The 60,948-nt window shown below is 41.8% G+C and overlaps 1 protein-coding gene across 1 annotated transcript; it reads right to left on the bottom strand.

Moving 5' to 3' along the window:
* Window positions 1-309: 309 nt before the first annotated feature.
* RIGI (RNA sensor RIG-I) lies at window positions 310-46,566 on the bottom strand. The gene is made up of 18 exons (XM_052645056.1): window positions 46,461-46,566; window positions 39,904-40,038; window positions 36,731-36,912; window positions 35,625-35,772; window positions 34,467-34,589; window positions 32,884-32,985; window positions 32,327-32,480; window positions 31,350-31,608; window positions 28,959-29,121; window positions 26,539-26,658; window positions 22,762-22,919; window positions 21,664-21,799; window positions 20,440-20,588; window positions 17,547-17,637; window positions 14,837-15,007; window positions 13,237-13,388; window positions 2,704-2,847; window positions 310-648 (listed from the first exon to the last, which is right to left on the bottom strand). The coding sequence occupies exons 1-18, from the start codon at window positions 46,564-46,566 to the stop codon at window positions 310-312; spliced, it is 2,832 nt and encodes a 943-aa protein (XP_052501016.1).
* Between the last annotated feature and the right edge of the window lie 14,382 nt (window positions 46,567-60,948).

The following is a 60,948-nucleotide window of genomic DNA, read 5'->3' as shown; positions in this document are numbered from 1 at the left end:
CCTTTCACCAGTCCATTCACTCATTCACTGATCCCTGTGTGTCTGATTGGCTGTGGGTGCAGTGGGTTCTGAAAGGAAGGATGGCAACAAGTTAAGGCTTATTCATTTTTCCCAAGCTCTCCCGGCCAACAAAGAATCGAGTGCTCTAATCCACTCCCTTGTGCTTGACAGACACGATATAGTATCAGTACAAACTGCTGAAAACGAATAGAAGTTGAGTGATAAATACTCAGTATGATACAAGCCATAGGAAAAATAACTTGACCGTAGTACAAAGAGATCCATGATTTACCCACAGGTCTAATTTCTTCATTCAAGGCCATTCATTCCCTGCAGATTGAGGTCCTGAGCGCCAGCGGACATTTCTGCAGCATCAAATGGGATCTTCTCAAAATTAAAGTCCTTCCACTTTGCATACAGTGTCTGAGCTCCAGTCGCAACATCTTCCACCACAAAACTTTCGATCTTTATAACTGGAATCTCAAATGTCTTGTACGTCATGTGAATTCCCCAGTCATGGAGGCAGTCCTTCCTGGCACAGAAGATCTTAGATTTCTTCTCAAAATTCCCAAATTTCTTCGGTCTGGGATGTAACTTAGTCACGAAGCACTCCCTGAAAGCATCTCTAACCACAGTGAAATGGCATTCCTACAGATAAAGGGATTGAATAGCACCCAAAACAGAATGTTAGAACCAGAATGTAACTGTGATTTAAAAAATAAAATTCCACAATAATCTGAGATGAGAAAGAGGCAGGATCCCACTTCTTTTACAGATGGAGTAGGGAGGAAATGTGAATTTGCCTCAAGACCAGAGTAGAATCCATGCAGTCTGACTCCCAACCACACAGATGGAGGTGAGGGTGGGCGTGGAGGTACCAGTGAGTTGATGGGGAACACTTCATGCAGAGAAGGACTAAGAAGTTTCCAGGCAACCTGGCTCCTGAAAATAGACTGTCACTGTTGTAGTCGCTAAGTCACATCTGGCTCTGCAACCCCATGGACTGTAGCCGGCTAGGCTCCTCTCTCTCTCTGTAGGATTCTCCAGGCAAAAATACTGGAGTGGGTTGCCATTCCCTTCTCCAGGGGATCTTCCCGACCCAGGGATTGAACCTGAGTCTCCCGCATTGGCAGGTGGACTCTCTACCACCGAGCCATCAGGGAAACCCCTGAAAATATTAACAGATACTCAGTATTAATTCAGAGACAAAGGGGTATTTATTTGCTGAAGATCTGGGAAGCCCAAGTTCACCAGTGGCCCTGACAGAAGAATCCCAAGGATACAGAGAACAACAAAGGGTCAATGTGTATCTGAAGAGTCTCAGGGACTAAGCTGTCCACTGGCCCCACCCACAACATTAGAATAAACCAGAACAAAGTTCACAGTGCACGGAACAAATACAGACCCCACAAACCAGGCCCTCAGGAAAACAGTCTAAAAGGGCTATTTCAACAGAAAATCACCCAAACTGGAGCTGAAAGGACTTTTTACAGCTAAAGGAAAAGACAGAAAGGTATGGGAACTTGCCAGTATTAGCCCTAAATGTGTTTCTTGCTCCAGTGTTGGACTGACCAGAGACTTCTGCTTTCTGAAGACTAAACATCCCTAATGTAACAACTCATCATGTGAACCAGCCCAGGCCCTCTACTGTCCCCAGTCAGCAGCAACAGAGTTACGTCCAATTTTTGTCTTTGGAGATTTTTCTAATCCTTTATCTAAAGGTTTTAAGGGAAAAAAATAGAAAGCTAAGCTGCAGATGTGTTTAAAATCAGGAGATTTTGCTTCCATTGTAAAAGTGATCCATATCCCCAAAAGAAAGTTTAGAAAACTTCTCTTAAAATAGGTGTGGGAGGAAGGCTCAAGAGGGAGGGGACACGTGTACTTGTGGCTGATTCACGTTATACAGCAGAAACTCAAACAACACTGTATAACAATTGCACTCCAATTAAAAAAAATTTTTTTAAGAAAACATAAAATAGTAGAAAGAGAAAAGAATCATGCCGTCTCACTGCAAAATGTTAGTATGTTTTGGTATACTTCTGCTAGCCTTTTTTGGTACAAACTTAAGTGTTTTCACTGGTGGTGGTGATGGTGGTATTGTTGCTATTATTTCACACTGCTCTGATCATAGCATATTTACTACTTTGTATCCTGGGTTTTTTTCCACTTTGCCATTAATTTGTAAAAAGTTTTTCCTTATACTACATAAGCTTCCTAATTTTGTTTAAAAAATTTTATTCTGGAGTAACTGCAGATTTACAGAAAAGTTGGAAAGACTGTCCTGTGTACGCTTCACCTAGCTTCCTTAATAAGCACTTCCATCTTACATATCATAGCATATTTGTCAGAACTAAGAAATTAATATCGGTACATTACTATTTGCTAAGCTATAAATTTTACCACTTTTTCTAATAATACCTTTATCTGTTTTAGGATCTAATCCAGAATACCACATTGCATTTAGCATAACAATTATTTGTAATGGCTATACAATATTTAGTTAAGCAGCAACTTTTAAGGTATTCCTTTACTGTTGAACATTCAGGGTTTCTTTTAAATGTTTTAGCCTTCTAAAAATACGTGGACCTTGGCCAGGATAACAAAAGAAATAAGAGTATTCTTACTATAATTCTCTCACCGATAGATAAGCTTTAATGAGTGCTAAAAAATGACCCAGTGCTCTTTGTGAAAAACGTTGCTTACCTCCACCACTCTTATATCAGCTGTGTAACACGCAAAGGTTTTGCACTTTCCGCAGAGCAGTTTTTTATTTTTCTTATCAACAACAGGTTTTACTTTTCCTTGATTATCCCTGATTAATTTTTCTTGAACCTGTATCTGGTGAATCTAAGTGCAAAAAAGCAGACCAAAAAACCTTTAAATATGTACTCTGGGTATAATTAATACATACATACACACACACACCCGTACATTATAATTTATTCCTATACAACTTCTATGAACATACAGTACCTGGTTTTGTTTATAAAAATCCCACAGATAATTTTGATTCTCCTAATTCTTTGTTATCAGTGTTTACCTGTGGCCTCTCCAATTAGTCTTTCCATATCTTCATCAAAGATCCATGAAAGCATGAAAGATGTCCATAAAATAGTCATGTGAACCATGCTTTCTACATTAGTAGTTGGTAAAACTTTTAAAATCCTTCACAAATAGACATATGATATGCATTGACTGTTTTAGGAATAAAATACCCACTCCCAAGGTATAAACCTATTGAATAGAACAGCAGGCAGAAGAGTCCCCCACCACCTAAAATCTTTTTTCCTTCCAAACCACAAAGAATATTGTTGAATTACATTAAAGTTAAATGTCTAGGATGACTACATTCTACCTCAAAATTTAGGCCTTGGCTAAGTACAACTAAAAACACTGAAACATTATATATAAAATAAACATAAGATTCTGAAGGATGAAGAGAAGAAGGCAGACCAGCTAGGAACCATGGGGCCCTAGAAACCACATGTGAGTGAGATCCCTGGGGTTTGTCTTTTTTCGCTTTGTGTATATATCCCAGACATGGGGCCGAAGAAGCTGGCAACCAGAAATACCTCTCGGCACACACAGAAAGTCTGAACAAAAGCCTGTCTCTCTAGCCAAAGGATGAAGACAGGGGCAACTAGCAAGACAGAAAACTTTTAGACAATAGCTGTTCCACAGAGAGAAATCAACAACAATGACAAAAAAAAAAAAAGAACCAAGAAACCCTGAATCTAGTGGGGAGGAACCTAGAATTCCACTTTGCAGGGCTGATACGAAGCATCTCAACACTCCCCCCCTGGTGGTGTCAGAGAATGCCACACAGGGAGCCAGGATTTTCAGTCCTGCCACATGGTAGCCCCCCTTGCCTGCAGAATCCATAGAGATCACGCTGGGGCCCAGAACGTCCATCCCCAAGCGGAAGTAACAAGGAGCCTCCCCTTGCTGACATCAACAGAAGCTGAGTAGGAAACCTCGACTTCTACCCTCAGCTGGCAGTTATGAAACAGGGTCACCTACCTCCCCTGCCAGAACAGTATCAGAAGCAGCCAGCTAACACGGAAGGTTAAGATCCCAAATTTCATCATCTGGTATGAAAACCTCTGGGTTTTGATTTAAAAATCACTCTTTATACCAAAGACCAGAAAGATCTCAAATTGAATGGAAAATAAAAGACAACCAGTTGATGTTAACACTGAGATGACAGAGATTTGAGAATCATCTGACAAAACCTTTAAACTAGCTATAATAAAAATGCTTCAATGGGTCATCATAAACACTCCTGAAGCAAACAAACTTAGAGGCTCAACAAAGAAATGGAAGGTATAAAGAAGAACAGAATGGAAATTTTAGAACTAAAAGATACAATAACCAAAACAAAAAGTTTGGTGGATGGGCTCAATAGCAGAACGGAGAGGACAAAGGAAAGAGCCGTGAACCGGAAGACAGAACAACAGGAATGACCCAATCTAAACAACAGAGAGTAAACAGAAAAAGATTAACAAATGAGCAGAGCCTCAGGTAACTTTAGGACTACTTTAAAAAGATCTAACAGTTATGACAGGAGAGGGGAAAGAGCAGCGCTTAAAAAGTACTCAAAGAAGCAATGACTAAACATTTCCCAAATTTTGCATAACAGAACCCTACAGACAAAAGATGCTGGACAAATCCAAACAGGATAAATGCAAAGAAACCACACCAAGACACATTATAATTAAACTTCCGGAAACTAAAGACACAGGAAAAAACTTCGGTGTGTATGTATGGTTTGCCCCTTACCTTCATTTATTTATCTATTTCTGGATTTACATGGTTTTTACATGGTAATTTCACCTTTAAGAGATTTATCCTATGGGAAGTCCAGATCATTTGATTTATATTGTCTTTTAAAATTTTTTTTCAGTTGAAGTGTAGTTGATTTACAATGTTATGCCAATCTCTGCTGTACAGCAAAGTGACTCAGCTACACACATATAGACACATTTTTTTCTAGTATGGTTTATCACAGGATATTGAATATGTTCCCTGGACCTTGTTGTTTATCCTATTGTTGTGTAAACTATTACATATAACAGTTTACATTTAATTCGCTGATCCCAAGCTTCCCTCCCCGATCCACTCCTCCCTGGCAAACACAAGTCTGTTCTCTAAACACACAGGAAAAAAATCTTGAGAGCAAACAGAAAGAAAAAAAAAAAAATGGCACCTTACCTACAAGGGAAAAACCATCTGAATGACACCAGATTTCTCACCAGAGAATGTGGACAGCAGACAAAAGTGGCACAATATTTTTCAAATGCTAAAAGAAAACCCTGTCAATCCAAATGCCTATATTCGCAGCAATATATACTTAGAAATAAAGAGGAAATCAAGACATTCTCAGGTGAAGCAAAACAAATTATTTTAAGAATTTCTGCACCAGCAGACGTTCCCTTTCCTAAAAGAAGAGCAAAAAGAAGTTCTCTAAAGAGAAGAACATGACAGAAGAAACCCTGAAACCTCAAACATCAAGGAAGAAAGAGCATGGTGATTACAGAGCAGAGCTGGCTGTGGAAGGGTCTGCTCTGCCCCACTGGTGTGTGGGGCGGCCTCTGTTTTATCCAATGTTCCAAGTGGAACCAGACAGCTTAGGTGTAAGCCCTGTTCCTACCACTTACAGCCGTGTCATTCTGGGCAAGCGCCTCAAATATAAAATGGGAACAGTCATAGCATTTACTTCATAGGTTGTTGGGAGGTAACATGAGTTAATAATTGATCAGGACTGCCTGGCATAGCTTTAATGCTCCTTGTATTCGTCTCGGTCTGTTAGGCTAGTATTTTGCCAAGAACCATGAAAATGTTAATGATGGTAATTTGTACTTCCATCCTGGGTAGGGCAATATCTATTCGTGAGTTATTTTTTCAGAAATGCCATCGCTATTTTCATTTATGCATGTGTCTATATAAACTCTGGAGCTATTTTACAAAGCTAAAGCCTCATTTCTATTTTGATTGTGGGCTATGATAAATGCACAAATGGATTTACAGTGAAGGCAGAGCTTTAAAATAATCAGCCATTCAAGAAAATGGTGTTCTTTTTCTTTCTTTTTCCAAAGTTTTTTACTTGGCTGTGCCGGTACTTCAGAGAAGGCAATGGCACCCCACTCCAGTGCTCTTGCCTGGAGAATCCCATGGACGGAGGAGCCTGGTGGGCTGCAGTCCATGGGGTCGCTAAGAGTCGGGCACAACTGAGCGACTTCACTTTCACTTTTCACTTTCATGCATTGGAGAAGGAAATGGCAACCCACTCCAGTGTTCTTGCCTGGAGAATCCCAGGGACGGGGGAGCCTGGTGAGCTGCCGTCTCTGGGGTCGCACAGAGTCGGACACGACTGAAGCGACTTAGCAGCAGCAGCCGGTATTAGCTGCAGCATGTGGGATCTAGTTCCCTGACCAAGGATTGAACGTGGCCTCCCTGTATTGGGAGCTCGGAGCCTTAGCCACTGGACCACCAGGGTAGTCCCAGGGTTTCTTTTGTCTTAATTTACCTTCTATTACTTGGTAAAATTTTTTTAGTTGTCCTTGTGGTGTTGGAGAAGACTCTTGAGAGTCCCTTGGACTGCAAGGAGATCCAACCAGTCCATCCTAAAGGAGATGAGTCCTGGGTGTTCACTGGAAGGACTGATGTTGAAGCTGAAGCTCCAGTACTTCGGCCACGTCATGCAAAGAGCTGAATCATTTGAAAAGACCCTGATGCTGGGAGGGATTGGGGGCAGGAGGAGAAGGGGACGACAGAGGATGAGATGGCTGGATGGCATCACTGACTCGATGGACATGAGTTTGGGTGAACTCCAGGAGTTGGTGATGGACAGGGAGGCCTGGCGTGCTGCCGTTCATGGGGTTGCAAAGAGTTGGACACGACTAAGCGACTGAACTGAACTGAACTGATTTATGCTTCAAACAGTTCTGGTCAGGCCAACAGATGCAGAGTTTAGCCAGATGGACTCTGCCAGCTCTACCCCGACCTAGCTGTGTGATCTCCTGACACTGAAAATTTTCATGCCTCAGTTTCCCTCCCAGAGCGTGACTTCATGAGAGGCTCAACCACATGGATCACTGCAAGACCCGTTGATATAAATAAGCATTTGCAGGGCTTGGTGGAGAGCCCATGTTCTGCATGGATGAGTCAGTTATTGTCACTGTGAGCGGAAATGTCCCAGCCCCGTATACCTTGTACTGGTTACTGATCACCCATTGAGAAGCCATGGATCTCTAAAGCACTTCAAACTCAAATAAAACTTGATTTATATTAAAATATTTAGGCCTGGAATATAGGCCAGGAAAGCAATCAAAATATGATTTCCTCTCCCCTGATTCCCCACTCTACTCCATCCCACCTGTAATTATCTTCATTGTCTTTGTAAGAATAAAGGAAGCGTAATGTGCCCTATTTCCAATTCACATCTTCACTGTTATAAAACTGCTGCAGGATGTGTGCATTTGTCTCGTTATTTCCTCTGGGTAAATTTCTAGAAACGAAATTCCTGGGTTACATGATATACATTTCCCTATGAGGAATTTTAATTTCTCAGACATGATTCTGATCATTACTTAAGGCAGGCTCAGGGTGGGGGGAATGTGACGGGAAAAAGGTACAAATATAAACTTGCCCTTTGGGCATCCAATTAAAAAAAATCACCTACATCTAGTGATGTTCAATCATATACTAAAATGCAATTAAATAGTTCAGTTCAGTTCAGTTCAGTCACTCAGTCGTGTCCGCCTCTTTGCAACCCCATGGACTGCAGCATGCCAGGCTTCCCTCTCCATCACCAACTGCTGGAGCCTGCTTAAACTCATGTCCATCGCCATCGGTGATGCCATCCAACCATCTCATCCTCTGTTGTCCCCTTCTCCTCCTGCCTTCAATCTTTCCCAGCAGCAGGGTCTTTTCAAATGAGTCGGTTCTACGCATCAGGTGGCCAAAGTACTGGCATTTCAGCTTCAGCATCAGTCCTTCCAATGAATATTCAGGACTGATCTCCTTTAGAATAGACTGGTCTGATCTCCTTGCAGTCCAAGGGACTCTCAAGTGTCTTCTCCAATACCACAGTTCAAAAGCATCCGTTCTTCAACACTCAGCTTTCTTCACAGTCCAGCTCTCACACCCATACATGACTACTGGAAAAACCATAGCCTTGACTAGATGAACCTTTGTTAGTAAAGTAATGTCTCTGTTTTTTAATATGCTGTCTAGGTTGGTCATATCTTTTCTTTCAAGGAGCAAGCATCTTTTAATTTCATGGCTGCAGTCACCATCTGCAATGATTTTGGATCCCCCAAAAATAAAGTCTTTCACTGTTTCCATTGTAATAATCTCAAATATTTTCAATGTCACTAAAGGCAATAAATATAAATCCTAAAAATTAAAACTCTTACTTCTATACTGAAAACTAAGTAAAACTGAGCAACTGGATAAAGAGGTTTAACCAAAGTCACAAGTTAAGTCTAGAGCACACGGTCTCCCCTTCGCCCACCTGTGGTCGGGAAGCAGCCTAATTCCCTACACTGAGGTGAGAAAAGCGGAACTATGAATACCTGATTGTATGCAGTCGTGGGCAGAGATCAGGTTGGAAATTCTGTAGCCAAAATGAACTTTCTTTTACCCTGAATCTTATCCTCTACTCCTAAGAAAGGAAAGTAGGCTTCTTCATTTCGATTTCAAATGACCCTCCACAACTAGAACTATGAAAAATATCCTTTATACTTTATTGCTCTAGAATGAAGTCCAATCAGATCCTGAGGCTTCCATCATGGAAATAAGTTTCTGGAGGGTTCTGGGCCGTCTACAGGTTCAGCTAGATGGCTGCAGAATAACCAGAGGTCCCCGAGGGCCACAGTGCTCTGGGGAAGTCAGCCACACGGAGGTAATGGACAAGGCAGCTGTGGGTGTGGAGAAGAGAGTGCACAAGCTCCCTTTCTCCCTACTCAAGGACTGCCTTAATGCACTCTGAACTTCTTCCCTCACTTGTGCAAAGTTTTTTGATATAAAGGGCCCAGGTGCTCAGATCCAATGTCCAATTCAGTTCAGTCGCTCAGTCGTGTCCGACTCTGCGACCCCATGAGCTGCAGCACGCCAGGCCTCCCTGTCCAACACCAACTCTCGGAGCCTACCAAAACTCATGTCCATTGAGTCAGTGATGCCATCCAACCATCTCATCCTCTGTCATCCCCTTCTCCTCCTGCTCTCAATCTGTCCCAGCATCAGGGTCTTTTCAAATGAGTCAGCTCTTCGCATGAGGTGGCCAAGTATTGGAGTTTCAGCCTCAACATCAGATCTTCCAGTGAACACCCAGGACTCATCTCCTTTAGGATGGACTGGTTGGATCTCCTTGCAGTCCAAGAGACTCTCAAGAGTCTTCTCCAACACCACAGTTCAAAAGCATCAATTCTTCGGAGCTCAGCTTTCTTCACAGTCCAACTTTCACATCTATACATGACTACTGGAAAAACCATAGCCTTGACTAGATGGACCTTTGTTGGCAAAGTAATGTCTCTGCTTTTTAATATGCTATCTAGGTTGGTCATAACTTTTCTTCCAAGGAGTAAGCATCTTTTAATTTCATGGCTGCAGTCACCATCTGCAGTGATTTTGGAGCCGAGAAAAATAAAGTCAGCCACTGTTTCCACTGTTTCCCCATCTATTTCCCATGAAGTGATGGGACCAAATGCCATGATCTTAGTTTTCTGAATGTTGAGCTTTAAGCCAACTTTTTCACTCTCCTCCTTCACTTTCATCAAGAGGCTCTTTAGTTCTTCTTCACTTTCTGCCATAAGGGTGGTGTCATCTGCATATCTGAGGTTATTGATATTTCTCCCGGCAATCTTGATTCTAGCTTGTGCTTCTTCCAGTCCAGCGTTTCTCATGATGTACTCTGCACAGAAGTTAAATAAGCAGGGTGACAATATACAGCCTTGACGTACTCCTTTTCCTATTTGGAACCAGTCTGTTGTTCCATGTCCAGTTCTAACTGTTGCTTCCTGACTTGCATATAGGTTACTCAAGAGGCAGGTCAGGTGATCTGGTATTCCCATCTCTTTCAGAATTTTCCACAGTTTCTTGTGATTCACACAGTCAAAGGCATAGTCAAGAAAGCAGAAATAGATATTTTTCTGGAACTCTCTTGCTTTTTCGATGATCCAGTGGATGTTGGCAATTTCATCTCTGGTTCCTCTGCCTTTTCTAAAACCAGCTTGAACATCCGGAAGTTCATGGTTCACGTATTGCTGAAGCCTGGCTTGGAGAATTTTGAGCATTACTTTACTAGCGAGTGAGATGACTGCAATTCTGCGGTAGTTTGAGCATTCTTTGGCATTGCCTTTCTTAGGGATTGGAATGACAACTGCCCTTTTCCAGTCCTGTGGCCACTGCTGAGTGTTGCAAATTTGCTGACATATTGAGTGCAGCACTTTAACAGCATCATCTTTCAGGATTTGAAATAGCTCAACTGGAATTCCATCACCTCCACTAGCTTTGTTTGTAGTGATGCTTCCTAAGGCCCACTTGACTTCACATTCCAGGATGTCTGGCTCTAGGTGGGTGATCACACCATCGTAATTAACTGGGTCATGAAGATCTTTTTTGTACAGTTCTGTGTATTCTTGCCACCTCTTCTTAATATCTTCTTCTGTTAGGTCCATACCATTTCTGTCCTTTATCGAGCCCATCTTTGCATGAAATGTTCCTTTGGTATCTCTAGTTTTCTTGACAAGATTTCTAGTCTTTCCCTTTTCAAAACACCACAGACAGGGGGCTCACCCCGAGAACCATAAATCCTTTGACTTTTAAGAGAATAAGGTTTCCCCTACCTTGGTATACTTCTCCTCAGCCTCTTCCCTTGACAGCAAAGCCTGCCTCTTTCAACATGGCAGTGTGTGCTGGTCACCACAACAGGACAGGGACGAGACCAAGACTCTGCGCTCCCAACCGCCACAGAGTTACCAGCTAGCAGAGACTCTTGGCCACCCTGCAGCTGGGTCCTTGCTCACTCTTTACCATCTCTGCCCATTTTCACTCAATGCATGTTAGGGGAATTCCCCTGTGTGAATTAAATAGCCTAATTCAACAGATATTTAACAACAGTCCATTTCCTCCTCACTGCACTCTATGACCTGATGCGTTGGCTACAAAAGAACATATGGCTGAGTACCTTCACTGTTCACCTGAAACTACCACAATATTGTTAGTCAGCTATACCCCAATACAAAATAGAAAGTTTGAAAAAAAAGTCAAAAAACAGAAAAGTAAATTTTAATTTAAAATATAATTTTAAAAAGTAAAAAAAAAAATTGAACTCTAGGGCTTCTCTGTCAGCTCAGTGTTAAACAATCCGTCTGCTAATGCAGGAGTCACGGGTTCAATCCCTGGTCCAGGAAGATCCCACATGCTGTGGAGCAACTAAACCCGTGTGCCACAACTATTGAGCTTGTGCTCCAGAGCCTGAGAACCACGGCTACTGAAGCCTTCACTTCCTAAGCCCATGCTCCACAATAAGAGCAGCCACAGCAATGAGAAGCCCACTTGCCTCAACTAGAGAGTAGCCCCACTCACTGCAGCTAGAGAAAAGTCCTGGTAGCAACAAAAACAGCACAACCAAAAATAATATAAATAAAACTATTAAAAAAAAAAATGTCTGTATGTTTGTTCCAGCCTCTTCTTCCTCAACAGGCTTTTACTCTATTGCTTTTGCCACACGTGAGTGTAAGCACACCGTTACCTAGTGGAGGAGATTAAAAAAATTATGCCAAAGCTAAAAAGGTTTTAAAGCCTTTAATCAGTATCATCCCTATATTCTACAAAATGGAGAAGTGGCTCAGTGAAAAAACCCTATCGTAAGTAAAATTAAGGGGGGAAATTAAGAGGAACTAAAGAATTTCCCTGCAATTCTTCTCAGTGAAAATGTAGACGAGGTACTTTCAAATATCTTGTTCTCCTAACTTTAGGAAGAAATGTTTTTCAAAATGAGTCAACACTGACATAACATCATAATTTTTTCTTACAGTAAGCATTAGTTTGCTTTCGATAGTTCATTCCTTCTCAATACTTTTTTGAGCATACAGATTATGACTTTTCAAAATTATGAACCCTATGGAATTAGTCTACTGAATTGTAAGACTCATCTTCATGAAGTTAAAATAGGCCTCTCACCCTCGTCCTGTAACAACTCCCATTTTAAGCACTTAAACCAGGCACTGTAGGAAGCAATGCATACATTTCACTGTATCTCCAAAACTACCCTATGAGTTCTACATATAAGAATGATAATTTCAAAGAGGAACTATCTGAAGTTACACATTTTGTAAGTGGCAGAGTTGAGTTTGGAACCACTGTCTAACGTTAAAGTTCTTCCCCAGGCCTGCAGGGTCCAGTGTTTCCAGAGTCTGAGATGAAGTCTCTGCAAACAGTCTGGAGAAAGTATGGGTGTCTGTGTTTGGGGGTATCTGTGTGTGTGTGTGTCTCTTTCCCTAATCTGCTTCCATGCTGTGTCATAAAGAAAATTAAAGTCAAACTAAGTTCACCAGTGAGAGGCTGGACGGAGCCAACACGCTCCATCAAGGTCCACTCTCTCATCCATATGTGTAAACAGGCCTTCCAACACTGGGCACAGCTCCAGGCACAGTGCGCCAGGACCCTCTCCCTGAGGACTACAGACGTTAGCGAAGTGAAGAAAAGACTAAGAAGAGCTGCGTCTTGCAGTTAGGGTGTTGTCCTCAAAATGAACTGTCCGTGTAGGAGCTATTCTAGCTGTTTCCCTTTTAGATCTAAAAGCATAGCTTCAAGCATTAGCACTAATAAAATGTACTTTAGCTCATTGAGAAGTAAAGCAGAATGAACCTGATATTCGCTATGGGGTGAATTCCTGGCGGTCTAGTGGTTCAGAACCTACCTTCCAAAGCCGGGGACGAGAGTTTGATCCCTGGTTGGGAAACGAAGACCCCACATACTGTGGGGCAACTAAGTCTGCCACAGCTTCTAAGCCTGTGTGCCACAGCTAGAGAGAAGCCTGTACTATGCAACGAAGATCCTACGTGTTGCTACTAAACCCAATGCAGACAAATAAACAAATACTTAAAAAAATAAAAATATAACCTAAGGAACACTCAGAGCAAAATGATAACAGGTACCAGCCATGTTCACGGTCCCTGTTCATGGCTTACAATTCGATTCTGAAGGAGTAACATGGATGCAAAGGCTTACCTTTTCCCTAAATACTGCTTCATTCCATCTCTGCAGGCTTGAAATGGAGTCATTCATCATTTTTTCTTTGCAGATGTTCAGTTCTTCTTTTTCGATTACATCAGCATTACTAGTCAGAAGGAAGCACTTGCTCCCTCTTGCTCTTCCTCTACCTGTTAGAAAATAAACATTTTACTTGGTGTCTTTGATGTAAAACTCGGACAAATCTGAGAATGTAAAAGAAGCAGGGCTATTCCTAAAATTCAGCTTTGGTTCACTGAATCCCACTTTCTGGAAAAGTGAGTTGGTAGGGCGTGGAGTCAAACGCATGTGTGCAGCTGCACATTAAACATTCAGACAAACAAGGAGCCCACTTTAGGCTGGTTGCTCACAGTCTCCCTGGTGCAGTGTGATGGGACAGACACATTATTAGAGACACTGCTTGAAGACAACCCAGCAGGCACCTCCAGGATGACATTGTGACAGCCCCAAAGATGAATGATAAACAGATGGGGAAATGGGGAAATAAGATATGTTCACAGGACTTCACTCGTGGTTCAGTGGACGGGAATCTACCTGCCAATGCCGGGGAAACAGATTAAAGTCCTGGTCCAGGAAGATACCACGTGCCACGGGGCAACTAAGCTTGTGCACCACAACTACAAGCCCACGTGCTCTGAAGTCTGCACACCCTAGAGCCTGTGCTCGGCAATAAGACAAGCCACCATAACGAGAAGCCCGCATACCACAACCGGAGAGAAGTCCGAGCAAAAAGCAGAGAGAACCCAGCACAGCCAAAAACAAACACACAAAACTTTTAAAAAAGAGACGTGTTCACAACCACCAGAATATAGGTGGAAAATGAGAAGTGGTATAAGAAAGATGGCTAAAAGGGCCACGGGCATTCAAATTAGAGAAGATTACCAGCTGGGAGACTGAGGAACCGGTGATGTGGAAGCAGGGGAAGAGAAACAAAGATCAGCAGCAGCAATACATGAGCAAGCCCTTCAAAAAGGAAACCAGATGAAGCCAGGTAGGCTCAAGTGGATAATGCACAAAGTGGAAGAATGGGAAATAAGGTTGGAAAGATAAGAGGGTGCCGGATTTTGAAAATGCTTTAACATCAAGAACATTTGGGAACCATGGGAGTTTCTATACAGGGAGGTGACATGCTCAGAGCTGTTTTTCAGGAAAAATAATGTGGCAGCTGTAGTTATGGAAATTAAGAAAAAATAAGAAAGACTAGTTAGGAGGCTGCCTAGTTCCAGTGGGAGAACTCCTTGCATGTCCTTTCTGGCACACAGGGGACCCACCAGCACCTAAGCACAACCATGAACATGTGACTGCCGAAGCCCCAAAGCTGGAATTTTCCTTCCATCAACATGTCAGCCAATATTAACCAAGTAAGCAGTATTCATTGTGAACAAGAACAAAAACAGACAAAATTGTGGACAAAACTGTAGCCATCCCATCCTGACCAAGTAGGTCACCGTAAGGGCCAGTGATAGAAGGGTCCACTGTGCCACCAGTCACAGTAAAGGAGAAGGGCTGGAATGACAGGCACATTCACAAGTCAGACAAAATGGTAGCCTTTGAGCCCTGGCATCAAAGCTCTTCTTACCTCTGGTTTGGATCATTTTGATGACATTGCCCACATACTCGTAGAGGATGACCAGATTGCACTGAGCAATGTCAATGCCTTCATCAGCAACCGAGGTAGCAATTAGAATCTTGCTGTCTCTGTTGGTTCTGAACGCGTCCAATGCACACTTCTGTGCTGGGAGGGTCATTCCTGTCAGAGGGCATTACATAACTCACCAAGAGGGAACTTTACCCTTGAAAAAAATAGCTGTTAATTATGGAACGCTTACGACATGCCAGGTACTGTGATAAGTGCTTTACATTCATGACCTCACAACAACCCTCGGGGAAGGGCCTATCCCTGTCCTTGCTTCAGAGTAGATAAGCTGGGGGTCTAACATCTTGGACTCTGTCACAAGTCTGCCTGACCTCAAATTCCAGCTGCAGCACCTATTAGCTATGTGGTTTCAGTCACGATATCTCAAAACAAATATTAAATTTTTTGAAAAAATACCAACAGCTGGACAAATATCATAGGATACCACTTATGTGTAGAGTCTAAAGAAAAGGGTACAAATGCAAGTATTTACAAAATGGAAGTAGAGTCATGGACGTAGAAAGCAAACGTGGTTACCAGAGGGGAAGGGGGGAAGGGACGAACAGAGACTGGGCTTGACATACACACACTACTATATACAAAACAGAACCAGTAAGAACCTGCTCAGTACTCTGTAATGGCCTACATAGGAAAAGGATCTAAAAAAAAGAGCGGCTACATGCATACGTGTAACTCATTCACCTAGCTGTGTACCTGAAACTAACGCAACTACTTCCAATAAATCAACTATTTCCAATAAAAATTTTAAAAAATATATCAATAGCTAACTGTAACATCTTTGTGCACGTACAGGAGTTCTCAGCTAACAAGACCTTTTCACATCTACTTACTCACTGGAACTTCACAAGGCCCTTTTTAGGTTGATATGGCAAATGTCATGATTCCCCTTTATTACAGGTGAAGACCTGGATGTTTTGGAGGGATGGTGAACTGACAGCTTACTAGCAAAACCAGGCTTGGGATTTAAGTTGATGACCCTACCACTGTGCAGTTCCCAGCCACTGATAACACTGAGAAGAGCAGGAGCTTAAGTGGTCTCCACCTCAGAGTTAACAGAATTTATAAAAGTTCCAGCTCTGTCACAAATCTTGAGATATATTTTGCTGAGGCCAAAACAATTTCTTTTCACCATGATCTACTGAACAATGAACATGCCCAAGACAGACACCACACTTCACTAATTTCTGAATGTAACTATTTGCTCATCAAACATTTATTCTGCAATTATAAGGATAGAATGGTTAAAAGGTTCATTTTTATCTAAAGGGAGCTTCTGGTTTGTGGAAGAAGGCTATATATGGGAAACTATAATTCAATGTAATGACAATGAATGGAGCCAGAACTGTGTGCTGTGGGGTGTGGGCGAGGGAGACTCCGCCCTAGTGGTCTAGACTTAGGAGGAGGGGGAGGCTGCCCGGCAGAAGCACAGTTACTGGCACAGAGTGAGTTCTCAATGAATGTGGGTAGATGGTGGATGGATAGATGAATGAATGAATGGATGGATGAATGGAGGGATGGACAAACAAATATCTTCTGGGGGCTTATGTATGGACGAATAACAAAGCTTGAAAATCAAGTTGGACTCATGCTGGAGTCATACGGCAGAAGCCTCTAATTCCAACCACAAGGTAGTGTTGGACCTCATTTGGTAAGCCAACTATTCAAAATCTGACTTTGCTTTTTAGATTAATGAAGCTTAAATTTTGCATAAAGGGAAACTTCAAGGGTGATGACTGAGGACTGAGAGCAGGACTGTTTTTTATAAACAGCTTAAATAAGAGATACAAGTGAGGACTTGTCATTGCTTGTCACTGAGGTGTGGGGAGCAAGGCTGTGAGAATGTCAGCATGAGGACTGGCCACCTAGGATCAAAGGGAGCCTTTCATCCTTTAACCCTCTCTACCTAGATTTTAGGATTATCTCTAGGACTTTTTTTAATTATAAAATACATAATGCATATAAGTTTTTTACACTTTAAAGAATAACAATAAAATAGAAAGAGAGCATTTCTACTTCCAGTTAATCTACTGGTTGAACATTTGAGCATGAGAGTAATATACTTAAACAATATTGAAAACAAAACAAAACTTCAGTTTTGTCTGCAGGACATATGGGAGGAGGAAAGTCTACAAGTTTCTGACATTTGAGCATGGTGATGGCATTTCAATGTGTCCACTGAGCTAGGCTGAACTGCAGTCCCCAGATATTCACCTAGGTGTCTCTGTGAAGGGAATTTGCAGATATAATTAAACTTAAATCAGTTGATACGGTTACTCAATAGGGACTTCATTTTAGGCAGGCCTGACCCAAACAAGGCAGCCCTTGAAAAGAGGACTGAGGTGATCCGCCTATGGGGTTCCACCTGGTCCTGACCTGCCCTGTGGACCAGACTGGCTTTGCCAGTCCAGGTGTGAATGTCAATTCCTTGAACTAAATCCCTGTGTGCCTGTCTGTGTACAATATACATGTGTTGCTATATATTATATATGAATGTATATATGTATGTATTTATAATCTCCTACTGGTTTTGCTTCTCTGGTTGAACCCTGACTGATACAAGCACTAAGAAAGAATTAAAATAGATCATATATGTTCTTATATATATTAGATCTAACGCACTATATATAAATACCCATTGTCTGATTTGTTCTGCCACGTCCAGTCAATATGCAAGGTTTTAGAAAGCTGAGTTCAGGATTTTCTTCAATCCACTTCTTTAAGGCCTGAAAATACAAAGCAATTGTCACTCTTTGTATACTATCTGCATTGATTCAATATTGAATATGCGCCACCTGATTTGGAGAGCTGACTCATTGGAAAAGATCTTGATGCTGGGAAAGAATGAAGGCAAAAAGAGGGAACGGCAGAGGATGGGATGGTTAGATAGCACCACTGACTCAGTGGACATGGGATTTGGGCAAACTCAGGGAGACAGCGGAGGACAGGGGAACTTGGCATGTGGCAGTCCATGGGAGTGACTGGGGGTCTTTATGAGTTGGCAGTCCCACTCACAAAGAGTTGGACGTGACTTAGTGACTAAACAATGCAAGTAGAAAAAAAGCTTAAAGGAAGCGATAATGGAAAAGAATTCAAAAAGAATGTATATACATGTATAACCAAATCACTTTGCTGTACAGCAGAAATAAATATGATGCCATAAGTCAACTCTACTTCAATTTTTAAAAAGTATACAGACAAGTACGCTGAAGTAGTTTTCAGACTAACAGACCTGAGGAATCAAAAGCTTCTTGTGATTGAATTCTATGCAATAAATAACTATAATGGTGTCTATCTTTGTAATCCAATATAATTCAATTTCTAAGACATTTTTTCAGTGAAAAAGGCAAGGTTCAGAATAGTGGGTAGGTAGAAAATAAGTGAATTTAGAAAGATCTCAGGACACAAGATCAATGTACAGACATTAGTTGTATTTCTAAATATCAACAACAAACAGAAGTATCATTTATAATAGCATTAATACTTAGGTATAAGTTTAACAAAATACGTGCAGAATCTGTATGCTGAAAATGACAAAACACTGATAAAAGAAACCAAAGAAGATGTGACAGGCGGCCTCTAAGGTAGCTGTGAGTGATCTCCACCCCTTGGAATTCAGATCCTGTTCAGTCCCTTCCCCTCAAGTATGCACTGAACTTACTGACTTGCTTCTAATGAATAAAACAAGGCAGACCTGAGGGGAGTCGCTTCCAAGCTGAAGCTATAGCATGGCTGTGACCTTGATATTAGGCGGCCTCTCAACCTCTCTTGGATTACTTTCTCTAGGGGAGGCCAGCACCTCTTTGTGAGGCCGGCCTGTGGAGAGGCCCCCATGGATGAGCTAAGCACGCGTGTGCACACTTAGTCACTAAGTCATGTCCGACTCTCTTTGGGACCCCTATGGACTGTCGCCCTCCAGGCTCCTCTGTCAATGGGATTTCCCAGGCAAGAATACTAAAGTGGGTTGCCATTTCCTTCTCCAAGGGATCTTCCTGACCCAGGGATCAAACCCGTGTCTTCTGTGTCTCCTGCACTGCAGGCAGATTCTTTACCCACTGAGCGATCAGGGAAGCCCCCGTGAATGAGCTAAGCACATCTTCTGCCAAAAACCACACAAGTGGGGTTGGACATTGATCCTCCCAGCCTTGAGACGGCTGTAGCCGTGGCCAACAACTTGACTGGAGCCTCATGAGACATCCTGAGACGGAAACACCCAGTTAGTTGTTTCCAGATTACTGACCCATATGCATTATAGGTGTCTGTTGTTTCCAGCTACTTAGTTTTGTGATAAACTGTTATCAGCAGTAGGTAACTAATACAGAACCCCTACCTAAATAAAAAAAATACATTGTTATGATATCATTTCTCCCCAGTTTTATCTATAGGTTCAGTGCAATCCCAAATGAAATTTCATAGATTTTCTCATAGATGTGGATGAGTTTATTCTAAAATAAAAATGGAAAGGGAAAGAAAGATAGCTAAGACAATGTTGAAAAAAATTAAAAAGTTGGAAGACTCACACTACCTGATTTCAAGACTTAATTACTATAAAGCTACAGTAATCAAGACCGCGTAGGATGGGTGAAAGGATAGATGTACAAATGAATGGAACAGAAAACAGAATCCAGAAATAGACCAACAAGAACAGAGCCAACTGATCTTTCTAAGTTACAAATGCAATTCAATGGAGAAAGGATAGTCTTTTCATCATATATGATGAAATAACTGGATACCCACATGCTAAGAGAAAAAAAATCTCAATCCATACTTCAAAATGAATTGTAGACTTAAATATAAAATCTAAATCTATAAAACTTCTAGAAGATAACATGGGAAAAAAATCTGTGCTCTTGGGTAGGCAAAGGTTGCTTAGACACAAAATCAAAAGCACAATCCACAAAAAGAAAAAAAAAAGATAAAATGGACCTGTCAAAGGTTATAACTTTCAGTAAGAGATATGGTTAAGAGAATGAAAAGATCTTGAAGAAAAATGCGTGCAAATCACAATTCTGATAGAGGACATTTTTGTCAGAAAAAAGAACTCTCAAAAAACTAACAACAATAACTTAAAAACTCAACAATAATAAATAACCCAGTTAAACTCCATTTTAAAATGGGCAAAAGATGCAAACAGATACTTCACCAAAGGAGATACATGAATGGCTAACGAGCATATGAAAAAAATGATAAATCATATTAGTCATTAGTGAAATACAAATTAAAACCTTAGTGAGGTACCACTAGGTCCCCACAGACACAGCTAAAATTTTGTAATTGATGGAAGGAATAAAAATTTGTGAAATGCTTGCTGTGAGGGTATCAAGGCATTATAAACCAGAGTGACTGAGACAGTGAGGTATCAGTGTAAGGATAAACAAACAGAAAATCAGAATAGAATAACGAGCCCAGAAACAGACCCACACAGACCCTATATAGGGATGCTTAATTGCAAAGAAGTAAAGAATGGACAATCTTTTAATTGAAATTGTACTGGGCCAATTGTTATCCACAAGGAGGGAGAAGCTTACATCCACAAGTGCTCGGGTTTTCACAAAGAGGATGGTTCTGGTCTCTGGGTTTAAGTGGTATTCCTCTTGCAAGATGAAGCAGAGATCTTTGAGTTTAGGGTTCTCATTGCTGGGATCCATGGAAATATCTTCTAGTTTCACCAGCTTTTCTGCAAAAAGGGGAATATTTTACAAAAGTTTTATGCGCGTGTGCTAAGTCGCTTCAGTCACATCCAACTCTTTGCTATACTATGGACTATAGCCTGCCAGCCTCCTCTGTCCACGATATTCTCCAGGCAACAATACTGGAGTGGGTTGCCATGCCCTCCTCCAGAGGATCCACCTGACCCAGAGGTCAAACCCACATGTCTTGCATCTCCTGCACTGGCAGGCAGGTTCTTTACCACTAGTGCCACCTGGGAGCCCACAAAAGGTTTATAAATTCTAGTAATTTAGAACACACTGCAACCTTTAGCTATAGTTCAAACATTTCATCTCTCAATCTCTGACCAGAATTTTACGATAAATAACCACCAATGCAATGCATACACTGAATACACTAATAAATGCATAAACTTCCCATCCCCCAAAAAAGTTAGTTGTTCAGTATTTAGCATATCTATAGTTAATACTTTGGTATAGACCCAAAAAATTATTATTTGGGAAAAGGCATTTGAGAGAGAAAGAAGAAAGACTTACTTTTCACTTAATATTTTCCTATATTTTTCTTAATATGAACACAGTGGCATCAAGAGCCATATCAGTTTTCTTCTTTATATAGAAGTACATAATTACAATCTTGTTCGGTCGCCAAGTCGTGTCCAACTCTTTGCTCCCCGTGAACTGCAGCATGCCAGGCTTCCCTGTCCTTCACTATCTCGCAGGGTTAGCTCAAATTACAATCTTAATATCATTAAAACTTTTTTTATATTTTTTAAATCTTTATCAAATTACTAAAAGTTAAACCAAAAAAATGTTCCTATCAATTGACTATTTCTATGGGATGTATCCTTTGCAAATCCTATTTTTTCCTTCTTTGAAACAGGAAATAGTGTAAGCAGCAGATTCTTTTCCTAAGTGCAGATTTCGCCGAAGTCTCACAGTCCTGCCATGTATCCTATCTCCTTAAGCCCAGGACAAGTCCCTGAGCATCACCAGGTGTTGCTAAGTGTGACGCCATATGTGTACGCTGCCCCTGGAGTCTCCAGGTTCCACTGGCTTCCTCCCCCTGGAAACACCACCCACCTTCAAATCTCTGAGTGAGATCTTGCTCAATTGCATCAAATCCTGCTGCCCGGACATTGCTGAAGAAGTTTTTCAAGTAATTCAGAGCATCTTTCATCCGTGCATCCTCACTGATAATGAGGGCATCATTGTATTTCTGTTGAAAATGGAAAGTTTCAGTATGTTTCTAATGTCTAATACAACTGCTGTACTTAAGTTCATTTCACCGTACTTAACACAGAATTAATTTTAATAATAAACTTGTCTCAAGTCTATTCCAACTTAAGTTTTTAAAGATGAATCATCTCTAACAGTACTGCAATAAAACCTTAGAACCATACTGTAGAAAAAAAAAAAAAGAAAACACCTCAATTAGCTAGAATTAGTCATTAATTCGGATCACTTTGGATCCTAGAATCCTTGGAAGAGAAAGAAAATTACATGAAAAACAAATGTCAAAGATTAAATCACAAAAATGAAAGTAAAGCAACTTCCACATCAACCTGCTTCATAATTTGGACATTCAACTTAACCTCTTTGTACATCCAAAACCATCACTGAATTGCACCTGTTCAGAATGATGGGCTGACCCCTTACATCAGATATTCAGTTAAGTCCATTAAAATTCTACAAATTCATATGGATTGAATGTATTTTAAAAATATTTTCAATGGCACGATAAGCAGAGGTGATGGTGGTAACTGTTGCTTAAGTTCTTGGTTAACCAGCAAACAGCTACAGACTCTGGACTTCCTAGCACGTGGTTTGACCAAAGGTAGGAAAACAAGCTTCAAGCTATGGCAACACAACCCACCTACTGAACTTTAAAGACTTTAAAGATGGCTGTCCCTGGTCATGTATTTACAGTAATATCCCCCACCCCCGAGGTCAAGTCTGGAGATACTGAGGTACAACACAGACCCACGGCCTTTGTTTCTGTCCCTTGGCCTCTAGGGCCAGGTTTCAGAGAGCAAAGACAGATGTTGAATAGGATAGCTTTTGGCATTTGCTTCATAAGAACCACTGGGAAAGTTCCTAAATGATGCTCTCTCAGCTGCCATAGCACAGCTCCCAGTAGGTGTTACGATGGAAATATCCTTTTCCAAAGAAGCCACATACCCGCAAATGTGACGTGTACAAAAACAGGGCTTTACAAATTCTGCTTTCTTCATCTTTGTCTGGCATCTGAAACACCATGCACGCTTTCTGAACTGCGATAATCCACTGTTCATATTTCTGTGTCCCAAAATTCCTATTTTGAATGCGAGATAAGTTTTCTGAAAAAAAAACAAACAAACCTGTTTTCCATTGTGTCATCTGGTTAGTCATTAAGGCTCTAAGCATGTCTCGCTTTCTAATTTTGATTCCTTACTCTTTGCACACAGAGTATTTCTCTTGAGACAGTTCTCAGCAGTGTGTCTACGTACAAACACAATTGCTTACTAAATACCGACTACGTACCAAGAATCAACATGTCTTGTATTTATTTCATTTCACAACGCCATGACGTAGATACACTTTATAGATGAGGAAATGGAAGCTCGGAGAAGTGAAATCATCACGCCAAGTCACACAGCTAGTATATAGAGGGAGCTGCTGCTGCTGCTAAGTCGCTTCAGTCATATCCTACTCTGTGTGACCCCATAGACGGCAACCCACCAGGCTCCCTCGTCCCTGGGATTCTCCAGGCAAGAACACTGGAGTGGGTTGCCATTTCCTTCTCCAGTGCATGAAAGTGAAAAGTGAAAGTGAAGTCGCTCAGTCGTGTCTGACTCTTAGCGACCTCATGGACTGCAGCCCACCAGGCTCCTCCGTCCATGGGATTTTCCAGGCAAGAGTACTGGAGTGGGGTGCCATTGCCTTCTCTGATAGAGGGAGCACAGGAATTCAAACCCAGATGTGTCCTATACCCAAGCTCTACCAGTTCTCTGAGCTGACAACCAAACAGCCCAGAGGCCAACGGCCATGGAATAAAACCTAACTGCCCCCCTGCCTTTTTTTTTGGCTGTGCTGGGTCTTTGCTGCAGCACACAGGGGCTTCTCTAGTGGCTGCATGGGGGCTTCTCTAGCTGAGGTACACGGAGTTAGCTGCCCCGCAGCATATGGGATTTTAGCTCCCAGACCAGGGTTTGAATCTTCGTCCCCTGTATTAGAAGCGAGATTCTTAACCACTGGACCACCAGGGAAATTCCCTCACCCATTCATCTTTAATCAGAGGAACAAAGGCGGTTACCCAGACAAGTAGCAGTAACCCAATCTACAAACAAGGGGACTATCAATAAACTAGAGTAATCAACAGGTATTTACTGAACTTAGGTAGGTGCAAAAATGAGCTAGGCCATCTGGCAATAAGCAGCTGACAGTATCTGAACAGGTGAAGAGATGGCGGGAGGGTATAAGAGACGAGAAGAAGAAGAAGGCAGAAAGCCATGTCTCCCCACCCTTCTCCACCTCCACAACCCTGACCATGTCCTAAGGCTTCTGGATAATACCATGATCTCCTCCTACCTCATCTCCTTACCTCCTTCCCCCTTCCCTCCAGTCCAGTCTCCATTCAACAACTGGAGGGAATTTCCAAAATTGCAGATGAGAGACAATGCTAATCCACTGATTAAAAGCCTGTAGGGAGGGACTTCCCTGGCAGTCCAGGGGTTAAGACTTCACCCTTCAAAGCAGAGGGTGCAGGTTTGACTCCTGGTCAGAGAACCAGGGTCCCAAATGACGTAACAAAAGTCCTGCGTGTTACAACTAAGACTCTGTGCAGCCAAATAAATAAATACATGTATTGTTTTTAAGTCTTGAGGGACTTCCCTGGTGGTCCAGTAGCTAAGGCTCTGCACACCCAACGAAGGAGGCCTGGGTTTGATCCCTGATCAGGGAACTAGACCCCACATGCCGCAACTAAGACCCAGCACAGCCAAAGAAATGTATGTTAAAAATAACAATAATAAATGCTTTAAAAAATAAAACACAAGTGTTAAGTGGGTTTCTCCAGCCAAACTCCTAGTCTGGCCCACAGGGGGCTCTGTGGTCTGGCCTTTACCTGCTTAACTTTCCTTCCTACAGTTCTCAGGACTAGTGAAAGCCCCCAGATTCTCTCCCGGCGCCGGCGCCGGTGTCCTTGCCTGAAATACCGCTCACCCCCACCACTCCCCCACCCCGTGTTGCCTGGACACTGTCACTCACCCGCCTTTGGCACTGCCGGTAGCCAAACCGAAAATGCCCTGAGGGCAGGGCTTGTGTCTGAGGGTCCACGCTGTGTTCCCACCACCGAGCACTTAGCCCAGCACTGAATGAACAAACAAGGGAATGAATTTGTTCAAGGGAACTGCTAATAGGCAAGGAGCGGAAAGTTGGCGAGGGAAGCAGAACCAGATTGTGCGAGCAGGGCGCGCAAGGCCGGGTGAGCGGCCGCCGTGAGAGCTCTGCCTGGAGAACCAGGATCGCCAGCAGGACACTGACGAGATAACGTGGGTAATCCCAGGAAGACGAGCTGCGTAATGGGGGTTCGACGGGAAAGAGGGTAGAGGCAGGCAAAGCAGCTGTTAGAATAAGTTGTTAGAAATCAAGCTGTGAAAGAAAGAAGAGAGACTAAGCGTGAGAGAAGCTCAGACGCAGAAGTTACCTTGGAGACGAGAATTCAACATCTCCGAAACTCTAAGCTCACTTGTGCCTGCCCAAGTTGCTCCTTGCTCTAGAATGAGTAACACCTGCCAGTGCACACACAGGTGCCAAGAGAGAAGCCCCGCACTCGCTCACTCCCACCAAACCCAGGGAGCTCTTAAATCTGAACACTTCTGTTTGCACAAGCCTGCTTCCTTCACTAGCCCATCTCCACTGCCTCAGTTTGGCTCTCTTCATTTCTCATCCCAGAACTTATCAGTTCAAAATCGTGCGTTGCTTCCCATTTGCTTTTAGGATATTTATTTATTTATTTGGCAGCACTGGCTCTGAGTTGTGTGGGAATCTAGTTCCCTGACTGCAGATGGAAGCCAGGCCCCTGGCATTTTGAGTGTGGAGTCTAAGCCACTGGACCACCAGGGAAGTCCCACTTCTAGGATAAAATTCAAACTCAGCATGGCCTGCAGGACACCTTCACTGTCTGCCCCCGGCCTCTCCACCAGCCCCACTCTCCTTTCTACTAGTCGCCTGTTAGAATTAGCATGAAATCCTGCAGATTCTAAAATTCACTGTGCTCTCTCTTCCCTCTGCAACTGCTGTCTTCTTGACCTCACTTGATCACTTCTCCTTCTTAACCTGGCTGACTTCAAGATCTGTCGCACACATTACCTCCCCCAGGAAGTCCTCCCTACAGCCCAGTCCTGGCCTAAGCTCCCCTGTGCACCCGTAATAGCAGTGTGTAACCCTGCCTTGCCACAGGGCGACTATTCACATCTTTGTTTGATGCTGAGTTCCTTGAAGGCAAGACTGTCTTTAATCTTGGTGCTTCCTTTACCTAGCACAGTACCTGGCACAATACCCGATGAATTAATTACTTGATTTTAAAAAGGAGAAGAGAACTTGGCAACTTCAAGAGAGTCTCAAAAGAATAAAGAATCAAAGGTCACCCGTAGGTTTGAATCCAAGACTTTCGGGCAATGATGGTTTCATTCATATAATGGAAAGCTAAACTTGGAAGTTCAAGAAAGCAATGGATTGAATTAAATATGGTATTTTTCACGTGTGTGTGTCTAGGTGGATTTACTTTGGATTTAAAAAGGAAAAAAAAAAGCAAGAGAAAATAAAGGAGGACTTATAAGCCTCATGAATAACATAAAAGTTAAACTCTGGGTATGGTCTTGACATTGTTTGGACTAAGAAAAGTGCAAAAAGACCCCAGTGAACAACAGATGGCCGTTCCCAGATGGAGAGAAGACAAAATGAGGTTATTCTCACCAAGAGTTACGGTCCCAAGTTCTTCAAAGATACTCTTTGCTAGAGCCTCTGTCTCTGCCATCAGCTGAGATATGATGCATTTAAATTTGTCTGTATTCCGTGATTCCACTTTCCTGAAAACTAGAGCCATCAAAGGAAAGTTAGTATTTCTCAGGAAGAACACATCATAGTTGAACACAGATATCTCCAAACCTTTCTCTGCCTTTGTCATGTCCTCTGTAAAACCCAAGGCCCCAAGCTCACAGGCAGGTCATCTGAATGATGAAACAAATACTCAAGACACCTTGCAGCCACTCCCTAGGGTTGAATGCACTCATTCTAACATTTTTCATGATCCAAGTCTAAATTCAACTTTTTAAAAAATAATTTTGTTTATTTATTTTTGGCTGTGCTGGGTCTTCATTGCTGCTGGGCTTCTCTCTAGTTGTGGCGAGCAGGGGCTACTCTCTAGCTGGAGTCCGTGGGCTTCTGATTGTGGTGCTTCTTTTGTTGAGGGGCACAGGCCCGAGGGCATGCGGACTTCAGCAGTGGGCTCAGCAGTTGCGGCTCCCAGGCTCTCGAGCTCAGGCTTAGCAGCTGTGGTGCAAGGGCTTAGCTGCCCAATGGCATGCGGGATCTTCCCGGACCAGGGACTGAACCCGTGTCCCCTGCATTGGCAGGTGGATTCTTTACCACTGAGCCACCAAGGAAGCCCTCAGGCACACTTTAGATTCTAGATTTCCACATGCGTATCTGGTGAAAGAGGTCAGAATCAAGAGACCTGGGAGCTGCGAGTCCTCAGCCACACTTTAGACTCTGCATCAAAAGCTCTGGGGCCTTTGGCGAGCACCTCAACTTTCCTGGGACTGTTTTCTTCCCTCAAAAATGCCCCGTGGCTGCTTTCTCGTCTCTAAGTCATGCCCAACTCATTCGTGACCCCGTGGACTGTAGCCCTCCAGGCTCCTCTGTTCATGGGATATCCCAGGCAAGGATCCTGGAGTGGGCCGGCGTTTCCTTTCCCTAATTCAACTTCTTACTCGGGCTTTCCTGTTAACTCAACACAGAGCTCCTGCTCTGACTAGGCTGATATCCATCTTGTTTCTACAAATACCATATTTTAAGTCCTGTCTCTGTTCTTTGATCTTCTCCCTTCCCACCTAACCCCCAGGCGTGTTCACAATGTTCCAAATATTCATTTTTGCAGTATCCACAGAACATGCTGGGTTCTGGTGATAGCTGAAAAGAACATGCGCTGCGCTCCAGAGAAGGCTGTCATCTTAGGAGAGAAAATACACAAGCCAGACGACCAGGCAGAGAGCGGTGACACAGTATGTACAAAGTGCCACGGAGCATGGGGAGGCTTCTCTCATTCTTCCTGGGGCGGCAATGTCAGGGGATAAACAGGGGAAGAGGCGAGGAGGAATGAGCACAGTCACGTGCAAAGGCTGGGATGGACAAAGCTTGGAGGGAGAACACACGTGACTCCTCCATCCCAGGAGCCCAGAGAAATGCAACTTGGTTGGGTTTGTGGGAAGTAAAAGGAGATGAAGCTCAGCAGAGAGACCAGATGATAAAAAAAAAAATTGTGCCTGTCCAACTCTTTGCAACTCTTTTAGACTGGAGCCCACCAGGCTCCTCTGCCCATGGGATTTTTCAGGCAAGAATACTGGAGTGGGTTGCCGTTTCCTTCTCCAGGGGATCTTCCTGACCCAGGGATCAAACCTGCATCTTCTGTGCCTCCTGCACTAGCAGGCAGATTTTTTTTTTTAACTGCTGAGCCACTGAGGAAGCCCAGAGAAATTTGTATATGACATCAAAAGCCGTAGGTTGAGCACCTTGTCTACATTCCTTACAGCCAGCGCCCTGACTGTCTTAGGCATGTTTCTTCTGCCTTGTAGTCATTTGGTCGTGTGCTATTTAGAGAGAGAGGGGTGAAGTCATACGTGTCTTCTGTACCCTCTCTCCCTTGCTGGGTTAGTACAGCAATATCAGAAATATCAATCTTTGTTACTCAATCTTAGTAATCAAATCATATTCGGCTCTTTTGAGGAAAGACAGGATGAGTTCAGATACTTTTACTTCAACCAAAATTCCAGATACATATACAAATAACTGATAGGAACTCAGTATTGTCCTCAGGCCCAGAAGGCAGGAAGGACCGAGCCACCTACATGCTAAGGTGTTCTCAGCACCTCTCTCACAGCCAGCACCTTTGTTAAGGTTTATGGAAATGAACAGTGAGAAGGATTGCTTTCTACAGGCCACTCCTGAGCTTCACTGGGGAGAGAAGCTGGAAATATGATTATTTTCCATGTTGGCAGATAAATATTTCCCTCTAGACAGAGAAAGGGTAAGAATTCAGCGTTCATCTATGTGACCCTGAACTAAGAATAGCAGAGGGTAACAAAGTCCCATAGGGCTTGTGACTGGATCCCACTTACGCTTCTGGGGCTTATAAAAAACCTCCTCCAGTTCCTCCAAGTTGTCTCTGACTGTTGTTAACACTGACGTGTCGAGAGAAGCACACAGTCTGCAGATATATTCTGTGGCTTCAGCTGCATTTTTGGCATCTCCAACACCAACTGAGGCAGTCAGCCCAACGACCTGTGAGGAGCATTCCAAATTGTCAGATGTCTGGGAAATAACAAGATGTTTCCACAATCCCTCATGTAACTCTTTCCTGATAAAGTAGGGTTTTTATTTTTTAAACTAACTTCAGATAAAGAATTTTTTTTTTCCCCTGACATTCTCTACGACACCAAAAATGGAAAGGTCCCCACTAGGTGAAGCGCCGAGTAAAGGCAGGAGGCGCTGCTCTGCAGCTGAGCACGGGTCAGCACAGGAGCCCAGAGAAGAGACCCTCTCCAGGCAGGACTGCTCTCGTCGTTACCCGTCTCCCCCGTGACACACAGGACGGTACACTGGAAAGGGCAAGGACTTCCATTTCACTCTCAGCCATGTCACACTGGCGGGGTGTCTTGGACAAAAATCTTCATCTCTCTGTAAAGTCGGGTAACTTTAGCCGTTTAAACTGGAAGTTGTGAGACACAGAGAACAGACTTGTGATTGCCGAGGGAGAAAGAGGCAGGGGAGGGATGGACTGGGAGTCTGGGATTAGCAGATGCAAACTTTTATATATAGGATGGATAAACAGTAATGTCCTACTGTATACACAGGGAACTATATTCAGTATTGTGTGATAAACCCTAATGGAAAAGAATATGAGAGCAACTGAATTGCTTTGCTGTACAGCAGAAATTAATACAACAGAAATTAATCCTGTAAATCAAATATGCTTCAATTTTTTTTAATGGTAGCTTCAATTTTAAAAAAGTGATAACTTCAATTTTTAATTTTATTTATTTATTTATTTTTATTTTTTTTAATTTTAAAATCTTTAATTCTTACATGTGTTCCCAAACATGAACCCCCCTCCCACCTCCCTCCCCATAACATCTCTGTGGGTCATCCCCATGCACCAGCCCCAAGCATGCTGGTAGCTGGGTGACTTCAATAAGATGACATTTGTAAAGAATTTAGTTTAATGGTCTTCTAATAAATATTTATTTCTTCCTCTAAGAGTCACTCATATATTGAATGACTGAGTGAATCATTCAAATAAACAAGGAATCTAGTTAACTATCAATTTTATTCTAGAAGAAAAAACTGTAAGAAATGTGATTCCTACTAAATTCTGTCTGAATTTTGGGCACCATACTGGATTTCTTCTAACCTGTGCTTCCTAAATGGTTAATTGTTAAGCCTAGAGAATGCAACACAAATGTGAGACTGGTAAACAGAAGGCATGGTTTCCAACCTCATTTGGCCTCAGTAATACCAGGCCATTCGTCTGTGTTCCTCTCAGTTGTGTCTCCCATTTCAAATTTTCTCCATGCACCCTGAGCTCCCACCTCCATTCTCATCTTGATTATTCTCAGTGAACCATCTTCCTCTCCTTCATTCAAGAGAAAATGCCAGGGATTCCATACCCTTCCTGCCCCCACCTATAAACTATTTTCTGTCTTGACTCCTCTCAGCCCTTCCCCTCTGATGACACCAAACACATCGCCTCGTCCACTCTCCTGTACTAATGTATCTACTCAGCCCATACCCGCTCGTCTCTCCTGGCCTCTTGTTCTGTCAGTCATTCCCTCTCTCCCATCCTGCCCCACGGGTGGCTATCCACAACTTCATACTCTGCACCCAGGCAATATGAAGAACGTCATGATTCTTGGGGATTCCCTGGAAGTCCAGTGGTTAGGACTCAACACATCCACTGCTGTGGCCTGGGTTCAATCCCTGGTTGGGGAACTAAGGTCCCCATAAGCCATACAGCCAAAAAAACTTAAAGCTTCTCAAGCCCCTATGCACTTTCATACCCCTGTGCCTCTAGACACACAGTAGCCTTTACTGAAAACCATCCAGCTATTTTCCTTATAAACTCTTGTTAGTTTTTACCTATCCTAACTTCTATTAGGTCTTGCTTTACTTTCATAGCACATTTAAGATCACTTTTATTTCTTTTCTGTACAACTCCATTGTGTGTTATTACCATAAATTATGACATAATTCTCACATATTTGGCTCCCTACAAAACTTAAGCTGCTTGAAGGCAAGGACTATCTTTTTATATTTGTGGCCCAGTGCCTAGCACAGGGCATGACACGTGGAGGTACCTAATACATATTTGTTAAGTCAATAAATGAATGAATCAATCAAAACTAACCTAATGAGTTATACAGTATGCAAGGATCTAAGAAGGACATCCTCAATATGGCCACAAGGGTAAGTAAATAGGACTTAGGAAGAAATCCACCTGACTTTGGACATACCTGGGGCAGTGAGTCTGAAGATCCTCCCAGTTTCTGATCTAGATAATTAAACATGATCATATTATATGGATGGTTTTTATTGGTGTTGTGACATTCATCAAATATCATCAAAGTAAAGATGGAGAGTGATGGGATAGTCCCATCTTTAAGGCTGTTCACAAGAATCTGTGGTGTTAAAATGATGATGTCATTGTTCTCAACAATCTGTTCCACAGAGACACTGTCAGCTATCTCTCCAGAAATGCCTGAAACTTTGTACCTAGAAGAGGACAGAAATTTCCCATTAGCAACCATGATGTGAATAAGGAACCACAAAAATCAGAATGTCAATTAAATTCTCCCTAAGTTCAAAAGGAATGGATTTGGAGAAAAGGTAAGTGCTTGGAGCAAAGCCTGACACACAGAAAAGTGAAAAAAGGGAAAGTGTTAGTCGTGCAGACTCTCCTACCCATGGACTGTAGCCACCAGGCTCCTCCGTCCACGGGATTCTCCAGGCAAGAAAACTGGAGTGGGCTGCCATTCCCTTCTCCAGGGGATCTTCTCGACCCAGGGATCGAACTGGGATCTCCTGCATTGTCAGTAGATTCTTTACTGTGTCTGACATATAGTAAGTGATCAATAAACGTAATGTAGGAAGAATTGCTGGCATTAATAGAATGTATTCCATGTGGTACCTGAGGATACAGAGGGCCAACGATAATTCTTTCAAGCCACCGTGAAAGAACAGAGAAAAGAGTAATATTAAATAAATTATAAAATCATTAAAAAAGTTAAATGTGCCATTTAAATATAAAATTTATCTTAATCAAAGGAGTTTAGGATTTCAGGTGTATCCATAAAGGAGTTATCTCTAAATTATTAAAAAGCTTAATCTACTATAAGTTTTTTGAATCATGGTTTTCTAAAAGCAAAACAAAGCACAAAACACATCGGTTACATGACCTAGAGAAAAAAAAGCTGGACCAACTTATACCTACCCAAGTCTTTCAAAATATTCTGAGAACGCAGATTTCTGCTGTTCATACAGCGGGAGTTGAACAGCAAAAAAGACAACTTTCCCCTTGCGTCCTTGCGGAAATTTCTTAAGATGATGTTCACATATAAGAAGGGCAACAAAGGTTTTTCCACAACCTTTTAACATATAAAGAGAAAGACAACATGTAATTAATAGTATACTAAAATACTTCCATAGAAAGGTCATTACTGGGGGCTCCTCTAAAACCACAGAGCTGACAAGTAAACGGATGATGAGGGTGGATTAACAACTGTAGAACTCACACTCTGACGCTAAAAACCAAGCTACTTCCTAGGCACTCGCACACAGCCAGGGACTGCAGGAAGCTGAAAGCAAGCATTCTCTCCCCTTCCTCATGTCCCTGAAAACACTATGAAACTATATGAATAACGGTTTTTTCAAAAGATCAATGGAACAATGAAACAATTGAAACTTGCCTACTTGGCCCCAGTGTTCAATAAAGTGGACAAAAGGAAGCAAACAGAGAAATAAACTATTTCAGTAATTGCATCCACTTACCAGTAGGAGCACATATTATTGTATTCTTTCCCTTCTGAGCAGGTAAAGCGAGCTCTAGTTGGAAATTTCTTGGTTTCAATGGGCTGTAAGTAGGACGCACTTCTGTAACACAACAGAAACTAAGTTAGCAAACAGTGACCACGCTGAGGAATCAAGTCAACACTATCTTCCAAAGGACAAGAAATCTGACTGTAGCAAGAAAGACCTCATTTAAAAAAGTTTAGAATTCTTGTCTCTAATTAACCATTCCAGCTTCTGCACTGATTTGAAATACAGAATTCTCCCTCAATAACAAAGTACCAATGGCAGGAAGGAAAAAAGGAGAAAAAAAAAAAAAAAAACTCAAAGATTTCTTTCTGAAACAATCATGGAAGCCTAATCAGGAGAAACTGAAGCAAGAATGGCCTAATCCAGGGAAAAACAGATCACCACCAGTTAAAGGAAATGCTGCATGAGACAAAACCACAAATCCCTCTAAGGTCTTTGAAAAACACTGAACTGAATACCAGACTCCAAGGTAATCTCTTACTGACAAGCAACCATGCTTTATAATTCTGCAGGCTCTCACATGGTATTCTCTCTTAACAGAATCAGAAGTTTTAAAAAAATAATCAGAGGTATCTCACTAACAGATAAGCGTACAGAATGTTAAGAGCTAGAAAGACCTTGGAAATCATCCGTTGAGTCTAACCTACCTATTTTAAAGTAAATGGAAATTTCTAAATGGTTAAGTGAGTTCGCTAAGGACCTTTACCTGTCAGAAAACTTAAAGCAATTGACATTCACTGATTTTATTCTGGAGTGACAAAAATGTGTATCATTTTATTGCAGAAACAGTCCATCAATTCTCACTTTATGTTCTTATCCCCAAATCACATCCTTCTTCCAACACTTCTTTATTGATCTTATTCTTTTCTCTGATGCCTTTTATAAATTACTCTTTACTTAATTTATTATGCTGCTTTCTGGTCTCCTCGGGAAAATATGCTTCTAGAAACATAAAGTGGGCCTTATAGGGACACAGTTAACTCATAGTGCCTTTGTGTGAATTAGAGAAAGGACTCCCTTTTGGAGGATATAGCCCCTCACCGCACTGTGTTGGTAAACAACGCAGGCTGGATCTCAGCCCCAGCTCCACCTCTCAGGCCCACACATTTGTACAGTGCACACACTTATCAACACACACTGCAGCCCCGGGATCTTGAGAGGAAACTGAACAAGTGACTCACAAAGAGCAGAAGTATTTTTTTAGAAAGCAGGGCTGATTTCAGAGGTCATAGGCATTGAGCTTCTGGGAGGACTCTATTTGCATTTTCAGTGTAGACATGCACATCCTTAGTGATAAAAGAAGACAAAAAAAAAAGAAGGGAAAAAAAGGAAGAAGCTGGCAAGCGCTATGGAAGGGAGAGAATGGTATTTCTAGTTGTAGGGAAAATATCTGTTTTAACATATATTCTCTTTTTGTTCTGATTTTTCCTTAGAAATCTTTCTATTAGGCTATGACTTTTGGCACTGCAAGACATGACTCCACTCGAAATATCTCAAGAGCATCATTATGGAGAAGAACGAACAATGCTGAGTACCTGAAGAAGGACAGGAATTCTGGCTAAGATTCTGGTTTTCTGGTTCTTCCTTGTAGACAATCTGTATGTCCAAAGTTTTCATTTCATCATCCTCAAGATCTTTCATTTGAACATTTTCTGCACCTTTATGAAAACAAAACACATCTTATAATCTTTATCTGATTATGATCTTGATGGTGAAAGCCCTACAAAGAGGTCATAAAATTTTAAACTTCCATTACAATTTCTCATAACCATTCCCTCTACCTTTTAAAACAACTAAATGAAATCTTTTTGACTTTGAAATCTTGATTTGAAGTTTGAACTCCAGTGTTGTTTAGGACTTTATTATTCAAAGTGTGGAACACGGACCAGCAACTTCTTTAGGAGCTTGCTGGAAATGCAAACTCTTGAGCCCCTAAAGAATCAGAAGCTTCATTTTAACAAGATCCCTAGGCGATCCACAACCACGCCAAAGACAAGCCCTATTAGCAGAAACACTCTTGTCTTCCATTCCTGACCTGACCCAAGATACCAGATGTGTATTTAGACAGATAATTTCTGAAACAATTTATGATCTTAAAGAAGACTCTGAAAGGCTAAGACCAGACACTCAGATGGTTTATCAAACTCAGCCCTTAAAATGCTCCGAGAAGATGTTATTAGCTTCAGGAAGCCAAGGGATAGCTCAGCCACTTAATCAAAATAGATTCTTCCTTTCAATCTTGTTCTAGTTCGGTTCCAGATGGATTCTAGGCAAGAGAACCACCAGATAGTGTCTAAGATGATTCTATTCTGAAAAGGCAGTGAGTTGTGGAGTTTGAACCTTTAGCTCTAGAATTTTCAAGCTATTTCTCTCATCATCTAAACCCAGAGAGTGAGCTCAGATTCCGCCTTTCCCCCAAATACTCTGGGCAGATAGACTAATTCTGGATGAAAGGGTTTGTCCCCATTTTCAGGGGATATATACAACCCAACTAATTCTGTAGATAAAAAGAACCACCTACCTCCCAGAACTCAACTTCACACTGGCCTCTCACTAGAGATAAAGCCAAGATTATTTGAAGGGAAAAATGCTTCTGACAGTGAGTGAAAAGCAGGTAGGAATGCAAGAAGCTCCAAGCAGAACTATGAAGAAGGACCTATTTTCAGACCCTCGCACCCTTCCAAATATCCTACCTTTCTCTACCATCCACAGTTCGCTGAACTTGCTCTCTTCTTTCTCCAGTGCAAGTTTCAAAGTTTTGGGCCAGTTCTCCTTGTCTGATCTGAGAAGGCATTCAATCATTTTCTCTGCACCTGCCATCAGCCCCTTGTTGGAACTTATCTAAGGAAGACAATTGTAGTGGACTGATCAAGTGTTTCACAAGTTTTCATTTTATGAGTTTTTACTGAAGAAACGTCAATTCAAATACTATCAAATTTAAAATCATCGTATACTCTGGTTCACTAGGCCTCTTTCACGACCGTTCTTGCCCCTGTGCAACTTGATCTTTTAAGATACACTCCCCTTTATCCTTGTCCTCTTACACATGGTATCACCATGTCAAGCCATGTGTTCTTACTTCCTCTGAGATGTTATTATATTAACATCAGCTATATCAGGAAAACAAACTACTTTACACCTATTCAAAATATGGGTATACTGGCATAGGCATATTTGGAAAGATATAACAAAATATTAACAAATAGTTTTTTCTGGATAGTGAGACTTACATGGTTATTATTATTAATCATGATAATTAAAATTCATTGAGCAATTACTATTATGTGCCAGAGATATGTAAGCACTTTACCTATATCATCTCATTCAAAGCCTATAAAAATACCTTACTAATAAGGTACCATTATTATTGCCATTTTATACAGGAAACAAAGACTTAGAGAAACTAAATGTGCCCAAGATCACACCACTAGTAAGTGGCTGAGCTTGGATTAACAAAATTGATTTGTGTCCAGAGACTGAATACTTGACCACTGGAGTCCATAACCTTTTTTCTTTTTATTTGCTAAACTGTTTGATTTTATTTAAATATGTATAAAACATTATTCACAAAATAAAGTAATTTTAACTGAAAATCGGGCAAACCTGAAAAAAATCTGTGACACAAATTGATTACTAGATCACAAATAAAAGTATCCTTCTAGGTAATTATACCTTAGATTTGAGGACTTTAGTAGATTTTAATGATATTGTTCAGTTCTAAAATAACATAGAAAACAGAAGACATTCCTCATGGTCAAATTTTTCCCCCAAATTCAATATTTAATATTAATTAAAATACCTGAATAATTTCTTCACATTCCTGACTAATTAAACATCCAGATATTTCAGGAAGGATATCTTTTGGATTGATTGTGGTTTTAAATTCTGGTTGTAAACGCTTTAAAAGTAATCTATACTCCTCCAATTTTTCAATTTTTTGGAAATCCCAACTTTCAATGGCTTCATAAAGTCCAGAATAACCTGAAAAGTAGGGAAAAAATGGGGCTGTTAGGATACCAACTAAAAAAATATGTTGAGATTAAGATTTAGAAATCACGTTTGAGTGTATTGTGAGAAAACTGAAAACAACTGTAAATCACTTCCATTATTTATGATCTTTCAAAAAGAAAATTCAATATTCATTTAGGCACCCCGCGTTTACGGTGGAGCTAGTGGCAAGAACCTGTCTGCCAATGAAGGAGATGTGAGAGAGTCGGGTTCAATCCCTGGGTCAGAAAGATCCCCTGGAGAAGAGAATGGCCACCCACTCCAGTATTCTTGCCTGGAAAATCCCATGGACAGAGGAGCCTGACGGGCTACAGTCCATGGGTCACAAAGAGTTAGACACGACTGAGTGACTGACACTTTCACTGAGAATAAATTTGAGGTCTTATATTTGGTCTCAGTAAGACCTCTTCCTTCCAAGGTATCCCATGGATTTCACCTACAATCTCTGATTTGCCTGTCTTTCAATTGAGTCAAACCATCATGCTAAGTATCTTCTCAGTGCAAAGTAGTAAAAAAGGGCAAAAAGAAATATAAATGTTAATTCCTGACCCTCAGGGCCTTACTGCCTACATTATTCCAAGGAAAGAATAGTAAGCACAATGGGAAATTTGAGTGAAAAAATTATTTCCAACTAGAATTATCCAGGAATGCTTGGCTCTAAGTTTCTCTTCAGAGAACCACCAGGCTAGTCTATCAGGCCCACACTCTTTTCACTGGACTATAAAGACCATATTAGCACATATGAAGCTATTACCCAGCTTAACACCTGGAATATTCCAGTATCTTAGTGGGTATGTGTCTCCTCTCTCTCACTCTTCTATCTTCCTGCAAAGATAGCACTAGCCTGTATTTGATTTATCACTCTTGATTTCTTAGAATTAAAGAATACATGTCCTAGTTTAAGCTTGTTTGAAATGTTTTTATTCTTCACTAAATGCAATTTTCTCTGACTTTTTAGAAAGTTTAATATTACATTTCTAAGTCTCACCTGTGCTGTCATCTGTAGCTATGTTCATACATCTCCATTGCAGGATAATCGACTCTTGTGTGAATATCACAAAATGTATTTATCCATTCTCTTTCTGAAGGATACTGGTGTTGCTTCTAGTTTTGTTTCTTTGCCTGCTTGTTTTTGGCATTACCAACTGATTATAGTATGAACATTCTTTGTATGTACATTCTGGATACATGTGTTAAGAATTTCTCTGGGCATATACTTAACAGTGAAACTGCTGGATAGAAGGAGAGTTGTAACTATACGAACTGATGCTGATTGTTTTTCAAAACAGTTGTAGCAGTTACACTCCTTAAGGACTGTCATCCTTAAGATTTCCCATTATTAAAAATCCTCTTTGAGCCTTCCCACATGCTGCGATTCATGGGGTCGCAAAGAGTTGGACACGACTGAGCGACTGAACTGAACTGTTGGACTTCCTAGATTTTGCTATTATGTTCCTAATTTACAACTTCCTAATTGCTAACTGGGCTGAGAATCTTTTCTCAAGTTTATTAACCTTTCATGCTTCCTATTCTTTGAAGACTCACTTCACATCTTTTGCCTTGTAAATATTTTCTTTCTTTTTAAATTGATTTTAAGCCTTTTAAATATATCATGGATACTAATTCTTTGGTGATAATGTAGTTTGAAAATATCCTCCCCCAGTTTGTCACTTGTTTTTTCACTTTCTATATAGTGTTTTTTTGATAGACATATACTCTTAATTTTAATATCCTCAAATTTATCAATCTAGGTTAATGTTTTAATGTCTTATCTCATAAATCTTGTCATATCCTAAGGTCAGAAAAATGTTCTTCTATATACTGGTCTAAAATAGTTGACCTTTTGCTATTATGAATTAAGTCTTGAATTCTTTTGACTTATTGTGTGTGTGCAAGTATATGTATGTACATGGAATGAGGTAAGGAAGACAAGTTTATTTGTATCCACATGGATATGAAAGCTAGGGTTTGCCTGGTTTATCCCATTTTCAATGGCCTACTGCAGTGTATCAAAAAGTCCCTCCTTTCTGAATAATCCTCTTTTCCCAGTGATCTCCAGTACATCAGAGTTCCATAAATATATGAGTCTGATTGAAGGCTCTCCACTCTATCTCATCGGTCACTTGTTCAATACCAGGACCAGCATCACACTGTATCAATGCCTATGACTTTCAATAGATCTTAATATCTAAAAAAGGAACCCCCAACCTACTGAACTCTTCTTTAGAAGTGTACTGACTATGCTTGGGTCATAATTCTTCCACATACAGTTTAGAATCTGCTTGTCAAGTTCATAAAGAAGCATGCAGGATTTTTATTTAGAATTGTATTGAATGTATAGCTCAGTGTAGGGAGAACTGACACTTCTATGGTCTTCCTCTCCACGTGCCTAGGTATATATCTCCACCTAGCTAGGACTTTTTTTTTTTTTTTTTTCGGTTTTGCCATACAGCTTGCAGGATCTCAGTTCCCCAACCAGGGATTGAATCCAGGCCATGGCAGTGAAAGAACAGAGTTCTAACCATTCGACCACCAAGGAATTCCCTAGAATTTCTTTATATTTTTTCAAAACCCTTTTGTCATTTTCTCTATTCAGACTCCACACATCTTTGGCTAGATTTATTGCTAAATATAACTTTGTTACTATTAGAAATGGTATTTCATTTTGGATTACACTTGCCATTTTTCCCAGTGGGTGGAAATACAACTAATTTTTGTATACTGATCTTGTATCCAATAAACATGCTAAACTGTTCCATTAGTTGTAATAACCTCTCTGTAGATTCCTTTGGAAATTTCAAGTAGGCAGTTATAGCATCTGCCTGAAAATGGTCTTTACGTTGCCTCAGATTAAGAGACATAAACTAAACGTGGATACTTATAAATTAATAGAATTTCAACTTTACAGAATCTTTAAACAGTCAAGTAATAACTCTGATTTGTGAGTAAAAAGAATGAACTAACCTGCTTGGTGAAGGGCATCCAAAAAGCCACGGAACCAGCCTTCCTCCTGGAGCTCCAATAGGACCTGGAGGAAAAGTGAGGCAGCCTCCATGGGCCCCTTGTTGTTTCTCTCGGCCTGAATATGCTGCACCACATCTACAAACAGAGGCAAGAGGGACTCATCAAACTTCAGAACCGCTAATCACTGGAGGTAAAGCCACTGATCATTGGAAGCGTTGTCAGATCTTCTCAAACGGGGCTGGGGAGTCACAGCAATGGAAGGACCTGCAGGAAAGAGCAAGTTCGCCGTCTTGGTCAATCACCCCTACCCCCAGCCTCTCTGGAAACTTCTCCTAGTCTGTTGTGGAAGTCTGGACACATGCTGGAGGGCAGTCCGTAAGAAAAGGAGTCTCTTAAAGATGCCTGCAAGTGCATAAGTCTCCTCATAACAAGTGAGAAGTCATGGTTGCACCAGGTTAGGTAGAAAACCCATGGCTTCTTCTAACATTTGAAAGTTTCTTGTTCAAAAGTCTGAATTAATCGCAGGACTAAAAGGGTGTGAGGATAGGACCACTCCTGTCATCACTGACAATTATAGTGGACACAGCAACCAGCCAATTTGGAGAACCCAGCAGTGGCTACAGGACTGGAAAAGGTCAGTTTTCATTCCAATCCCTAAGAAAGGCAATGCCAAAGAATGCTCAAACTACCACAAAATGGCACTCATATCACATGCTAGTAAAGTAATACTCAAAATTCTCCAAGCCAGGCTTCAGCAATACGTGAACCCTGAACTTCCAGATGTTCAAGCTGGATTTAGAAAAGGAAGAGGAACCAGAGATCAAACTGCCAACACCCATTGGATCACAGAAAAAAAGCAAGGAAAGTTCCAGAAAAACATCTACTTCTGCTTTATTGACTATGCCAAAGCTTCTGACTGTGTGGATCACAACAAACTGTGGAAAATTCTTCAAGAGATGGGAATACCAGGCCACTTTATCTGCCTCTTGAGAAATCTATATGCAGGTCAGGAAGCAACAGTTAGAACTGGACATGGAACAACAGACTGGTTCCAAATCGGGAAAGGAGCATGTGAAGGCTGTATATTGTCACCCTGCTTCTTTAACTTATATGCAGAGTACATCATGAGAAACGCTGGGCTGGAAGAAGCACAAGCTGGAATCAAGATTGCCGGGAGAAATATCAATAACCTCAGATATGCAGATGACACCACACTTATGGCAGAAAGTGAAGAGGAACGAAAAGCCTCTTGATGAAAGTGAAAGAGGAGAGTGAAAAAGTTGGCTTAAAGCTCAACATCCAGAAAACGAAGATCATGGCATCTGGTCCCATCACCTCATGGGAAATAGATGGGAAAACAGTGACATACTTTATTTTTGGGGGCTCCAAAATCACCACAGATGGTGATTGCAACTGTGAAATTAAAAGACACTTGCTTCTTGGAAGAAAAGTTATGACCAACCTAGACAGCATAGTAAAAAGCAGAGACATTACTTTGCCAAAAAGGTTCATCTAGACAAAGCTATGGTTTTTCCAGTAGTCACGTATGAATGTGCAAGTTGGACTATAAGAAAGCTGAGCACCAAAGAATTCGTGCTTTTGAACTGTGGTGTTGGAGAAGACTCTTGAGAGTCCCTTGGACTACAAGGAGATCCAAACAGTCAATCATAAAGGAAATCATTGGAAGGACTGATGCTGAAGCTGAAACTCCAATACTCTGGCCACCTGATTTGAAGAACTGACTCATTTGAAAAAACCCTGATTCTGGGAAAGATTAAAGGCAGGAGGAGAAGGGGATGACAGAGGATGAGATGGTTGGATGGCATCACCGACGCGATGGACATGAGTTTGAGTAAGCTCCAGGAGTTGGTGTTGTACAGGGTGGCCTGGCATGCTGCAGTCCATGGGGCTGCAAACAGTCAGACACGACTGAGTGACTGAACTGAACTGAACAGCAATCAGAGTTAGAATAAACAGAGGTCCTTTTATGGTCCTATTTCCAGGCTTTTGTTAAGACATGTAAAAAAAATTAGTAGACAGAAATCACAATAGAGTCAGGAGACCAGAAGGGGGCGCTCTCATGCCCTGTGCCCATACTGCTACTGCTAAGTCGCTTCAGTCGTGTCCGACTCTGTGCGACCCCATAGACAGCAGCCCACCAGGCTCCCCTGTCCCTGGGATTCTCCAGGCAAGAACACTGGAGTGGGTTGCCATTTCCTTCTCCAATGCATCTGTGCCCATAGCAGAGCCCAAGAGTAAGAAGTCAGACTTCTTTCCTGGCAAGGAGTGAGCCAAGGAAAAGCCAATGACTGTTTACTACAGCCCCTCCCAGGCTCCTTTTCTTCTCTATAAAAGTGTTCTTCCTTTGCCCTGCAGGGACCTGTATGGGGCTGCCACAATTGCAGATCCCAGATTGCAGTTCTCTGCTGATCCTGAAAAAGTCTGTCTTTGCTGGAGAAATATCTGGCAGTCTATTTATTTCAGGTCAACAGATGGTAGGAAATATGGTAGAAAAGAAAAAGCAAAAGGAGCTAAAGAAAACACAGTGAGGCCAGGTAACAGACAACTATCCACCAACCAGCTGGTGGTCTTACTGATTTTGCACAGTAACTCCACGTCTGGGCGGATAACCAAAGTTACCTTCGTATGACCTGACATTTGATAATTTTCCCCACTGTCGAAGCAAAGCGAAGTCAGTTGCTCAGTCATGTCCGACTCTGTGACCCCATGGACTGTAGCCTACCACGCTCCTCCATCCATGGGATTTTGCAGGCAAGAGCGCTGGAGTGGGTTGCCATTGCCTTCTCCAGAGGATCTTCCCAACCCAGGGACTGAACCCAGGTCTCCCGCATTAAGCAGATGCTCTACCGTCTGAGCCACCAGGGAAGTCCTATTGCCAGTGGGATGTCAATTCTAACGGAGTGATTCCAATTGTCGGGCAGGTTCACCTCTGTATTCTCAGAGTTTAGAAGACCTAGTACTCAATGCACACTTAACAAAGGTATGCTGAATGAATGCAAGAAGACAGGAAGGAACGCCTCCCTTTTCTGCCAAGGTCTCTGCAACAATAAAACAAACCCTTTTAAAGTATAAAATTCAATGGCTTTTATAGCTGTAAATCCATCACCACTATATAATTTTACTGCCTTTTCTTTACTGTAGAAAGAAATCTTATACCCATGAGCAGTCATTCCCCATTTCCCCCATGGTAACTATGGATTTGCCTATTTTGGACATTTCATATGAACGGGATCATAGAGTAGGTGGTCCTCATGGCTGGGTTCTTTCACTTAGCATAATGTTTTCAAGTTCATCCATATTGTAATCATGTATCATATTTAATCCTTTTCCTTGCTGAATAATATTCCATTGTATGGATGCACCAGTTTTGTCTATCTATTCATCAGTTAATGGGTATTTAGGTTTCTACATTTTGTCTTTTATGAACAGTAATGTTATAAGCATTCATGTACAAGATTTTTTGTGGATATAAATATTCATTTCTCTTAAGTACATATACAGCTAGGCACAAGATTGCTGGGTCTTAAGGTCACATTCTGAAGCCTGGGGTTAGGATTTAACCAAAAGAGCTGAGAAAACAAGGCGGGGGAGGTACAGAGAATTTAATCAGTGTAACAGAAACAGAAAAAGTGGGTGGAAAAGCAGAGTTTATGTGATGATACAAAGGAATGAACAGGAAAGATGTCAACCAACTATATGCAAACAGCTGCCTATGGGGCTGGACTGGAGAACTCTACGGTATTGTTAACATTCAAAAATAAGATAATATTATACAGAGTAATTTTAAGCTTGCTTTTAAAAAATTATTTATTTCTGGCCGCACTGGGTCCTCTCTGCCACGTGGGCGGCTCTCTAGCTGCAGAGAGATGAGGCTACTGTCTAGCTGTGCGGAGGCTTCTTATTGCAGCGGCTTCTTTTGCTGTGGAGCGCACTCCAGGCGTGCAGGCCTCAGCAGGTGCGGCAGATGGCTCAGGAGTTGCGGCTCTCGGGGTCTCGGGAACAGGCTCAATAGTTGCGGAGCACGGGCTTCGTTGCTCCGCCGCACGTGGGGTCTTCCCGGATCAGGGATTGAATCCATGTCCCCTGCACTGGCAGGCAATTCTTTACCACTGAGCCACTCAAGCTCACTTTTTAAACTTACCTTGTGGGTTTTTTTTTCTTCTACGAGGAGTTTATTGTCTTTTTTTTTTTTAAGGTTTATTCAGGGAGACACATACTCCACAGAAACTTTTGATATTTTTATTGTGCTGTATTATAACTATAAATTAAAGTTAATATATATTAAAAAACAATCCCACCTGTGCACTCCCATAAGCATACTATGGTTTTCCATCAATGCACTCACCACACTTTATTATGTTCAGTTACCTGACTTCACACATGCACTCTAATCTCAGGGCAGAACCATTCCTATCGATCCTTCATTTCCTGAAAGGATGCTTCCTATTAACTAATATGTGTAGGCAATGGCACCCCACTCCAGTACTCTTGCCTGGAAAATCCCATGGATGAAGGAGCCTGGTAGGCTGCAGTCCATGGGGTCGCCAAGAGTCGGACACGACTGAGTGACTTCACTTTCACTTTCATGCATTGGAGAAGGAAATGGCAACCCACTCCAGTGTTCTTGCCTGGAGAATCCCGGGGACGGGGGAGCCTGGTGGGCTGCTGTCTATGGGGTCGCACAGAGTTGGACACGACTGAAGTGACTTAGCAGCAGCCGTAGTAGTATGTTTTAATGCTAGCCAGTGCTAGCCTAATGCCTGACATAGCTTAACTGCTGAGTTGCTGGTTATTAAGTCAATACACAGTACATGAAAGAATGAGATTCACATCATTGTTAGTGTTCCACTCTTTGGAGGATTTCTAGAAGAGACAGATGTCTTGCACCACTTACATTCTTCAAGGGCCCCAACTACTCTGCGGTCAGTAGGATGTTATTTTGTTACTTCTCTCTGAGCACAGCTACTAAGGGGGAATGCTTTGTGTTGGTGGCATTCTTTCACTCCTCACTCCACAGCCTGTGCTTTGGATGTGCATAGCAATTAGCACTCAAATTACCTGTCTGTTTTAATACAGTTTCAGAAAACTGCCTCACATCAGGAAAGTTATGTAGGCGTTTGGAGCAGACTCCCTCTTTCACCTCAACTCTTTCCGGGCAGCCCCTCCCTTCTCTTCTCCCCAAGGCTCTGCTCACCTCTGGCACAAAGTACCTCAATACAAATCTGTAAAATGGCCATTATCCATCATCACGGGACTCATATGCTATGGGGAAACACCTGAATTGAAGCCTAAAGCCATTCCCTCCAGTGAATCTTGCTCCTCTCATAATTTGAAAAGATACATGCACCTCAGTATTTATTACAGCACTACTTACAGGAGCCAAGACATGGAAGCAACCTAGATGTCCAATGGCAGAGGAATGGATAAAAAAGATATGGTACATATATGCAATGGAATATTAGCCATAAAAAGGAATGGCATAACGCCATTTGCAGCAACATGGATGTACCTAGAGATTATCATACTAAGTGAACTCAGAGAAAGACAAATATCATACCATATCACTTATATGTGGAATCTTAAAAATGATACTGATGAACTTATTTACAAAACAGAAACAGACTCACAGACTACGAAAACAAACTAACGGTTACCAAAGGGGAAAGGTGGGGGAGAGAGATAAATTAAGAGTCTCGGATAAACATACACACACTGCTGCTGCTGCTGCTGCTAAATCGCTTCAGTTGTGTCCAACCCTGTGCGACCCCATAGACGGCAGCCCACCAGGCTCCCCCGTCCCTGGGATTCTCCAGGCAAGAACACTGGAGTGGGCACACTACTATATACAAAACAGGTAATCTATGGAGCGCCACCTTGTAGCACCTAGAACTCTGCTCAATATTCTGTGATAATCTATATGAGAAAAGAATCTGAAAAAGAATGGTATAGGTATAACTGAATCACTTTGCTGTACATGAAACTAATGCAACATTGTAAATCAACTATACCCAATATAAAATAAAAATCAAATTTATAAAAGTTTCCAGTCATTTGCTGATAAGATCCAGATCTGGCAAAGTGAGTCTCAACTTCTCCCGGAGTACAGCACTTTCTTACCATTTGTGTACTTCGGTCCTCGCCTGTCTCCACCAACCCCTTGGACTTTAAAGTATTTTAAGGAAGGCTTGTATCTTATTCTGAATCTCTGATGTCAGCGCAAAGACCAACACAGTAGACGGACACAACTATTAGCACAAATAAATGAAACGGACAGCGACATGCTTCCCCAGCTTTAAGTCTAAACAAATGTGCAGCTCTAAGCAAGTCATTTCACTTCGCTGGGACTCAGTTTCCCCATGTGGGCTTCCAAGGGCTTCTCAAACTCTTTACAATCCCCAGTCTAAAATATTGCGATCTCGCCACAAACCCGGCGTTAACTGTGTTGACTGAAAGACCGGGATGGGGGTTGAGGGGTGGAATAAGAAAGAAATCCTGAACTGTTTTCTTGCACCAAGAGGCAGGCGGCAACCACTCACCGTCCCTAAACCAGGGGGTCATGTAGCTCAGGATGTAGGTAGGGTCCAGGATCTTGCTGACATAGCCGCGGAAGGCGTGCAAATTCCGCCGCTGCTCGGCCGTCATGCCGGCGACTCTGCTCCCCGCGACCCCCTGCCTCGCCTGCGCTCTGCTCGGCGCCGCTGCGCTCGGCTCCGCTCCGCGAAAACACAGCTGTGGGGCGCGAGAAATTTGCCGAGGTGAGCACTCCTCGCGGAGGCGGAGCTGTAGGGGAAGCCGGGCTGCGGGGGGAAAATCGAAACTGAAACTAGGGGCGGGGGCCCCCCAGGCTCCGTGATCAACCGCGGGTCCCCCGCGCGGTTTCGGTTTCGTTTCCTCGCCAGCTCGCGGATCCCGAGGGACCCAAGGGGACCCCTGCGAGCTACTCTTTGGTGTTGACTTCATCTTACTTTCTGTTTTGCTTTTAGGGCCCTAAAGTTGAGATACGATAAAATGCGTAGATGTTAACTTATAATTCTATGAGTTCGGGGAGATGTATGCGGGTGTAACCACTTTGCCCAGGTTGTCTGGGTCCTGTGGTCTAGTGTCTTAACTTTACAGGACCCTGTCACCTGTTCTCCAAAGTGGCCACCCCGTGGTGCCTGCCCCACCTGGAGTGTGAGAGAGCTGCAGGGGATGCAAGCCCAGGAAATACGCGCGCTGGTCAGTTTGTCGCTCTCTTGTTTGGTTTGGTTGGGGCTTTTGCCTGGTATGAAATAGTGCGCTGTTGTCAAATATATGTAGTCCAAATACCCTGTCCCAGTCTGTGACTTACATCATTCTCTTTAAGGTGCCTTTTGAGCATAAATTTATTTTGGTGAAACCTAATTTACCAGTTTTTTCGTTGTTTACTGCCTTTTGTGTCCTCTTTGGTGAATCTTTGCCTACTATAGATATTCTGTGTTTTCTTTTAGGGTCTTTGTGTTTTCAGCTTTTATCTTTAGGTTATGGGCATCTCGAATTAATTTTGTTGTGGGAGGAGGTAGAGGTCAAGCGTTCGCTTTTTCCATACTTGTTTCACACAAACTATTTCCTTGAAAACTTTTCCCTTTGAATAGGCTTGGCACCTTTGTCAAAAAATCAACTGACTGTGCACTATTCCTAACTTTATTCTGTTCCACTTATCTATTTATTGATACTGCTTTCTGGCTCTTTGTAAAGACTATATTGGGACTTACCTGGTGGTCCAGTGGCTAAAACTCTTGCTCCCAGTGCAGATGGCCTTGGTGTGATCCCTTGTGGGGAACTAGATCCCACATGCTGCAACTAAAGATCCTGCGTGCTGCAACTGAGGCCTGATACAGCCAAATAAATTTAAACATATGAAAGAAAAAAAAGTACATTGACTGTTCTGGGATCTTTGGATTTTGATATGAAATTTTCTTGCCTGGAGAATCTCATGGACAGAGGAGCCTCACGGGCTGCAATCCTTAGGGTCACAAAGAGTCAGACACCTGTGAGTGACTTTCACTTTCATGAAATATTGTTTGCCAACTCCTATTTTTAAAATAGCATATTGGGATTTTGATCAGAACTACATCAAACCTACAGATGAACTTGAGGAGAAATGACATTTTTAACAATATTGAGCCTTCAAATCCATGAACGTAAGTTTTCATTTATCTGGGTCTTTAATTGCCCTCAGCATTATTTTATAGTTTTACAAGTACAGATCTTCTACATATCTATTAAATTTATTCTTAACTATTTTACATTCTTTGAGGCTTCTGTAAATTGAATTGTTTCTGAAGTGTCATTTTCAAACTTTTTGTTGTTGGTATATAGAATTTACTAATTTGACTTGTATTATGCAATTCACTAATTCACTTATTAGCTCTAGAGAGTTACTGTTCCGTAGAGTTCTTAAAATTTTCTATGTAAACAGTATGCCATTTGGGAATACAGGGTTTTATTTCTTTTCCAATCTTTATGCCTTTTATTTTGCTTCTTTTCCATATGGCACCTCCTGTGGCTTCAAAAGAAAGCTGAATAAAACTAGTGAGTTGACACCCGTACCTTATTACTAATCTAAGCAGGGAAACAATCAATGTTCACTTTAACTACAAACTCTGTAACAGAGAAGAACAGACCTGACTCCATACTGAATCCATTCCTTTAGCTCTAACTCGTGTGGTCTGTTGCCTGTGCTTAGTCACACTGACTCTGTACCAAGGGCTCCTCAAACTCAAAAGAATGCTACCTTGAGCCTGAAATTTACAGGATAGTCCATTCTCAAGACTCCGATCTTTAGAGGTGTTAACACCTTTCCATTCACAGAGAGATAAAAATTTGAAAGCAGAGCATATTTGTCTTGTCAGAGGTTTGTAGGAACATCATGCCAGACCTAGGTCAACAGCAGTAAGAACAAAGGATTCCAATGCCAAGAAGTTTGCAACAACCAGCCACACCCCTTCCCCTTTTAATATAAAAGAAGTGAAGTGAAGTCGCTCAATTGTGTCCTACCAGGCTCCTCTGTCCATGGGATTTTCCAGGCAAGAGTACTGGAGCGGGTTGCCATTTCCTTCTCCAGGGGGTCTTCCTGACCCAGGGATCAAACCGGGGTCTCCTGCATTGTAGGCAGACGCTTTACCATCTGCACCACCAGGGAAGTCACAATATAAAAGGCGGCTCAGTTTTAACGTTTGAAAGATGGTTCCTTAGGACACTAGTCCACCATCTTCTTGGTCTGTTGGCTTTCCAAACAAAGTCATTATTCCCTGCCCCAGCAACTTGTCTCTGAATTTATTGGCCAGTCATACAGTGAGTGGTACAAGCTTGGACTCAGTAAACAGGTTGGCTATTGGTTTTTCCTAGATGCCCTTTATCAGATTGATGTTTTCTTGATTTCCACTTTGCTCAGAGTTATTTTTTTTAAAATCATGAATAGATGTCAAATTTCTCAGCTTTTTAATATCTGTTGAGGTGATCATATATTGAATTTCAAATATACTGAATTTCATTTATTGATTTTTTAATATTAAATCAACCTAGAACTCTCAGGATAAATCACATTTGATCATGAAGTAGCACCCTTTAAAAAATATATTTCTGGATTCAGTTTGCTAATAATTTGTATCTATGGTCATACATTTGTACCTATGGTCGTACATTTTCTTGTAATGTTAGAGTTATGCTGACCTTATAAAACAAAAGTTTGTGTAAGACAGGTATTGTTCCTTCCTTAAATATTTAACAGAATACACCAGTGAAGCCACTTGGGATTGGAGTTTTGTTTGAAGATTCTTTTATTATTATTATTTTTCATTGAAGGATAATTACTTTACAGAATTTTGTTGTTTTCTGTTAAACCTTAACACGAATCACCCATAGGTACACCATATATTCCCTCCCTTTTGAACCTCTCTCCCATCTCCCACCCCATCCCACCCCTCTAGATTGATACATGAAGATTCTTCATAACAGTTCGATTTCTTTACTGGATATAAGGCCATTCTAATTTTTTGTTGTTGTTGTTTAGTTGTTAAGTTGTGTCTGACTCTTTTGTGACCCCACGGACTGAAGTCCACCAGGCTCTTCTGTCTATGGGATTTTCCAGGCAAGAATACTATAGTGGATTGCCATTTTCTTCTCCAGGGGATCTTCCAGACCCAGGGATTGAACACTCATCTCCTGCATTGGCAGGCGGATTCTTTACCACTGAGCCACCTGGGAAGCCCTAATTTTTTACCTGACGTCAAATCAGTTTTGGTTAAGTTTGCTTATTAAGGAATTTGGCCATTTCCTCTAAATCGTTAAATTTGTTGGTATAAACCTATTCATGATATTCTTTATTATCTTTTTACCTTAAAAAAATCAGTCTTGTAGAATCTAAAATATGACACAAATGACTTATCCACAAAACAGATTCACAGACATAGAGAACAAAGACTTGTGGTTGCCAAGAAGGAGTGGGGTGGCGGAGAAATGAACTGAGAGTTTGGGGGTAGCAGATGCAAACTATTATATATATGATGAATAAACAAGGCCCTACTGTATAGCACTGGGAACTATATTGAGTATCCTGTAATAAATGATAATGGAAAGGAATGTAAAAAAGAACATATATATAACTGAATCACTTTGCTGTATAGCAGAAATTAACACATTGTGACTCAAATATACATCAATTAAAAATCAGTCTTGCCAGGAATTTACCAACTCTGTTTTTTCAAAAACCAACTTTGGCTTTGATAGCTTCATTGTTATTCTGTTTTCTGTTTCACTGATTTCTGCTCTAATCATTATTTTCTCCTACATCCACTGGGTTTAATTTGCTCTTCTTTTACTAGTTTGGTAAGTTAGAAGTTTAAATCACAATTTTATACATTTTTCTTTCCTAATAAAAGACATTTAAGCCTATAAATTTTCCTTTCCTCAGCTGAGAAGTTTTAAATCCCATCAGTTTGATAGATTTTGTTTTCAACATCATTCCATTTGAAAGTTTCTAATATCCCTGTGATTTCTTCTTTAACCTATGAGTCAACTAGAAGTATGCTGTTTATTTTCCAAATATTGGGAATTTCCCAAATAGCTTGATGTTACTGACTTCCGATTTTAAACTGCTGTGATCCAAAAGCATACGTTGTAGGATTTCAGTCTTTTGGAATTTATTGGAATTTGCTTTATCACCCAGCGTATAGACTATCTTGATACACCTTTCAGATATACTTAAGAAGAATGTGTATTCTATAGTTCTTGAGTATAAGATTTGATAAATTTCAATTATGTCAGCTTGGTTTATGAGTGTGGTTCGAGTCTCCTGTCTTTACTATTCATAGTTTTTACTTGCTGTATCAAGTACTGAGAGAGGGTGTTAAAATCTCCAGTTATGATTACTGGTTTGTCCATGTGTCCCTTTTGCTCTATCAGTTTTTACTTCATAAATTTTGTAGCTCTGTTATCAGATGTGTACACATTTAGGACTGTTGCTTTCCTGATAAATGGTGTCTTTATGAATCTTTTTGCCTGTATTGACTCTTGTTATATCAAGTCTACTTCGTGTGTTATACAGCTTTCTCATGCTTACCGTTTGCATGGTGTATCATTTCCATCCTATTATTTTCAACTTCTGTTAATTTGTAGAGTGTACCTTTAGTATACAGTTTATAGTTAGGTGTTCCTTTTTTATCCAGTCTGACAATCTCTGCCTTTTAATTGGAACACTAAATCTATTTATATTTAGTCATTTTATGGGTTTTAAACTGCAATTTTGCTGTTTGTTGCATCTGATTTTGTTAGCTATAAATTGTCTTCTTTTTAGTTTGTCCCTGTGTGTGTGTGTGTGTGTGTGTGTATGTATGAGCAACCATATATAGTGGTTGCTCTATTGATACAGTGTGCATCTTTAACTGATATCAGTCTACTTATAATTAATATTATACCACATCAAGTAAAAATATAAGATCCTTGCAAGCACCCATCCCAGCCCATCATTTTGCTGTTGTCCTAATTTTTACTTTTTATGCATTATAAACCACATAATACAATGCTATGAGCTTTATTGTAAAAAGTCAGTTGTCTTTTAAATAAAATAATTATTTTCTTTTCTATTTTCCCATTTACAATTTCTAGTGTTATTCATTCCCATTTGTAGATAACTTTTTTTTTTCCATCTGATGTCATTTCTTCTGGTTCCTCCAATATGTTGTTTAGGCTTCCAGTGAATTTATCATTTTTAATATTGTTTTGAAGAGTTCTAAGATTTCCACTGTTTTTTTCTTCTTTCAATTTCTCAGCTGAGAAACTCTATGTTCATCACTATAGCTGCCTTTTAAGTTCATGTATATATTTCTAATTTTATCTTTAGAGTCTGCTTAATTCCACCATGTGGATTATCTCACAGTATGTGGTTGGGTTTTTTCTTTCTTTTTACTTTTTTGGCTATGCTACACAGCATGCGGGATCTTAGTTCCTTGGCCATGGGTCAAACCCGCACACCTGCATTGGAAGCACTGAGTCTTAACAACTGGACCACAGGGAGGTGCCACACTATGGTTTTGTAACTTTTTTCTCTTGACTATGGATTCCCTCACACATTTAATAATCTTTTATTTTACCCTGGACATCACAGATATGCTGTACAATCTCTGGGTTCTGTCATTTTACTTTGGGAAGTGTTGCTTTCTGTCTAATATATTAACTTACCAGCTATTAATTTTGAAATTATAGAGGCCTTGTTTCACAGTTCTGGTGGGTTTCACATCTGTTAAAGGTTTGCCTTTATGCAAGGTGATTCCCTTATTTGGGATATAGTCTTTTCTGTTAAGGTGTGGCCCTGAGGGGTCTCAGTGAAAAGCTCTATATGTTTCCACTGCCTTTCCAAGTTGGTGAAACTCAGACTCCAAATTCTGCCTTCCCTTTCCAGCTATCTTGTGAAGCTTTTCCAGCCTTTCAGCTGTTGCTTACCTGGGCCCTTGCATTCTTCCCTTCATGGAAGGATTTGAGTGAACGTTATACACAAATTCTAGGGGTCCCTCTGTTTCCTTTCAGATATTTCCCCCTCAGTATCATCACTGTGGCAGCCCCAGGGTTCAGCTTCTAATTCAATGACTGCTTGCCATTGAATTCAGTGACTCTCTGCTTGTGTTCAAACTGACAGATGGACTAGTGGGAACCCTCAGAAGAAAAGTCAAATAAATGCAGTTCTCACGCAGTACAGCGCCTGTCATTCAGTATTCGCAGTTCTCACGAAGTACAGCGCCTGTCATTCAGTATTCTACTTCCCTCTAGTTCCTGCTTTTTCTTCAATGCCTCCAAGTACTTGTTCTTTATATTTTGTCCATTTTTATCAGTTTTCTCATACAAGCTATTCTGCCACTAATGGGGTTTAAATTTTTAACTGAGGAAGAAAAATCAGATCTAAAATTCCTTAAAAAAAGAAAGACATGCCTCCTTTTATGCTACAGAGCTTTGAATAACAATGAATTAATTAAACATCAACAATTACAGTGTAGAATCGGAAAGAACTGAAGTTGCATAAACAGAGTCATTTGAGAGGTCAGAGAAGAAGCGGAAGAAGGAAAGCATCACAGAACAATGAGAAGAAAGGATTCGGCAGAACTGCTAGCTCACCTGGGCATTAACTTTAACCAGCACATTTGCGCAGTACTGTGAAAAGAACTGGGTATGTGGGGATAATAAGTGGCAAAAGTTTCCCTCAGGTGGAAAAGCATAAATAAGAAATTGACCAATGTGAAGTAATGCAAAGAATGCAAGTAAAGTCATGAGTCAGAAAATAATGGACATTGGGAAAAAAGCTTTTAATACAATGGTAAGGGTGTATTTTTCTGAATAGGCCACATTTCATTCAGCTGGATCTTTAAGAATGAGAAGGAATCAACTGTTCATAAAAAGCTGGGGCAGTGGATTTCATGCAGGGGGATGGAAAACAGAAACAGGTCAACAAGAAAAAGTGAAAAACATTGGGAGCTGGAACTTCAAGAACAAGGGGTAAATAGTAGGCAATGCTGCTGAAGAGGCAAGCAGGGCCTTGTAATGCAGGGAATGAAGGGCAGTGGGAACACACAGCAAGGTTTTAAGCAAAACAACATAATCTGATAACATTCTTCCTGGTTCCTATGCAGAACTAGTAGTTCAGTTGGGAGGTGACTCATGTAAGATATATGAAGGCTTAGATAAGGACAGTGGCAGTGGAGAGGAGAAGAGATATATTTTAGAGACAGGATTGCGTCACTAGCTGCAGAAAAGAAGAGGGAAAAGAATCAAGCCTACAGTTCAGGTATCTGGTCTGAATGACTGAAAATGGTCGCACCGTGACTAAAATGGAGAAGGTGCGTTTAGACTTTATGACATTCTAGTGTGAGAGGCGGACAAGAAACTCGATGTCAGGTAAGAGCAGTGAGGAGAATACAGCACGATAGGGGAATAAAGAGCAAATGGGGGCTGCTTATGCTCTACAGATTGATCAGGGAAGACTCATATCAAGGGGGAACATGCCAACTGGGTGAAGAGCGTTCTACGCAAAAGGAAGAGAAACTACAAAGTCTGGAAGGCGGTAGTAAACTGAGTCTGCAGGAAAAAAAAGGTTAGCAGGGCTGTGGGAGTAGGATGGACTGGCGAAAGAGAGGTGGCCAAGGCAGTCAAATACGGCCTGACAGAAGACAGGGACGATTTTGATCCTGAGCACTCTAGGTAACTAATGCAGGATTTTGAGCGGGAGAACAGAAAACAAACTGCAAGGGGGGAGGTGGGAGCAGCGACCTGGTAAGAAGCTACAGCACTGGTCCCAGTGAGAGAGAGTGGACTCTTGAACTAGGGTCAAAGCAGTGGCAGTGCTGAAGTTGCTGGATGTGTAACCTTAAAACCCCCATGACAATTTGCTGATGGACTGGAGGAAGGATACGTGAGACAGGAGTCAAGGAGGACGCCCGTTGGTTTCCCCTGAGCAGCTGCATGAGTGGGGGTGCCATCTGCTAACATGGACGCTGGAAGAGAAGCGAGCTTGGAGGAGGAAATCATGAACAGGCTCGCTTGCTTGCTGACGAGGACAGCCCACAGGTGGTGCTTCTCAAACATCACTGTGCGCACGAATCATGCTGATAAAAGTACAGATCTAATGCAGTGTATCTGAGACTGCATTCCTAACAAGCTCCCGGGTGATGCTGATGGTGGTGGGCCACAGACCTCAGTCTGGACAGCAAAGTCAGAGATAAGGGAAAAGGAGGAGAACTGCAATATCAAAGTTGTTATTAAAGTGAACGGAAGTGAAACCCAGAACACACAGGGAGGGATGAGCCTCAACTAGTGGTTCTCAAACTAGTGTGTAGGCCGGTAGCAGAGGAACCACCTGGAGACTCATGAGAAAAACACATTTCTTGGCATCCCAGACCTTCTGAATCAGAAACTGTGTGGGTGGAGCCCAGCAATCTGTGTTTTCACAAACTCTCCCAGTGATTCTGATGTGTGTGAAAGTCTGAGAACAGAGGCCGAGAGAAAGAGAACTTCATTGTGCAAAGATGAGTGCTATCACAGGTTGATAGCAAAGATTACAAGTCACTTTTCTCAGTATTTACAACCTGTTATCAAGTAGCTGCCCACTCCAGTGTTCTTGCCTGGAGAATCCCAGGGACGGTGGAGCCTGGTGTGCTGCCGTCTACGGGGTCGCACAGAGTCGGACACGACTGAAGCGACTTAGCAGCAGCAGCAGCAGCAGGTAACTGCAGTTCCCCTCATCAACAGTAGAGTCACTTTTCCCTCCCCTGAGTCTGCGTGGAATTACGACTTTGAATGAGGAAATGACAGTGTGTCAATACTGAGTCAGGTTGCAAGCTTCTGCTTTCTCTCGGAGCCCTATGACCATGATATGAACAAGCTCATGCTAATGTGCTACAAGATAAATGACCACATGGAAAGTAATCCTAGCTGAGGCCAGCCTAGGTCAGCAGACCCACCAGTTAACTGGACACATGAGAAAGCCAGTTAAGACCAAGTAGGCAGGCAGTGTCTCTAATAATGTGCTAGAGGTTATCATTTTTGATACATTTTGATGATAATGTGCTAGAGGGTTTTTTTGTTTTCTGTTTTTTGTTTTGCCTGAGCTTAGCACTGACTAGTCTGCCCAATCAATATGGAGTGTGTGGAAGAGAAATGGAAGGTCTGAAGAGGAAAAGGTGGGAAATATCCATTGTATCAATGAGGAAGAGTAATAAGCTTGTCCACTAATGTGTATCATCTGGAAGTTCTTGGTTCATGTACTGTTGAGGCCTGGCTTGGAGAATTTTGAGCATTACTTTGCTAGTGTGTGAGATGAGTGCTACTGTGTGGTAGTTTGCACCTTCTTTGGCATTGCCTTTCTTTGGGAGGCAAGCTAGGCTTTCAAATTCTCCAAGCTAGGCACTAATAATATGTGAACCAAGAACTTTCAGATGTTCAAGCTGATTTTAGAAAAGGCAGAGGAACCGAGATCAAATTGCCGTCTGTTGATCATTGAAAAAGCAAGAGAGTTCCAGAAAAACATCTGCTTCATTGATTACACTAAAGCCTTTGACTGTGTGGATAACAACAAACTGTGGAAAATTCTTCAAGAGATGGGAATACCAAACCACCTGACCTGCCTCTTGAGAAATCTGTATGCAGGCCAAGAAGCAACAGTTAGAACCGGACAAGAAATGGACTGGTTCCAAATTGGGAAAGGAGTAAGTCAAGGCTGTATATTGTCACCTGCTTATATCAAGATTGCTGGGAGAAGTATCAATAAGCTCACATATGCAGATGACACCACCCTTATGGTAGAAAACAAAGAGGAACTAAAGAGCCTCTTAGTGAGAGTGAAAGAGGAGAGTGAAAACTCAACATTCAGAAAACTAAGATCATGGCATCTGGTCCCATCACTTCAGGGCAAAAAGATGGGGACACAATGGAAACAGTGACGGACTTTCTTTTCTTGGGTTCCAAAATCACTGCAGGTTGTGATTGCAGCCAGGAAATTAAAAGACACTTGCTCCTTGGAAGAAAATTTATGGCCAACCTAGACAGCATATTAAAAATCAGACATTACTTTGCCAGCGAAGGTCTGTCTAGTCAAAGCTATGGTTTTTCCAGTAGTCACGTATGGATGTGAGAGTTGGACTATAAAGAAAGCTGAGCACCAAAGAATTGATGCTTTCAAACTGTGATGCTGGAAAAGGCTCTTGAGAATCCCTTGGACTGCAAGGAGATCAAACCAGTCAATCCTAAAGGAAATCAGTCCTGAATATTCACTGGAAGGACTGATGCTGAAGCTGAAGCTCCAATACTTTGGCCACCTGATGCAAAGAGCTGACTCACTGGAAAAAGACCCTGATGCTAGGAAAGATTGAAGGTGGGAGGAGAATGAGACGACAGAGGATGAGATGGTTGGACGGCATCACCAACTCAATGGAAATGAGTTTCAGCAAGCTCCGGGAGTTGGTGATGGACAGGGAAGCCTGGCATGCCACAGTCCATGGAGTTGCAAAGTGTTGGACACGACTGAACAACTGAACTGAACTGAATGTGTATCATACGAAGTTTGGGCTGGTGACTGTTTTTATGTTAACAATCTATAGAGTTACTGATTTCCTTCAGGAACACTTAGCAGGATGTATGTAGGGACAAGTCTAGAGGTGGGTTCACCCAGATTGAGGTCTTGCTAGGTAACAGGTTAATAAACTATTACTTGCAGGACAAATCTAGCATGTGGCTTGGTTTTTACAGGCTGCAAGCTAAAAAATGCTATTACATTTTTAAAGCACTATAGGGAAAAACTATAGATCATACTATTAAAGACTATACGACAGAGACTACGTATGGCCCCTAAAGCTGAAAATATTTACTATTTGACCCTTTGCAGGAAACGACTGCCAACCCCTATATGATGTGAATGAGGACAGAAAGTTGGAGGGTATTGCAATGAACTGATTTAAGTATAATCCAGAAAATCATAGCTGTGTATGAAGGAAAGTGTAGCAAGGAAGGGTGACTTAGTAAGGTCAAAAGATGGTCACTCCTCTTCCTGAATTCTGTCTAAGTCATATTAGATATCCTCAGAGGCAGTCTAACCTGATCTACCCAGAGCAGCAGTTCCTGATACAATGATCACATGAAGGTACAGTGAGGTACTCAAGAACTTGAAAATAAAAGACACTTCTTGTGTTGCACCGTGTGTAGGACACTGTATGTATTTGGCACAGGAGATACCAGATAAAATTGGAAAAAAAGAAAGTATACGAAACTAGAGGAAACACTTCTTAGTCTCTTTGGAAAGCATCTCCTTTTATCAGCCTCCTTTAGGTTGTATTCTCCAATACTTCGGCCACATGATGCAAAGAACTGACTCATTTGAAAAGACGCTGGGAAAGATTGAAGGCGGGAGGAGAAGGGGCCTACAGAGGATGAGATGGTTGGATGGCATCACTGACTCAATGGACATGTTTGAGTAAACTCAGGGAGTTGGTGGACAGGGAGGCCTGGTGTGCTGCAGTCCATGGGGTCGCCAAGTCGAACATGACTGAGCGACTGGACTTTAGGTTGTATTCTCTAGATTTCTCACTGATGCCTTCTTCCCTTCTTGCTCTGCCTCCCCTCTCTGGGAGGTCTCATCCATCCCCACAGCCTCATTACTACTCTGATTACCAGTGACTCTTCAATCCTGTCTCTAGCCCCAATTGTTCTTCCAAGATATACACTCCTACTTCCAGCTACCCACTGGAAATCTTCATCTGCATAGGTAGCCTTTATTCCATGCTGTGCAAAGAATTTTTGTGGACATGCTTTCTACTTGTACTGGCCAACATGACAGCCACAAGCCTTGTGTGACTATTAAAGTGAAATTCAAAAGTCCTCTAGTTTTTTGACTTTTTATTTTTGGCTGCTCTGGGTCTTTGTTGCTGCTCCAGGGTCCTCAGGCGGGCCTTCTCTAGCTGCAGAGAGCACGGGCCACTCTCTAGCTGTGGTGCCCAGGCTTCCCACTGCGGTGGCTTCTCTTGTTGCAGAGTGCCAAACATGGGCTTTAGGTGCACGGGTTTCAACAGCTGCAGCATGCATGCTCAGTGGTTGTGGCACACAGGTTTAGTTGCCCCGTGGCATGTGTATCTTTCTGGACCAGGGATCGAATCTATGTCCCCTCCCTGCACTGGACGACCACCAGGGAAATCCAAAAGTCCCTCAGTTTTACTAACCACATTTCAAGTGGTCAACACCCACATGTAGCCAGTGGTGACTCTATTGGATAGCATAGCTCTAGGCAACTCAAACACCTCAAACTGAACTCCTTTTTCTCCCCCAACTATTGCTAATTCCTGTATTTCTTACCTTGAATATTGGCAGCATTCTCTCTCACATGAAAACAAAAAAAAACGGTCCTATCAGACTCTTCCCTATCCCTCACAGCCCAGCCCCATCGAAATGCTGCCCACATCTTGTCTGTTCTACCTCAGAAATCTATTGACTCCAGCCTCTCCCCTGGGTCACTACTGTCCCATAGGTCCTTTTGACTGAACTGCTGCAAAGAGCTTCTCAAACATTTTTTTGGCCACACCAAGAGACACTGACATTAGTGATGTCCGTGGAGATGGCAGCAGCCTTGATGGCTTCTTTGAAAAGAAGACATTACTGGCTGGTTCTCCAAATCAGAGGCATGAGGATCTTAGTTCCCTGACCAAAGATCGAACCACACTCCCAGCATTGGAAGCATGGAGTTCCAACCACTGGACCACCAGAGTCCTCCTCAGATGGTTTTTTGCTGAGACCTGCCCTACTCTACACCTTCTTCATTATATCTAGTTGTTTTTATAACAACCTGATTGTTCCATTCCCACCTTCTTTAAAATTCTTGTCTTCCCAACCCAGAGACTGAACCCAGGCCTGCCACATTGCAGGCGGATTCTTTACTGTCTGAGCCACCACGGAAGCCCGAAATTCTTGTCAGTACTGTCTTTTTCATCCTTATTGCCCCAGCACTTAGCATAATCTTGGACAAGTATACAGCATCTGATGAAGAAACGAATTTTGCAGATAGGAAAGCGGAGGCATAGCCTCCTGCCTAGGAGAGAACTGTTACCTATTTGAAGTACAGACAACCTTGCAGGGAAACAGAAGCCAGCCTACTCCAGGCAAATACTGGAGGCTTTAATTTTGTCCCATGTCCATATGAAAGCATACCACCTAGCGTTCTAGCAAACATCACAGCCACAGTTTCTACTGGGGTGAATTTGGACTCAGACCTTGGTCTAAGTTGAACTCTTTCTCACCTCCTGCTTTTCTCAGGTACAGATCCAATGGTACTTCTCATCCCCCAAGTAAAGTAGGAAAAAATTTACTAATTTCTGTGCCATTTTAACACTGAACATTACTTTTTAAAACAGCCATATACCACTTACTGTTTCCCAACACCTAAAAGATTCAGTTACTGACTGAAAATTCAAAATGAGGAAATTAATCACTTTCACTATTCACTTTCATGCATTGGAGAAGGAAATGGCATCCCACTCGTGTTCTTGCCTGGAAAATCGAGGGACGGGGGAGCCTGGTGGGCTGCCGTCTATGGGGTCGCACAGTTGGACACGACTGAAGTGACTCAGCAATCGTCACCCAAGCTTTGGTTACCTTTGGTGCGTGAGTCAGCTGCTGCAGCAGAAATGAGTGTAGTTTAAAGGACTAGACGTGATACCTGTGACACAACTACCATTTTCTTCTCCATCCTGTTATGTCCCAGCATCACCCAGAGTGTTCTTCCATGTAGACAATACTTAGCCTCACAGATCACTGTCCTCAAATCCAATCACCTTCACCTCCAGTCATGTTGGTTACTTTCAATCAAGGCTAGAATTAGGCATTCTCTAACACATTTTTCAGTCTTCTGAAAAAGGCGTACCCCCAGATATACGTACTTGAACCTCACTGGAAAACGAATCCCTTGACAATCACTGTTCCCTAACGGTCATTTCGTAACTTCACTTCCTTCCCTACTCAGCCCAGATGCCAGAATACACC

This window comes from Budorcas taxicolor, chromosome 8 (assembly GCF_023091745.1).
Source record: "Budorcas taxicolor isolate Tak-1 chromosome 8, Takin1.1, whole genome shotgun sequence".
Classification (NCBI taxonomy): domain Eukaryota; kingdom Metazoa; phylum Chordata; class Mammalia; order Artiodactyla; family Bovidae; genus Budorcas; species Budorcas taxicolor.
Note: the sequence above shows the minus strand (reverse complement) of the source record. Positions and strands in the feature narration are given on the sequence as shown.

Excerpts from the sequence above, each read along its gene's own strand:
- RIGI (XM_052645056.1), bottom strand. The coding sequence starts at position 46,566 with ATGACGGCCGAGCAGCGGCGGAATTTGCACGCCTTCCGCGGCTATGTC. Across the intron at positions 36,913-39,903 it reads GGATGCCCTTCACCAAGCAG|GTTATTCTGGACTTTATGAA; the intron begins GTTAGTTCATTC and ends CCTACTTTTCAG. Across the intron at positions 21,800-22,761 it reads TGTACACGTCACATTTGCGG|AAATACAATGATGCCCTCAT; the intron begins GTATGTGGCTTC and ends CATTTTCAACAG.